The 72,089-nt window shown below is 44.9% G+C and overlaps 1 protein-coding gene across 1 annotated transcript; it reads left to right on the forward strand.

Moving 5' to 3' along the window:
• Nucleotides 1-16,092: 16,092 nt before the first annotated feature.
• ANKRD46 (ankyrin repeat domain 46) lies at nucleotides 16,093-31,210 on the forward strand. The gene is made up of 4 exons (XM_075825941.1): nucleotides 16,093-16,200; nucleotides 19,716-20,043; nucleotides 22,096-22,329; nucleotides 28,432-31,210. Exons 2-4 carry the CDS (start codon nucleotides 19,733-19,735, stop codon nucleotides 28,646-28,648), a joined length of 762 nt encoding a protein of 253 aa, XP_075682056.1. The 5' UTR covers nucleotides 16,093-16,200; nucleotides 19,716-19,732; the 3' UTR covers nucleotides 28,649-31,210.
• Nucleotides 31,211-72,089: the final 40,879 nt, after the last annotated feature.

Consider the following 72,089-nt stretch of genomic DNA (forward strand, 5'->3'; position numbering starts at 1 on the left):
GCGTTTGCAGGTAAGATCGACTGTACACACATAATACACGCCCACTTGGACTTTTACTTTTAAACACACCCACTTGGACTTTTGCAAGCCTCATTTGCATAACTACAAAAATGGTCATAACTTGGCCAAAAATGCTCGTTTTTTAAAAATAAAAACGTTACTGTAATCTACATTGCAGCGCCGATCTGCTGCAATAGCAGATAGGGGTTGCAAAATCTGGTGACAGAGCCTCTTTAAATAAACTTCTTGCACTATAAGGGCTCATGCACACTACTGTATTACAACTCTGTACACACCCGCATTGTATGGTGCTGTAATAGGGGACCTATAGAAGTCTCTGGGGCCTTAGGCTGGGTTCACACAACCTATTTTCAGACGTAAACGAGGCGTATTATGCCTCGTTTTACGTCTGAAAATAGGGCTACAATACGTCGGCAAACATCTGCCCATTCATTTGAATGGGTTTGCCGACGTACTGTGCAGACGATCTGTCATTTACGCATCGTCGTTTGACAGCTGTCAAACGACGACGCGTAAATTGTCTGCCTCGGCAAAGAAGTGCAGGGCACTTCTTTGTTACGTAATTTGAGCTGTTCTTCATTGAACTCAATGAAGAGCAGCTCAAGATATACGAGCGTCACAGACGCCTCGTATATTACGAGGAGCTGCTTTTACGGCTGAAACGACGCAGCTGTTTTCTTATGAAAACAGGATGTCATTTCAGCCGTAAATGACAGCTAGCGTGTGAACATACCCTTACTGTACCTCTGTATGCCTCAGTTCCATACAGAGTTTTTTTTTGTTGGGTGTATATTGAATCCAACAAAAAAAAAAGTCTGTGTTTGATCGGATGCTGTAGTATGGAGCAATGCCAGTAGAGGCGAATATCTATATAATATGGTGTCTTTTTGAGATAGCATATTATGGTACACAAAGGGGCAATTTATTAAGACGGCGCTTCATACACCAGTCTTAAGAGTAAGAAAAGTTGGAGTAAACTGCGCCACATTTATTGAGAGTCAAAAGCCTCTTAATAAATGTGTTGCATCTTTCGGCCGGGCCGTGCGCCTACGTGGCCATCAACGTGTGGCATCATTTCCCCCCACATCAGCAATAAAAAAAACCAAACACAAATACTCACATTACCGTTCTTCTTCTTCCCTCTGGCTCCCTCATCACTCCAGCATGGCTTGTACAAGGTCTTGACGCCGAGCAGCCTTATATGCGACACAGCACTTCCAGGGCATCAGTGCTGCATGCAACGTCCTGGCGATGCCCGGCGTCCGTGTATGAGGCGCGCTGGAGTAATGAGGGAGAATAATGATTTTTTTAATCTTATATAACTATCCAATGGGGGACAGGGACTAGTGTGAATGGAGGGCAAGGTACGAGGCCCAGTGCGGGCCTATACCTTTCTGAGCCCCATAGAGCGAAGAGTGGCGCAAAAATTATAAAAAGTCACAATTTGTATTGAAAATTGCGATTTTGAGCCCATTTGCAACTTTTCCATAGCAGAAAACTGGCATCTATGCGTGCATGCTTCCGTGTTGTGCAGTAGAATACCTGCTGCTGAAGAAAATATCGCTGGCATCCTGGCCAGACTGACAGACCCCTGATGATAAGTATAGAAACGCGTAGGGTCGGGTGAAGTGAGGGAATTTTGCGTAGGGGGCAGTGGCATTGTTGTGCATCTGTACATTGGGAGATTCAGGCGCGGTTAACGCAGGCTCCTGTGTGTATGAGGGTCTAAACCACTGCTACACCAATGTTCAAACGCTGATTCCATCATTTGATATCTCTGTTATATACACAGTTATAAAGGGTTCGCAAACGAATTAGGACTTGGAGTATTTTGTTTAATACGTTTTTAAATACACGGTTGGGCTTTACACAGTGGTGATTGTACCCCTGTTTTTAGATAGCTATGAATTAAAGTTATATATTTTACTCATTATCACTTCAGTGAATTTCCAATTGTTCATATTTGTGGGAGCACAATAGATATCGTCAAAATTCAGTGAATCATTAGAGATTAGCTCAGATATGTTTAGAATATCGGAAAACATTCCAGATTATTTTGCAGGCAGAAACAAATGTTGGCGCCCTCTAGTGGAAAGATAAAGACATTCCTCATCCCCAATAACTGGTTGATATTGGGTATGTCAATTAATAAAACATGTGAAGCACAGTGTTACCTTCTTATAATAAAAGGTATTGACATTTCATCACTTATGTCACAACATTTTTGAGATATGCTAGTGGACAGAGACATGCAAATCTTTCCTTTTTAGTAGAGTGGGTAACTGTCACGTTGGGTCCGTGGACCCACTGGGCCGTACCGCCTTGGCGGTATGGCAGCTGGCCAACAGGGCGCAGGTAACAGTCTATAGTTCGTATAGGGTAACTGTGGCAGCTCGGACAGTGGCAAGGCAGGCTCGGCTGGGACTAGGCAGCAGGCGGACGTCAGGCCTGGTGTAGCAGGACAGGCGTGGTATGCAGCAGGACAGGCGTGGTATGCAGCACAGCACGACTACAGCTCAGCACGGCTCTTGACCAGGATAGCGTGGGATACAGGATACAGGTACGGGAAACACTGGGAACTGGAAGACACTAGGAGACCATTTGCATAGACAAACTTGGGGTACGACAACAATGCTCAGGCATGGGAGGAAGGGGCTGGGCCCTTCTTATAGTCCAGGGTGCTCATGGGCTAATTAAACATAAAAGTCTGGTGCGCATGCTGCCCATTTAGGAGCGGGCACGAGCGTGCGCGTGCACCCTACAGGACCCAGCCGAGGTCAGCTGAAGTGAGCGCTGGCTTCTCCTGAGGAGGAGACTGGGGCCAGCGCTCGCAGAACCATGACTGCGCCCATCAGGAGGTGAGTGACAGTAACTATGTAAACAGTACAGCTGTATATACCACAGATACGGCAAAAATCATAGACTTTAGGCTAAGGCTGTATACAAACCTTTTGTTTTGTGACATCTGAAAATGCAACTGTTGTGTGACCAGGCGACAGGAATACATTGCGTGAAATTAACATACACAATGGAATATACATCACGAATAATTCATGTGACAGTTGCAAGTGAAGTTTGTGTGTAGCCCTAGTCTTATGGATTTGTTTATAGGTAGGACGGAATATGACAAAGAGCCATATCATTACTCCGTATAAATGTATGTAACATTATTTCTTACAGAAATAGTTCCAGGAAAAGTTTCTCAAACTTTACACCAGTAGCGCATTGAGTTCAATACAAGCTGTATAAATCTATATATCGTTAGCTCCCTCTAGTGGTGGTTGCATGCACCCAGAACTATATAATTGATCCGAAAATTATATATATTAGAAAATTAATTAGCACAAAATTATGGACCTAAATAGATTAGGAGCTCTCAGTAGGGAGAGTGGCCTATTCCAAACTTTGCTATGGGACCCTATCATTTCTGTTTACACCCCTGCTCTGCATTTATGGGAAACAGCATGTGAAAATTGTGATAGTCTTACTTATATGCTGTTTTCCTGGCATACGTTAAAGTCAATGGTGTGAAAAATCAAAATTCCATTTCCTGCCCAGCTGCTTCCTAAGCATGACTGCCATGTGGTTTTGTGATGAGCTGCCAGGGCATAGGACATCATTCAGCTGGGCAGCCTGTTCACAAAGCATACAGACCTCTCACTCTGCTCTGGACAGAAATTAGACCGTCACTGGCAGCCATTATTTCCGGAACATTTTAAACACATGATTATAATGACTGCCTGCCATAGCACATGTTCTCTTATTCTACTGTTTTACCCTCATATCCAATATCCTATTATAGAGACATATCCTTCACCATGAAATGTTAAGAATAGAAAAGCCTGCACTATTGATATCCACTATTATTCATTCACTGTATGGCGGTATTTTTTACTGTATTGGCATAATGACGGTATTATTCAGTCCTAGTCTGGTAGTAATATTTGGTCATGGTGTGTAGATATAAGGTGGGAATTTCTGAAGGGGTTTATGCCAGTTTTCTAGCTATAATTATGAAGCACGCAATATTTGCACAATAATTTGCGACCATTTTCTGTTGCTCATGACACTTTTAAAAAGGGGGCTTAGCGGTAGGGTATGGGGCCACCAACAGGCAGACACATTGACTGTTATTTATGCCAGAAACTGGCAATAATAGCGGAAATCTACGCTGGCTTGTAGCTGGCTTAGATTTGACTTTTTGGCGCACGGATAGCACAGTATGCAACAAATTTATGAATTTTTTGGAATCTTACTCCTGTGGCCCTTTTACACCAGCTAATGATCGGGTTAACGAGCGTTCATACAAACTCTTGCTCCCGATCATTGCTCTGTGTAAACGGCAAAGATCAGACGATAAATGAGCAAACGTCAGCTCATTCATCGGCTCATTTCATCTTTCATGTGACCAAATAAAACGGTCGCTAATCGGCAGCACATATCCTTGTGATAACAGGGAGATGTGCTGCCTACATAGTGCAAATGCATAGAGAGGAACGATTTTATTAATGATATTTCGTGTGTATACTAAATGATCATTGCTCCTTTTAGACGGAGCAAACAACGCCAATGTATTGTCGATTAGGGGTCGTTCTAAATGTGAAAAACATGGCCAATATCTTCCAGTGTAAAATCACCTTAAGGCCAGGATCACAAACACAGTTTTGATGCAGTTTTTGGCTCAGAGCCAAAGTCAAGTGGATTAAAAAAAAAAGAAAATTTTTACATTAAAGACTGAGACCTCTCCTTTTATTTGTGCACACTTCTGTGTGTGGCTCAAAAAACGGATCCAAAAGCTGCCACAAAAAACTGCATCAACACAGTGTGCGTGGTCCTAGACTAAAACTGGAGTGCGGAACGCCAATCTTTGTAAATTTACCCCAATATTCGGCAACTTTGATATTTAGCTATTGTATGCTGTCATTATTTGGTCGGTGTGCGACTAGATTACAGTGTTTGATTATTTAGGTAGTGCAATGCATTAGGGTAAAGATCAGAAGTGCAGACCCCCAAGTCCCCTAGTGGGGCAAAAAAAAAAAGGTTGAATAAAAGTGTAAAAATAAAGGTTTCAAGTTAATAAAAACAAACACTGCATTTTTTTCCTATAATAAGTCTTTTATTATAGGAAAAAAATGAAAACGTTAAAACAAGTACACATATTTGGTATCGCCGTGTCCGTAACGACCCGAACTATAAAACTATAATGATATTTTTCCTTCACAGTGAACGCCGCAAAAATAAATAAATAAAAAACAACGCTAGAATCACAATTTTTTTTATCACCAGCCCTCCCAAAACATGGAATAAAAAGTGATCAAAAAGTCGCATGTACCCCAAAATAGTACTAATAAAAACTACCACCGGTCCCGCAAAAAAAAAAAGTCCTTACACAGCTTTTTTGACTGAAAAATAAGAAAGTTCTGGCTCTCAGAATATGGCGACACAAAGATATTATTATTTTATAAAAAAAGTGATTTTATTGAACAAACGCTGCAAAACGTAACAAAACTATATACATATGGTATCGCTGTTATCGTATCGACCTGCAGAATAAAGTAAAACTGTCATTTATAGCACACGGTGAACACTGTAAAAAAAATAATAATAAAAAACATTGTCAGAATTGCTTGTTTTTGGTCACCTTGCTTGCCAATAAATTGAATAAAAAGTGATAAAATCGCATGTACCCCAAAAAGGTAGCAATGAAAACTACAAATTGTCCCGCAACAAATAAGCCCTCACACAGCTCCGGTGGTGAAAAAGTTCAGGATCTCAGAATATGGCGACGCAAAATGTGCAGTGTTCCAAAAGCGGAAAAGATTGGGCACCATTTATCAGTGCGACACTGGCCACATATCTATGAATTATTATTTATTTACAGCATTATTATACCCTCTTATTATGCCCTGATGTACTCCGCACAGATTACATATACCCTGATGCACCCCGCACAGATTACATATGATCCCACATTATAATTGAAATGCCAGTAAAACCCCAAACAGAACAACTGCCAAGCTAAATCTGTGCTCCAAATGGCGCTCCCTCCATTCTGAACTCTACAGCGTCTTCAAACAGAAGTTTACATCCACATATATGGCATCTCCATACCCGGGAGAACTCAATTAACATTTTATGAGGAATTTCTCTTCGGTGGCACAAACTGGGCACAACATATTGTGCACTAAAATGGTATATCAGTGGAAAATTTCAATTTTCACTTCGCACCATATGCTACGCATTAATTTCTAATGAAAAAACACCTGTGGTGTCAAAATGCTCACTACACCCCTTAAAATGCTTTAAGGGGTGTAGTTGCCAAAATAGTGGTCACTACTTGGGGGTTTGTTTTACTATTTGACCTCAGATTCCTGCAATTGTCGGCCAATGCTGTGAAAATAACCAAAATAGACCTCAAATGCGCAAGGTGCTCTTCACTTCGGAGCGATGTCATATGTCCAGGCAAATGATAACTGCCTTGAGGGGTGTAGTTTCTAAAATAGGGTCATTTCTTGGGGTCTTCCACTGTACTCTGGTACCTAAGGGGTTTGCAAATGCAACATGGCGCCCAAAAACCAATCCAGCAAAATCTGCAAGCCAAATAGCACTCCTGCCTTTCTGAGCCCTGCCGTGTGCAAACAGCAGTTTATGACCCCATTGCAGATTCGTTCCAGCTGAGCAGCTGACGAGGGGGAAGGGGTTAACTGGACACAGGTGGTATAAATTAGTCAGCAGACCTCATTTTGAGCTTGCTCTTTCTGAGCTTGGTGGTTTAAGTGGCTTGTGAACTAAGTGGAGTTCTAAAACCGGAGTTCGAAAAGAGGAGTTGAAGCCCCAGTAAGTACTCTTTTACTTCTTTTTCTTTGACAATTGTTCGCTGTTTTGGTGTAACTTGGATAATGGATAGCAAGATTGGAGGTTTTCTTCAGTGCACAGTTTGTCATATGTATACACGACTGGAGCCCAAGTTCCAGGGTGAATATCTCTGTGGCAGATGTGAGCATGTTGTTCACCTGGAAGCTCGTATTAGAGATCTGGAGGAGCAAAATGCAACACTGAGGACGATAGACAATCTTGAGCGAAGCATGCTGCTCACGGAGCATGCAGTTAGTGGGTTAGAACTGGAGGGTGAAGACATGGGTGAGCAGGATCAGGTAAGTAGCTGGGTTAATGTAGTTAGGGGCAGTAGAAAGGGGTCAAAGACAAGGAAGGCCGATCCGGTTTCTGACATTCCAGGCAAAATTGCCAAGTTGGGTGATGATGCGAGGGTGTCAGTCTCAGAAATGGCAGCCCTAGTGGATACTGATCTCCCTAACAGCCAGGAGAACAGCCCAGCTAGTAGTCGGCGGGATGGTAATGCAGGTAAGCCAAGACAATTGATAGTTGTAGGGGATTCTATAATCAGGAAGACGGATAGAATAATTTGTCGCCAAGACCGCCTCAACCGAATGGTTTGCTGTCTCCCTGGTGCCAGGGTTCGGCATGTGGTGGAACGGGTGGACAAATTGCTGGGAGGGGCTGGTGATGATCCAGCTGTTGTGGTCCATGTCGGTACCAATGACAGAATAAATGGTAGGTGGAGGAGCCTTAAGAATAATTTTAAAGAACTAGGCTACAAGCTGAAGGGAAGGACCTCCAAGGTTGTATTCTCAGGAATACTGCCTGTGCCATGCGCATCACAGGAAAGACAGCGGGAGCTCAGGGAGTTAAATGCATGGCTTAAGTCTTGGTGTAGAGGAGAAGGATTTGGGTTCCTAGAGCACTGGGCTGACTTTTCATTGGGGTACAAACTGTATTCTGCAGATGATTTGCACCTAAATGGAAGTGGATCCGCTGAGCTGGGGGAGAGAATTCTAGCTGGGGTGGTGGAGTATTTAAACTAGGGCTGAGGAGGGAGGTCAATGTAGAAAAAAAAGGGGTAGCCAGGTTAGAGAGGGGTCAGACTATATTGGTGGGGGGAGAAACAGACGGTGGGGAGAGGACTATGCAACAAGATAAGGAGATCCTTTCGTTACAAAACAGCAGTGAAAATAAAAAGGCCCAAATGTCAAATAATCACATTTCTGATAGTGAAATTGAAACATTTAAAGGCAAGTTAAAGTGTATGTTCACAAATGCCAGAAGTCTAGCAAGCAAAATGGGGGAGCTGGAGGCCTTAATACTGGAAGAAGATATAGATATAGTTGGTGTTGCTGAAACATGGCTGGACTCTTCACATGACTGGGCTGTAAATCTACAGGGTTTTACACTGTTTTGGAAAGACAGGGCAAATAGGAAAGGTGGTGGTGTATGTCTGTATGTGAGAAGTGTTATGAAGGTGAGTGTAAATGAGACATTAGAGGGTGAATACTGTGAGGAGGTTGAAACCTTGTGGGTGGAATTACAAAGGGAAGTAAACACTGAAAAAATTACTTTTGGTGTAATCTATAGACCCCCCAATATAACTGAGGAGATGGAAGGTCAAATATATAAACAGATGGAGCGGGCTGCACAGGCGGGTACTGTTGTGATAATGGGAGATTTTAATTTCCGGGATATTAATTGGTGTCATGGTTCGGCTTCAACTGCAAAGGGGAGACATTTCCTCAACCTGTTACAGGAAAATTTTATGGGCCAGTTTGTGGAAGACCCGACTAGAGGTGAAGCTCTGTTGGATCTGGTCATTTCTAATAATGCAGAGCTTGTTGGGAATGTCAATGTTCGTGAAAACCTCGGTAACAGTGATCATAATATAGTTACATTTTACCTATACTGTAAAAAACAAACGCAGGCTGGGAGGGCAAAAACATTTAATTTTAAGAAAGCCAATTTCCCCAGGATGAGGGCTGCAATTCAGGATATAGACTGGGAAGAACTAATGTCAAATAATGGGACAAATGATAAATGGGAGATTTTCAAATCTACCTTGGGTAATTATAGTGCAAAATGTATTCCTACAGGTAACAAGTATAAACGACTAAAATTAAACCCCACATGGCTTACACCTTCTGTGAAAGGGGCAATACATGACAAAAAAAGGGCATTTAAAAAATACAAATCTGAGGGTACAGCTGTAGCCTTTGTAAAATATAAAGAGCTTAATAAAATCTGTAAAAATGTAATAAAATCAGCAAAAATACAAAATGAAAGGCAGGTGGCCAAGGATAGTAAAACAAATCCTAAAAAATTCTTCAAGCATATAAATGCAAAAAAGCCAAGGTCTGAACATGTAGGACCCCTAGATAATGGTAATGGGGAGTTGGTCACAGGGGATCAAGAGAAGGCAGAGTTACTAAATGGGTTCTTCCGCTCTGTATATACAACAGAAGAAGGAGCAGCTGATGTAGCCGGTGCCAGTGCTGTTAATATATCAGTTGATATACTGAATTGGATGAATGTAGATACTGTCCAAGCTAAATTAAATAAAATAAATGTACACAAGGCCCCGGGACCAGATGGGTTACACCCTAGAGTTCTTAAAGAGCTTAGTTCAGTTATTTCTGTCCCCCTCTTCATAATATTTAGAGAGTCTCTTATGAGTGGTATAGTGCCAAGGGACTGGCGCAGGGCAAATGTGGTGCCTATTTTCAAAAAGGGCACTAGGTCTTCGCCAGGTAATTATAGACCAGTAAGCTTAACATCCATCGTGGGGAAAATGTTTGAGGGGCTATTGAGGGACTATATACAGAATTATGTGACAATAAATAGTATTATAAGTGACAGCCAGCATGGTTTTACAAAGGACAGAAGCTGTCAAACCAACCTGATTTGTTTTTATGAAGAGGTAAGCAGAAGTCTAGACAGAGGGGCCGCTGTGGATATAGTGTTTTTGGACTTTGCAAAGGCATTTGACACTGTCCCTCATAGACATCTAATGGGTAAATTAAGGACTATAGGTTTAGAAAGTATAGTTTGTAATTGGATTGAGAATTGGCTCAAGGACCGTATCCAGAGAGTTTTGGTCAATGATTCCTACTCCGAATGGTCCCCAGTTATAAGTGGTGTACCCCAGGGTTCAGTGCTGGGACCACTATTATTCAACTTATTTATTAATGATATAGAGGATGGGATTAATAGCACTATTTCTATTTTTGCAGATGACACCAAGCTATGTAATATAGTTCAGACTATGGAAGATGTTTGTGAATTGCAGGCAGATTTAAACAAACTAAGTGTTTGGGCGTCCACTTGGCAAATGAAGTTTAATGTAGATAAATGTAAAGTTATGCATCTGGGTACCAACAACCTGCATGCATCATATGTCCTAGGGGGAGCTACACTGGGGGAGTCAATTGTTGAGAAGGATCTGGGTGTACTTGTAAATCATAAACTAAATTTCAGCATGCAGTGTCAATCAGCTGCTTCAAAGGCCAGCAAAATATTGTCGTGTATCAAAAGAGGCATGGACTCGCGGGACAGGGATGTAATATTACCACTTTACAAAGCATTAGTGAGGCCTCATCTAGAATATGCAGTTCAGTTCTGGGCTCCAGTTCATAGAAAGGATGCCCTGGAGTTGGAAAAAATACAAAGAAGAGCAACGAAGCTAATAAGGGGCATGGAGAATCTAAGTTATGAGGAAAGATTAAAAGAACTAAACCTATTTAGCCTTGAGAAAAGACGACTAAGGGGGGACATGATTAACTTATATAAATATATGAATGGCGCATACAAAAAATATGGTGAAATCCTGTTCAATGTAAAACCCCCTCAAAAAACAAGGGGGCACTCCCTCCGTCTGGAGAAAAAAAGGTTCAACCTGCAGAGGCGACAAGCCTTCTTTACTGTGAGAACTGTGAATCTATGGAATAGCCTACCGCAGGAGCTGGTCACAGCAGGGACAGTAGATGGCTTTAAAAAAGGCTTAGATAATTTCCTAGAACAAAAAAATATTAACTGCTATGTGTAGAAATTTTTTACTTCCCCTTTCCCATCCCTTGGTTGAACTTGATGGACATGTGTCTTTTTTCAACCGTACAAACTATGTAACTATGTAACTATGTAACTATGTAATATGGGGTATTGCTGTAATCGAGAGAAATTGCTTTTCAAATGTTGGCGTGCTTGTTCTCCTTTATTCCTTGTAAGAATAGAAAATTTCTACGTTTAGTCAGAAAAAATTAAATTTTGAATTTCACAGCATAATTCCACTAAATTCAGCAAAAAGCCCGTTGGGTCAAAATGCTCACTATACCCCTCGATAAATTTCTTGAGGGGTGCAGTTTCCCAAATGGGGTCACTTTTGAGGGTTTCCACTTATTTGGTCCCGCAGGGGTTTTGCTAATGCGACATAGCACCCAAACAGCATTCCAGAAAAATCTGCATGCCAAGTAGCGCTCCTGCCGTTCTGAGTTCTGCCGTGTATCCAAACAGCAGTTTATAACCAAATGTGTGGGATATTGTCATACTCGGGAGAGATTGCTTTACAAATGTTGGGGTGCCTTTTCTCCTTTAACCCTTGTAGAAATGTAAAATGTAAACATTTTGGAACACGTGGAAAAAAAATTGATATTCATTTTTACGGCCTAATTCCACAAAATTCTGCAAAAAAACTGTGGGGTCTAAATTCCCACTATACCCCTCTATTCCTTGAGTGCTTTAGTTTCCCAAATGAGGTAACTTTTGTGGCGTTTCCACTGTTTTGGTCCCTCAGAGGCTTTGCAAATTCGACATGGCAGTTGAAAACCATTCCAACAAAACTTGAGCTCCGAAAGTCAAATGGTGCTTCTTCCGTTCTAAACCCTGCCGTTTATTACCACATATGGGGTATTGACGTAATTTGAATAAATTGCGTTTCAAATTTTGGGGTTCTTTTTCTCCTTTATGCCTTGTAAATATTGAAGATTGCTACATTTTATTGGAAAAAATTTAGATTTTCATTTTTATATCTTAATTCCACTAAATGCAGCAAAAAAACCTGTGGGGTTAAAATGCTCATTATACCCCTTGATAAATTCCTTAAGGGGGTGTAGTTTGCCAAATGGTGTCTTTTTGGGGGGTTTCCACTGTTTTGGCACCACAAAACCTCTTCAAACCTGACATGGTGCCTAAAATATATTCTAATATAATAGAGGCCCCAAAATGCACTAGGTGCTCCTTTGCTTTGGAGGCCGGTGCTTCAGTCCAGTAGCACACTAGGGCCACATGTGGGATATTTCTAAAAACGGCAGAATCTGGGCTATAGATATTAAAGAGGCTCTGTCACCAGATTTTGCAAGCCCTATCTGCTATTGCAGCAGATCGGCGCTGCAATGTAGATTACAGTAACGTTTTTATTTTTAAAAAACGAGCATTTTTGGTCAAGTTATGACCATTTTTGTAGTTATGCAAATGAGGCTTGCAAAAGTCCAAGTGGGTGTGTTTAAAAGTAACAGTCCAAGTGGGCGTGTATTATGTGTATACATCGGGGCGTTTTTACTACTTTTACTAGCTGGGCGTTGTGTATAGAAGTATCATCCACTTCTCTTCAGAACGCCCAGCTTCTGGCAGTGCAGACACAGCCGTGTTCTCGAGAGATCACGCTGTGACGTCACTCACAGGTCCTGCATCGTGTCAGACGAGCGAGAACACCGGCACCAGAGGCTACAGATGATTCTGCAGCAGCATCGGCGTTTGCAGGTAAGTCGATGTAGCTACTTACCTGCAAACGCCGATGCTGCTGCAGAATCATCTGTAGCCTCTGGTGCCGGTGTCCTCGCTCGTCTGACACGATGCAGGACCTGTGAGTGACGTCACAGCGTGATCTCTCGAGAACACGCTGTGTCTGCACTGCCAGAAGCTGGGCGTTCTGAAGAGAAGTGGATGATACTTCTCGTCAGAGCGCCCAGCTAGTAAAAGTATTAAAAACGCCCCGATGTACACACATAATACACGCCCACTTGGACTTTTACTTTTAAACACACCCACTTGGACTTTTGCAAGCCTCATTTGCATAACTACAAAAATGGTCATAACTTGGCCAAAAATGCTCGTTTTTTAAAAATAAAAACGTTACTGTAATCTACATTGCAGCGCCTATCTGCTGCAATAGCAGATAGGAGCTGCAAAATCTGGTGACAGAGCCTCTTTAAGTTGTGGTTTTGTGGTAAAACCTTCTGTGTTACAGAAAAAAAAGAATCAACAAAGATTTTCTGCAAAAAAAATTCAATTTGTAAATTTCACCTCCAATTTGCTTTAATTCCTGTGAAACACCAAAAGGGTTAAGAAACTTTCTAAATGCTGTCTTGAATACTTTGAGGGTGCAGTTTTTTTTAAAATGGGGTGATTTATAGGGGCTTTCTAATATATAAGGCCCTCAAAAACACTTGGGATCTGAACTGGTCCCTGAAAAAATAGCCTTTTGAAATTTTCTTGAAAATGTGAGAAATTGCCACGACCTTGTAACGTCCTAGAAAAATAAAAGAATGTTCAAAAAACAATGGCAACATAAAGTAGGCATATGGGATATATTAACTAGTAACTATGTTAGTGCAGAGCTGTGTGTGTAGTATAAAGTGCAGAGCTGTGTGTAGTATAGAGTGCAGAGCTGTGTGTGTGGTATACAGTGCGGAGCTGTGTGTGGTATACAGTGCAGAGCTGTGTGTAGTATACAGTGCAGAGCTGTGTGTAGTATACAGTGCAGAGCTGTGTGTAGTATACAGTGCAGAGCTGTGTGTAGTATACAGTGCAGAGCTGTGTGTGGTATACAGTGCAGAGCTGTGTGTGTAGTATACAGTGCAGAGCTGTGTGTGTGGTATACAGTGCAGAGCTGTGTGTGTGGTATACAGTGCAGAGCTGTGTGTGGTATACAGTGCAGAGCTGTGTGTGGTATACAGTGCAGAGCTGTGTGTAGTATACAGTGCAGAGCTGTGTGTGGTATACAGTGCAGAGCTGTGTGTGTGGTATACAGTGCAGAGCTGTGTGTGGTATACAGTGCAGAGCTGTGTGTAGTATACAGTGCAGAGCTGTGTGTGTGGTATACAGTGCAGAGCTGTGTGTGTGTGGTATACAGTGCAGAGCTGTGTGTAGTATACAGTGCAGAGCTGTGTGTGGTATACAGTGCAGAGCTGTGTGTGGTATACAGTGCAGAGCTGTGTGTGGTATACAGTGCAGAGCTGTGTGTGTGGTATACAGTGCAGAGCTGTGTGTGTGGTATACAGTGCAGAGCTGTGTGTGTAGTATACAGTGCAGAGCTGTGTGTAGTATACAGTGCAGAGCTGTGTGTGTGGTATACAGTGCAGAGCTGTGTGTAGTATACAGTGCAGAGCTGTGTGTAGTATACAGTGCAGAGCTGTGTGTGTAGTATACAGTGCAGAGCTGTGTGTGTAGTATATAGTGCAGGGCTGTGTGTAGTATACAGTGCAGAGCTGTGTGTGGTATACAGTGCAGAGCTGTGTGTGTGGTATACAGTGCAGAGCTGTGTGTGTGGTATACAGTGCAGACCTGTGTGTAGTATACAGTGCAGAGCTGTGTGTGGTATACAGTGCAGAGCTGTGTGTGGTATACAGTGCAGAGCTGTGTGTGTGGTATACAGTGCAGAGCTGTGTGTGTGGTATACAGTGCAGAGCTGTGTGTAGTATACAGTGCAGAGCTGTGTGTAGTATACAGTGCAGAGCTGTGTGTGTAGTATACAGTGCAGAGCTGTGTGTGTAGTATATAGTGCAGGGCTGTGTGTAGTATACAGTGCAGAGCTGTGTGTGTAGTATACAGTGCAGAGCTGTGTGTGTGGTATACAGTGCAGAGCTGTGTGTGGTATACAGTGCAGAGCTGTGTGTGGTATACAGTGCAGAGCTGTGTGTGTGGTATACAGTGCAGAGCTGTGTGTGTGGTATACAGTGCAGAGCTGTGTAGTATACAGTGCAGAGCTGTGTGTGGTATACAGTGCAGAGCTGTGTGTAGTATACAGTGCAGAGCTGTGTGTAGTATACAGTGCAGAGCTGTGTGTAGTATACAGTGCAGAGCTGTGTGTGTGGTATACAGTGCAGAGCTGTGTGTAGTATACAGTGCAGAGCTGTGTGTAGTATACAGTGCAGAGCTGTGTGTGTAGTATACAGTGCAGAGCTGTGTGTGTAGTATACAGTGCAAGGCTGTGTGTAGTATACAGTGCAGAGCTGTGTGTGTAGTATACAGTGCAGAGCTGTGTGTGTGGTATACAGTGCAGAGCTGTGTGTGGTATAAAGTGCAGAGCTGTGTGTGGTATACAGTGCAGAGCTGTGTGTGTGGTATACAGTGCAGAGCTGTGTGTGTAGTATACAGTGCAGAGCTGTGTGTAGTATACAGTGCAGAGCTGTGTGTGTGGTATACAGTGCAGAGCTGTGTGTAGTATACAGTGCAGAGCTGTGTGTAGTATACAGTGCAGAGCTGTGTGTGTGGTATACAGTGCAGAGCTGTGTGTAGTATACAGTGCAGAGCTGTGTGTGTGGTATACAGTGCAGAGCTGTGTGTGTGGTATACAGTGCAGAGCTGTGTGTGTGGTATACAGTGCAGAGCTGTGTGTGGTATACAGTGCAGAGCTGTGTGTGGTATACAGTGCAGAGCTGTGTGTGTGGTATACAGTGCAGAGCTGTGTGTGTGGTATATAGTGCAGGGCTGTGTGTAGTATACAGTGCAGAGCTGTGTGTAGTATACAGTGCAGAGCTGTGTGTGTGGTATACAGTGCAGAGCTGTGTGTGGTATAAAGTGCAGAGCTGTGTGTGGTATACAGTGCAGAGCTGTGTGTGTGGTATACAGTGCAGAGCTGTGTGTGTGGTATACAGTGCAGAGCTGTGTGTGTGTGGTATACAGTGCAGAGCTGTGTGTGTGGTATACAGTGCAGAGCTGTGTGTGTGGTATACAGTGCAGAGCTGTGTGTGTAGTTTACAGTGCAGCGCTGTGTAGTGCAGGCGGCAGTTATGAGTGATGGAGCACACAATTCTGACTTTGTCACATAATAAGCAGCATGTAATCAATAGAAAGCTACATGAAATTCCTCCATCACAACCCGAACCTGGCTCCTCCCACACAAGTGACTGATCACATGGTCAGGACATCGAAGGTCCGTCAGCCACTAGGATCTCGCATCTACAGTGTCCCCAGTGTTGTGTTGGTGTAATACTCAGTAGCTGCCGCTAGGTGTCGCTGCTCCTATCTGTGAGAATATAGTCAGTGTCGCTGCTCCTCCTCTTCAGCGTACAATAACGTCATAGATCAGCGGCTGTGGGTCGGGTGTTATACAGGCGGCAGGTATGTGCACCCCAATATGTCTGTCACTGGTATGTACTTGCATCATGGAAGAAACCTAGGCTTTACCTGGAGCGCTGTGGCGGCTGAGCTCTGGATCGGCGAGCAGCTCTGGAGAGTGTCCGGCCTGGGCCTGCTGCCGTTCATCAGTACAGGATCAGATCCAGGAGGAGCGGGCACATGCCAGTGCTGACCTCACTGCAACCTATTGTTCAGCCTGGCATCATGTCCAGCACCGGTTGCTACTGATTAATGCCCAGTGCCAGACTCCTGGAGAATCCAGCAGGTCTATCTGACGACTTGTGCCCTGTAATGCCTGGTGCTGCTCTAGTCATGGCACAGCTCTGGACTGCTATTAAATTGGCACTAATACCAACATGGACTATGACTGACAGCAGCTGTCCTGCGCCCATGGGAGATGCGAGGGCTCGTGATTACGCAGAAACGTATAAATTGGGAAGGCAGGCCCAAATATATAGGGTTAAGAGCGCCAATAGAAAGCTGGCATTGCCCTGTTTGGCAGTAGAAAGGAAGAAGCCTTTTCATGCCCACCCAATGGGAGCGGGGTTCTCGTCACTGACCATTGAATAGAAAGTCATGTGAGTGAGAGGAGGGGATTGGATCCTAATCCCTTCTTTTACTGTGGTTGGGGGCTTTTCCAGGTCTGCACTGTGCAGGTGAGAATGCCACCCTAGTACCCTGTCCACTATACGGCAGCCGCCATGATCCTGCTATTATCTATCACTTTTCTTTATAGATTATCACTTCCATCAGGACCGTAGCCATTTTTCTAAATACACACCTGCTAATGATCTGCCAATCGGCCGCACGTTGTGGTATAAGAGGACACCCATACAAATGAATTGGCGACCATATATTAAAGTGTAGCTAAACGTTTGACAAACTTCTGACATGTGAGAAGTTTGGATTTGTGGGGGTCCGAGCACTGAGACCCCCACCAATCGCTAGAACGAAGCAGCTGAAGCACTCGTGTGAGCGCTCAGCCGCTTCGTGTCTGTTCAGCTGTTTCTGGAAATAAATCGGTGTGCGGACTCAATAGAAAGTCTATGAGCCTGTACTCCTATACATCGGCTTTCCGGAAAAAGCCGAACAGACATGAAGCGGATGAGCGCTCACACGATTGCTTCAGCTGCTTCGTTCTAGAGATTGGTGGGGGTCTCAGTGCTCGGACCCCCACCAATCCAAACTTCTGACTTGTCACTATAACACGTCAAACGTTTAGCTACACTTTAAATAATAACGTTGAGTCCTTCATAGGGGTCCCTACCCGAAGAGTTTGTGTCCTCTTACGCGGCCCCACATGCTCGTTGATTGGCGGTCATGTGCTCTTTTCACAAGGAGCTATGCGTGGGGACGAGTGTTTGTTACTAGGATCGCTCTTCCTCACACATTTCCATCATGTCGGCAGCACAGCTCCCTGTTTACACAAGGCGATGTGCTGCCGAAAACATTAATATTTTGTGCTGCATAAATGAGAAGATCAGCCGATGAACGAGCGTTGGCCCGTTCATTGGCTTATTGTTGCTCTGTTTACACAGGGGGGCGAACGTTTATATGAACACTCGATTGTCCGATAATTTGCCCGTGCAAAAGGGTCTTGGGACCAGTTATGACACTATTTTGGTATATTGTTAAATTTTGCGCACTGAAAGGAAGGTGTGCACACATGACTGGCTAGATGCGTCATACGGGCTTAAGACGTGATGAAGATCTAACAAACAAGCGATCGGGTTCTTGATCATTGGCCGGTGTAAACATGTCAGTGATGACTGAGCAAACGCTCGTTCATCGGCTGATCGCATCTTTTATGCAGCCATAAAAATAGTCGTTTATCGGCCGCACATCTCCCCGTGTAAACTGGATGTACTGCCGACAAGATGCAACAAACCATTGTATTAACGATCACTCGTCCCCATACTGCCGATCATTGCTCTGTTTAAATGAAGCAAATGAGCGCTGATCGACATGTTCTCATCAATCGGCTCATTACCGTGCAGGAATCTACCCGTGTAAAACCGCCGTTACACTTCAGTTCCCGTTACTACAGATTGAGATTTATTTTACTCTTCTGGACTGCTATGTGAGGGAAGTGTCGGAATATTTCCTGCTGCAAAATGGCGGATATTTGGCTTGTCACATTTTTCTTTCGAAACTTCTACTCGGGGAAGACCACTGCTACAATACAAGGTTATTATTAGGGTCTCCCGTAGATCGCAGCCGCAGATGGAATATTTATTTAATGAAAACATTTGTCTTACCATGTCATAACTACAGTGACGACGGACACACGGAGAGAAGGAGAGGAGATGTAAAGATGTATATGGCGTTCTGGGGAAAGCTGGGTGACAACTCTCATGGGTTGTACAACATTCGTGGTTTAGGTTGTTCATATTCAAGAGCAAGAATGGCTAGGATTGTTTTTTAATCTAGTCACCATGGGTATGAAGGATAATAGACTCCAGTTTATAGTTGTCAGTGGTAACATTGGATATATAGCACCATCGTAGTGCCCGGGACCAAAGCAATGGAAATACCTCTATAAAGTCCATATGTCTTATTCGGGTATACGTTCAGACCTTGCCCTCCTGGCGTACTTGTGAAGGTCTCGTCCGCCAAGTTTAGATTGAAGAGGTGACTTTCAGGCGACAATTTGTATTTACTTGGAGAGGAAGGAGAGTCATAAACTTACAGTTAGGCCCTGTTAACATCACACTATGGCGCTTCATTTGATGTATACGTCGGAAAACCAACCAACGTATACCTCCGATGGAAGCCTGTGAGATACGGGCATACTAATGTAATATCGTAATATTTTTAGTTTTTTTTACAATGGGAGTATATCAAGGAGTTATCCCACGATAAGTCTTCGATATACTCCCATTGTAAAAAAAAAAAATATTACGATATTCCATTCGTTTATTTTGGGTTGTGGTAGAACGACGTGCCTGACAAAGGACAAAATACATTAACGACTATGGTGACAAATGAGAAGAGGCTGTTGGGGACTGGCGGAAATGTGTTCCTGCAGAATTCAAAGCGTGGAGTTGTTTGTGATGCTTAAAAATGCGCATAAGGCTATGTCCATACAGCGCAATTTGTTGATATTTGTAAGTTAAAGTCAGAAGTGGATCCAGGAGGAAGGCGAAGTGTTAGTTCGTTCTTTATATTTCCCATTCGTTTTGAAATCCCTTTTGTCTTTGACTCAAAAATCAATATCAAAATCTGCAACAAATCGCAATGTGTGAACGTAGCCTTACCAGCCCTCCGCTAACACAGAAGTGTCTACACCATGTTGGAGATCCAGCGTGGTCGCCTTTGGTGGTCGGGGCAACTGCCTGAACTCGTTGATTTATTATAGGATCTATGGTTTTCACTTGACTTTCCCTATAACACGGACCTCCTCATAACCAGGTTTATCATTATCAAACTGAATTGTATGGTCTTCTCCATTGTATGTTCTTCACTGATTCCCTTATTTCTCTCTCTACAAATTGTAGCACATCAAGATACAATCATGTCTTACATCTTTGTCAATGATTCGTCGCAGACCAACGTTCCCCTGCTGCAGGCCTGCATTGATGGGGACTTCAACTATTCTAAGCGCCTTCTAGAAAGTGGATTTGATCCCAATATCCGGGACAGCCGGGGCCGCACGGGTCTACACCTGGCTGCAGCCAGAGGGAACGTAGACATCTGTCAACTACTTCACAAGTTTGGAGCTGATCTCCTTGCCACTGACTATCAGGGAAACACCGCCCTGCACTTGTGCGGTCACGTGGACACAATACAGTTCCTTGTCACCAATGGACTTAAAATTGATATTTGGTGAGTTAACAATATCCAAACGTATGATCGTTCTGCTGTGCCAAGGAAAATACTATAGATTCTGCCCATTTTAATAATCTTGACATGCTGGGCATTGTCATGATATCTCCTTTTTTATGTATTCTTTATAAATTTCTATGGATTCTTTATAAAAAATTTTATTGGGTAATTAAAAAATGTACAGGGGTATTTCCACTCCCATTCCATGTTTTAACTTATAAATTGCTCTATAGGGGAGATCCCAGCTCAAAATTTTTTACTGCTACCAATGCCATAAATACTTGTGGAGTCCCCTTATTCTAGCAGCTTTTAGCCAATCACGTGACAAATTCTCAATCCTACTTATGTGATTGGACAGAAAGCAGCACATGACAAGCAGAGTGCACTCCACTTTTCCTCGGACTTCTACAACCATCATTTAAAATTGGCTTCAGGGAAGATTTCATGACACTGGTCTCCTCGGTAGAGCAGGTTATAAAAATAGAGATAGCATTCACCACTAACACCTATATTTCAAAGAGAAAATAGTGGTGACGAGTCCATTTTAAAGTGTAATCTTCGATTATTATTTTTTTTCTTCCCGTAAATCAATAGTACAAGCGGTGATAAGGAACTTTTTAATATATCTTATTATAGAAAATGCCTCTTCCTCCACTTAGCACGCTCCTTCTCCCTCCTTACTCTTCGCTCACTCTCAATACGTTGCTAAAATCTATATTCAGTAAGAAAGAGATAACAGATTATCAGTGTACGGAGAGTGAAGGGGGAGCAACTGCAGCTAGAGATGCTACTGCAGCTTCTAGTAAGGGTATGTTCACACGGCCTATTTACGGACGTAATTCGGGCGTTTTTGCCCCGAATTACGTCTGAAAATAGCGCCTAAATAGCGCTGACAAACATCTGCCCATTGAAAGCAATGGGCAGACGTTTGTCTGTTCACACGAGGCGTATATTTACGCGCCGCTGTCAAATGACGGCGCGTAAATAGACGCCCGCGTAGAAGAAGTGACCTGTCACTTCTTTGGCCGTAATTGGAGCCGCTATTCATTGACTCCAATGAATAGCAGCGCTAATTACGGCCGTAATTGACGCGGCGTTCAAGCGCCTGCACATGCCGGTACGGCTGAAATTACGGGGATGTTTTCAGGCTGAAACATCCCCGTAATTTCAGCCGTTACGGACCCCCGCCGTGTGAACATACCCTCAGTGTTTTACTAGAATACAGCACTGGGGTGAGACCGTAAAACACTTACTAGAAGCAGCAGCAATGAAGAAATTATGCAGTAGTAATGAGCAGTGTAGCTGTGAATCTAGCACTGGGGTGAGACTGTAAAATATTTACTAGAAGCGGCATCATGGAGGACATTATACAGCAGTAAGGAGCAGTGTAGCTGTGAATCCAATACTGGGGTAATACAGTAAAATACTTACTAGAAGCAGCATGGAGGACATTAGAGCAGTAATGAGCAGTGTAGCTGAGAAACCAGCTCTGGAGTGAGACACGAAAACGCTTACTAGAAGCGGCATCATGGAGGGTTTTATACTGCAGTAATGAGCAGTGTAACTGAGAATCCAGCACTGGGGTGAGATATAACACTTACTAGAATCTGCACCAGTGTGTCTGTGTCTCTCTGCAGCTGCTCCTCTCCATAGACTTCTAGGGGCAGCAGCTGTAACCTGTGTTGAAGACATATTTTAGCAGTGAATTGAGAGAAAATGATCAGTGGAGGGGGAGGAGGAGAGCGAAAAAAAAAAAAAAAAAAAGGGTGAACCCAACCTAAGAAAAATACAGAGTTCATATATTTCGATTTTAAAGTGTAGCTAAATGTCTCGGTGCTCGGACCCCCACCAATCCAAACTTCTGGCATGTCAATATGACATGTCAGAAGTTTGTCAAACGTTTAGCTACACTTTAAGGACATTTGGCTTATATAAGTCAAGTTTTGCTTTAATGCCGCTAAGGGAACAAGGTATTGTAATTACAGTAATGTTTTCCATCTGTGACATCCGTGATGATATTCTTAACATTCTGTGATTCACATATTCTCGCAGCAATCACCAAGGTGCTACCCCACTCGTTCTAGCAAAGCGCAGGGGGGTGAATAAAGAGGTTATCCGCATGCTAGAATCCTTGGAGGAACAAGAAGTGAAGGGCTTCAACAGGGGCACTCATTCTAAAATGGAAACCATGCAAACAGCTGAAACCGAAAGATATGTCCAATGCTCCGAGCTGCTAATGGAAAAGGGACACAGCACTCTCTCGGAAGGATCCACTGAGGAAGATTGGTATGTTGGGAGCAGTTTATATTCCTTCTGTTTGTTCTCTAAACTCATGCTTTTGCTCCTCCGTTTTCACGTATCATCAGAAGTCTCCAAAATGGTGTCGCCAACTGGTAATAGAAAGAGTACATTCGTTTTTCACGCAGTTATTCCATAATTGTTACAGAAACCTAAACCACTTTTGAAACTAAGGGGTTCACAGAACAAGTTCAGATCCAAATTCCTTCCCCCAGATCTCATTGATCACGGCTGTTTGTTTACCCTGCTTTGTAGGTCAATTCAAAGGCGAGTTATGTTCATAGATAAAGGGCTGAAGTGATTCGGGCACTGCCGATGGAACAGGAGCGCCGCTCTGCAGGGAGAGTTTATAAAGGTTCTTAATTAGCGCTGTGTCTCCTTCAGACTGTGGATTGGTAGAGGTCCCGTCCACTGATCAGGAAGCGATGGCATATCCTAGCGATCTGCCGTTACATCTAATAGTACCTCTTTAATTACCGGTTTGCAGAAATGTTACATACCTGTTGTCCCTATACGCAGAAACTCCGAAAGCTAAAAGGTGTTTCTGACACAAACAAGAAAGAATTGCTTATTTATGCACTTTTCTACTCTATTAATTAAAGTGGATCTAGGGCCTTATTCACATTTACATTTTTTTCCCTACGTTTAGAGTGTACATTGTGAAAGCTCCCAACATACACATTAAACGTCTCCATTAGCCCAACGAAACCCTTTAACCCCTTAATGACCGGGCCTGAAAAGACCTTAAAAAACTCTGTGTGAACCCAGCCTTACTTGGTATTCACAGTGAAAATGACCTTTGCTTGTTGTATAGCTGCAGTTAAACATTAGCTCATAGGTGTCCGTGTGCTGCATATTTCAGCTTCTAAAACACCATTTTATTTCCTGTTCCTTTCCTGTTCATGTTACGGCTACAACATCCAGGATCGCGCTTAAACACGTAGATGCCGCAGCGATCGCAACATCTAAGTGCCTCTGTCGCCCCATCGGCGTCCCTGTAATGCAATCACGAGATGCCTTTAGCTTGTCATGGCAGCCAGAGACCTATAGAAGGCCCCCAGGTCAGCCATGTGTATATGCCTATTCAAGAATTCTGTAATGCGGGGTCAAGGCCCCTAGAGGGACTAAAATAAATCCAGGCGGTGGTTAATCCGGCATTAAAAGGACCTGGCAGAAGTCAGGGACTAACATACTACTGGGACCTGGTTTCTGATACTGACAAATCTTATAGTAGTTTTACATCTTGTTTGAATTTTCTGTCGATATAGCCGTATGGGGGCTTGTTTTTTGCTGTACATGTCGTTTTTGGCAACCTTTTAGGGTACATATATTTATTGCTTGACTTTAATGGAAAATGGGGTAAAAAAAACCAGCAATTCTGCCATTGATTTATGTGTTTTTCATACACGATGCAGTTTAAATAATGTTATTTTTTTCTACATTGTTTTGAGGAGGATTTTTTGTTAAACTTCTTGGCCCACTAGGAATCTAGAAGTTCAATCCTTTGATAAATTACATAATGTTTTGGAAAACTTAAATAATACTGACATGCAAACTATTAGGCCATGCTTCTGGCAGGTCCGTACTGCAACAGGGAATGTGCGAACCTAACTTTACAAATTACTGTAAGTACATACGGTTTCTGCTGCAGTTTTACAGTGTTTGCGACACAAAAACATACAATTACGACCACAGTAGGCACAGCAGCCCACACTTAGTCATCCCAGTAGGGCACCCCCATTCTCAACAGACAGCTGCTGTCACAGCTGCGGGCCGTCAGGCTCATTCACCTCCTGACAGCCGCCGCCATGGGTCTCCGAGCACTGGCCCCAGTCTCCTCAGGAGACGCCAGAGCTCACTTCCGCTTACCACGGACAGATCCCGTAGGGTGCTCGTGCCCGCTCTTAAAGGGCCAGTGCGCGCACCTGTAGTTAATGTTTAAATCGGCCCATGAGTACCCTGGACTATAAGAAGGGCTCTGCCCCTTCCTCCCTTGCCTGAGCGTTGTTGTCTTACCCGAAGTTTGTCTAGCAAATAGTCTCCATGTTTTCCAGTTCCCAGTGTTCCCCGTTCCTGTACCTGTATCCCGTGCTACCTGGTCAATTGCCGTGCTGAGCTGTAGTCGTGCTGTGCTGTATTCCACGCCTGTCCTGCTACACCACGCCTGACTGCTGCCTAAGTCCCAGTCGAGCCTGTCATTGCTTCTGTCCGAGCTGCCGCCGGTACACTATACGAACTATAGACTGTGACCTGTGTCCTGTTGGCCAGCTGCCATACCGTCAAGGCGGTACGGCCCAGTGGGCCCACGCACCCAACGTGACAGCTGCCCCTAACCTCTGTATAGTCACAGCAAAATTACCCCACACACCGTAGTCAAAGCAGAACACTCCCCTCTAATCCCTTAACTCACAGCAGGGCCCCCCTTCCCGATCCCTCCCACACACCGTAATGGCAGGACTTCCCCATTTTCCCCCTCTCAGTAGTCACAGCAGGACCGCTAACAGAGACTGGTTCCTTAATGAGTTGTCACCCAATCATGAGCATGTGACTGATCAATTGGCACAGACTTACATTTTTATCCACTTATACCAAAAATTCTATATTTTGTCAATGTCCAATTATACATAAAAAAAATCTCCCAGCATGAAAAATATTTTACTATAATTAGAACAATTTTCTTTTGGAAGATCCATTGTGACGATCACATTTTACATTGTCTCCATTTGGGATATTTTCGGACGACAATCCACTGAGGAGACTTCTGAAAAGGTTTATGATGGGTCAACATGACTTTATCATGGCGACTACTAGGGAATAGAACATGTGAGAATTGTTTGAGGAACACAAAGTGAGACAAAAGTCAGATTTTCTGTAAACCTAAGTAGATATTGAGTGTTTGTCATAGAAAAGGGAAGAAGCGATCCTCCACTGCACAGCTGGCACGACAGTGGTTTTGGGGACACATAACAGTACCTGCTTTGTGCGGCTGCTATAAATGGGACTACTTCTGGATAAAGCGGAGAGGCTAGCCACCATAGTGAACCTACACTAGATTGCTGCATTGCTTATAGGAAAAACCAGAGCTTGTTTCAATTCATGCATTCTCCTTAGTGGCCAGCAGGTGGCTCTAGTGACTCATAGTTCTTAGCTGGGAACTCCTGTGAGCTCCGGCGTCAGTTCACCTGGGTGCACGGATGTCACTGGAGAATCGCTCTCTAATAACATCTAGGCCTTTCTAAAAGCAGTATAGCGCATATATATTTATCCGTAATCACTTAATTACAGCGGCTCTAGTCACATGTTCTTTGTACAACTGACTTCTAATATATCTTGGTCTCATACATGGGCAAAAAGTGCTGGATGACAACCACTACCAGCCATAATAATGATCATAGGGGTTGTCATTCAACTTTACACAGACTCTGAATAGCTGCTTTGAGGAAGTCCAAGACGGGATGAAACGCGTTAGCCAATTGATTATTCACCGATTTACTTTTCACGGCGCTGCATCAGAATAAATAAACAGAGCAGGGAGCCGTTAAATCTCCCTGCTCTCAGCTGCCAGAGGTGGCTGGGGGTATCCCCGCTCTAATGGGTGAGATCGATATAAGTATCGATCTCACCCGTTTAACCCTTCAGATGCGGCGCTCAATAGTGAGCGCCGCATCTGAGTGGTTTTGGAGAGAGGGAGGGAGCTCCCTCTCATCCCACCGACACCCGGCGATGAGATCGCCTGGTGTCGTGTCTTCTACGGCAGCCAGGGGCCTAATAAAGGCCCCCAGGTCTGCCTGTAGTGTATGCCTGCTAGGTCATGCCAGAGGCATGTCCCAGCAGATGCCTGTCTGTTTTAAACGGACAGGGAGTAATACACTCCAATACAAAAGTATTGCAATGTATTATAAAAGCGATCGGATGATCACATAGTAAAGTCCCCTAGTGGGGCTAGTAAAAAAGTAGAAAAAGTTTTTAATAAAGTGAATTAAAAAAATAAAATTAAAAACCCACTTTTTCCCCTTACAAAATGCTTTATTATTAAAAAAAAACAACAAAATAAAGTAAAAAAGTTACACATATTTGGTATCGCCGTGTCCGTAACGACCCCGCCTATAAAGCGATTACATTATTTAACCCTCAAGGCTGGTCATTAAGGGGTTAAAGAAGAACTTGACGGCACCAGTCCAAGATATTCCTCCGGCAAACTTTATTACTATGCGATGGATGGACCGCAGATCACCTTGTCAATGGGGAAACCACTCGTTGAGCAGTCTTCAGGAATAGGAACAAGCCTGCTACATTTCCAATAATAAAAAGTTTGGTGCCTCTCGCCTAACCATATAGTCGTCCCAAGTGTAATCTCTCAACACTCCAGATACGGCTTTCTACACTGCAAATGTAATAGTTGCCACTTATCTGGTGAATGTCCTACTGGCCAGGAATCGTTGTGCCACTATTGTTTATTTACCTGCTTGATGCTAATGCTTTTGTCTTCTATTCAATGCGGCTGATATGAACATGTCGCAGACTTGAAACTCTGCACTGGTTTTTTTCTGCTGCATGTGAATGAGGTGTAAATTAACCTATTCACTTTCATTGGTTTAAAGCACGAAATCGGCGCCCAAATCCTGAGCGTGTGAACATGGTCTATTGTAGAAACTAACATGACATAAACCTAGGTCTGAAAATGATGATGGGTAGGGGGCACTCAGACCCTCACTGGTTTTCAGAGATGAAGGGACTCTGCAGTTCTTCATTTTGGGAATCCGTGGGTGGTCTGAGCTCATGGACCTCCTGCAGTGTCTGAGCCTGACTCTTCTACCCCTGGATAACGTTCTTCTGAGTAATCACTGCTGACAGTCTGGCTCCGGCCTACGGTACATGTGTATTTTTTACAAGCTTTATCTGGTTGTTTGTATATAAAATATCCTTGTGTCATGTTCGCAGTACTCCCTGCCTGTGGGAACATTGCGTTCTACTCACACAATTCAAGTCTGTTGCCAATATGCTTTTAACTTTCGGATGACGGTCTGCTAAACGGCAACATTACTTTCTTGGCAAGAAGTATCAGGAGAACTTTCCTGGAAAGAATGAAAAAGACAATTCACATAGACCTTCTTTGTCTCTTTTAACAGGAGAGCCTATTTATTGCCCCCACTTGTTATATGACCACATAGGGTGCATTGTGTTCTCCATACCTGGCTCAGGCAGACTCTGTCCTAGATTGTCATGAGGCTAAACTTGTCTGTCCAACCTCCCCGAATGTAATATCTCCCTGATCAGACATTTCTAGAAAGGGATGGCGGTAAGTCCCAGTAAGAAAAGGGGAGGTGAAATGGGCTCATAGCAGCCATTCAGATTACAGCTCTTGTTTTTAGCGGATTTGTTGCTATAATTTATTTTTGTTAAATCTGCTCATATTGCACTGTTAATTCTTGTATATTGACTATAGCACATCTTCTTTTTGTTATATGGTTCACAGGATGATAAACTGATCACCGGGAGTCCTGATGATGTAATCAGCAAATGTTAAATATCCGCCACCCCAAATTATTACATCGTTACCATTATAGTCAATATGCTGTATATGTAATGCATGGGAATGACAGGTCCTCCAGAGCGAGACATGCTCTTTAAAGCTATTCCCGCCAGCAGATGAAGGTCTTGAATACCCCCCCCCCCTCCCTGTAATTATAGGTTATTTGAAACTGGGTTTTAAATCCAGAAATAAATTTCATGCAAAGTTGTGTCCCATTTACAAGCACTGTGCAGCCCCTGATCAAGCAGGGAATACTAGAAGATTTCAACTCCGTAGCAGAGGTGTAAATTCTGCTAAGAATGGACTATGTAATGTTGCAATTGAACATTACAGTCAGCCTCTTCCGAAACTAAAAGGGCTTCTTACGATAATGGATTGCACTCCGCAGGATAGCAAAGGGATATGAGACTTTAGGTGTAGTGTCCCTTTAATTTTTTTTAGATCTGTAAAAAATTGACATTACAAATTTCAGTTTAGTCCAATCTCCTAATTTAGGATTTCTATTGGATTGCTGATGTATGATTGGATGTGTATTGACTTGTCATCTTTTCTTACAGTGCTATGGAAAGTCATTCCCTCTTGAATCCGAACCTTCAACAGGGAGAAGGGGTTCTCTCCAGCTTTCGTACCACTTGGCAGGAATTTGTGGAAGATCTTGGATTTTGGAGAGTCCTCCTCCTACTCATCGTCATTGCCCTACTTTCTCTAGGCATTGCATACTATGTCAGCGGGGTGCTGCCATTTGTGGAGAATCAGCCTGAACTAGTTCACTAGAGCAAGAGCTAAGCTTGCTTGTGGGTTCAGCTTCCCGATCCTTTCCGGTGCAGCGCTCAATGTGGGTGCTTTGCTCCTGGACTGAACTACTTTATGTCACCCCCTTCTCATTACACGTGGGACATTCTTAGAAGGTCTCTGGAAAGGTTCTTGTTTTACCATGCAGTAAATGGAAGGCTCTTGAGCGACGTCTTGCTGCTGTTTTCCTATTTATATGGAGAATTACTGCTCCCTTTGGCGATGTCTTGGCAAGAACAACTTTGAAGAAGGAAAACGAGGTTCTTGAGTTCCGGTTCCATCTGAATGGTGACTGGAGTTGGTTTTCATTGACATTTCATTCCTTCCCATCATCCTCGATCTTACCTGCAAACGCTGATGCTGCTGCAGAATCAACTGTAGCCTCTGCTGCCGATGTGGCCGTCACGATGCAGGACCTGTGAGTGACGTCACAGATCTGCACTGTCACAAGCTGGGCGTTCTGAAGAGAAGAGGATGTTACTTCTCATCAGAGCGCCCAGCTAGTGAAAGTATTAAAAACGCCCCGATGTACGCACATAATACACACCCACTTGGACTTGTACTTTTAAACACACCCACTTGGACTTTTGCAAGCCTCATTTGCATAATTACAAAAATGGTCATAACTTGGCCAAAAATGCTCGTTTTTTAAAAATAAAAACGTTACTGTAATCTACATTGCAGCGCCTATCTGCTGCAATAGCAGATAGGGGTTGCAAAATCTGGTGACAGAGCCTCTTTAAAGCATGACTCCAGACAAAAAACAAAAGGTTCACATTGCTCCAGAATCCATGCGAGACATTAAGATGGAATAATATTTGCCTTGTTCGTGCCAATGATTCCCTTAAATTATGCTCTGTCTCCAGGGTATCAGGGCTGCTTAATAGACTAAAAGATAGGAAGTCTTAAGGCCTTCTACACGGGTCAATGTACGGGAAAACGAGCGTTCGTTACTCAGGACAATGATCAGCCTCGTTCATCAGCTGATCTGCTCGTTTATTATGGTTGGCAGGTAGCACATCTTGTAGGGTAAACCGGGAAATTTGCTGCCGACATGATGGAAATGGATGGCGATGAAAGATCTTATTGATCGCTCGTCCCCGTACATTACTGATCATTGCTCCTTGTGAAAGGAGCAAACAAGCACCAATCAACGAGCTGTCTCGTTGATCAACGCTTGTTTTCACGGCTTATATTGGACCACATAATCGGACCTTCACAGTCCTGCCCTAGTAACAGTGAACCCATGACGGATTGCTATCCCCGGACAAACTGAGTGGATGGGCGTTAGTGCCACACGCATTAAAAAAAAAAAGAGAGGCATTCTGTATAGTAAGAACATCCAGTGATTCCATAATGGTATATTCCCACTGAATTAAACTATTCCCATTACTTTACCTTTTTTTTCATTTTTTTTTTTTAAGGCGGTATAACCCAACTTTATTTTTGTTCATATATAATGTACTGCAGTGTTGTTTATTTAAATGTATTTACATGTTGATATTTGTCATTTCTTGCTCTTTCTGCAATTGTGAATTTTAAGCTTCGTTCACGTCTGCGTTGTGTCATCCGTTCTAGCGGATCCGTTAAAAAAAACTGACAGACTCACTGATGCCAGACTGAATGCAACGGAAGGTAAAACAGGTTTGTTTTTGACTGTTCATCTTACCGGATCCGTCAAAAAAACTGACACTTCTTTTCCGTTTGTGTCAGTTTGCCACCAGTTCTACTCCGTTTTTAACGGATCAGTTTTCATCTTTGCATCTTTCTTGCTTTTCATTTTTCATCTGCGCATGTGCAGAAAAAAAACGGATCCGTTAAACGTAATGCATACCGATACAAACGGATGGCATATCAGTTTGCATCCGTCATCCATTGACTTCAATGTTAAAAAAAACGGAAAGCTCCTTTCCGTCATGTTTCCATCATTTTTTACGGAAACAATAGCGCAGCAGACTATGGTATTTCTTGTCAAAAAAACGGAAACCTGACAACAGAGCCTAACTGAGCACACCTGATTCAAAAAATTAAAACCCATTGAAATCAATGATTTTTTTTTAACGTAAACGTTAACTTCCGTTCTTGTGGTCCGCTGACGGATACGCTAGAAGCCGCAACTCAGATGTGAACGCAGCCTTAATTGTTTATTTACAAATTCTAAGCTTCTAAAATTTGGCATTTCTCCTCTAATCTTTCTATGCGTTTTGCTGTTTAAAATGTATTACTGTAAGGCTCGCCATGCACGATGACGGAGTTGCGCTTAACAAATGAGATCCCTTCATTCATAAAGTGTCTCGTCTGATTGGTTGGGACGACACTGACACTTTTTTAGGACCGTTTTTATGTATGTGTTGGAGATCATTTTAATAAAAAGTGGCGAGTTGTATGGGGAGCCTTACTATGTAGACCTATGTAATGGCGCTTAATTCAGAGAGTAAATTTCATCACCATTCTCCAGAGAATTTATATACGGTCTGATATAACGGGGGAGATAATGGTTGGTCTGTTCTTATCTGGGTTGAATTAAATAACGGATTAAATATGTGTTTGTTTTTTTCTGTGGCAATGTGGAAGTCATTGATGCCGCACAAAACTGGTGTGGGGGGAGGGGGGGGTGCTGCTTTTTACTTGTCTACTAAGCGTCATTGAGTCAAACACTTTCCTACCGCCGAAAAACTTTATATGTTGCCGTGATACGCTGTTAACTGTAAATCGCCGTATATAAAGGGCGGCTGCTTTAACTATCTGGTGGCGCTGCGGATATCTCTGACTGCGCTGCTAATATGCAGCCACAGTAAAGACCCTGGAGTACCGCTACAGCACTGCTACTCCGTTACCCCCTAGATGCCACAGAGAGAGATGGGGCTCTTTCTGTCACACCATCGGCACCCCGCGACGCGCCATGGGATAGCAATTGTAGCCGAGGTATAGCTATATGCTTATAAGTTTATCACTGCCAGGCAATAATGCTTTGCTATAACTGAGTATACCAAAGTATTAGGAGAGCGATCAGTAGGCCGCCTTGTGAAGTCCCCTAGTGAGAAACAAATATATAGTTTTAATAAAATGTATTTAACCCTTTCCCGTCACAGGCATTTTTTTATTTTAGTTTTTATTCCCCCCCCCCCCCACCCTCAAAGCCATAACTTTTTTGTATATTTCCATCGATAAAGCCATATGAGGGCTTGCTTTTTTGCAGGGCGAGTTGTAGTTTTTCACAGCACTATTTATTCTACCATATAACGTACTGGGAAACTTGGAAAAATTATTTGTGGGGTGGAATACAAAAAAATAGCGATTCCTCAATCTTTTGAGGGGTTTCGTTTTTACGGCTTTCACCGTTCATTAAAAATGGCATGTTAACTCTAGTTTACCGGTCAGCAGAATTGCGGCAATACCAAATTTTTATCGTTTTTTTTTTAATGTTTTACTATTTTTACAAGGAAGAAACTAATTGTTAAAAATACAATTTGTGGGTTTTTTGCCACATTCTGAGAGTCATAACTTTTATTTTTTATTTTTCCGTTAATTGAGTGGTGTGAGGACTTTTTGCAGGACAAACTGTAATTTCTATAAGGGCAGATTCAGACGAATGTTGCGTTTTTGCGCGCGCAAACAACGCAGCGTTTTGCGCGCGCAAAAACCATTTGACAGCTGCGTGTGTCATCCGTGTATGATGCGCGGCTGCGTGATTTTTGCGCAGCCGCCATCATAGAGATGAGGCTAGTCGACGCCCGTCACTGTCCAAGGTGCTGAAAGAGCTAACTGATCGGCAGTAACTCTTTCAGCACCCTCGACAGTGAATGCCGAACACAATATACAGCAACCTGTTAAAAAAAAAGAAAAAGTTCGTACTTACCGAGAACCTCCCTCCCGGCCGTTGCCTTGGTGACGTGTCCTTGGTGACGCGCCTCTCGACATCGGGCCCCACCTCCCTGGATGACGCGGCAGTCCATGTGACTGCTGCAGCCTGTGCTTGGCCTGTGATTGGCTGGAGCTGTCACTTGGACTGAATTGTCATCCCGGGAGGTCAGACTGGAGGAAGAAGCCGGGAGTTATCGGTAAGTCAGAACTTCGTTTTTTTTTTACAGGTTCATGTATATTGGGATCGGAAGTCACTGTCCAGGGTGCTGAAACAGTTTAACTCTTTCAGCACCCTGGACAGTGACTATCTCCTGACGTCGCGTACCGGAAATTTTTTTGCCGGGTTCGGCCAAAACGAGTTCGGCCGAACCCGGTGAAGTTCGGTTCGGTTGTCCGGGTTCGCTCATCTAAAAAGACACTCCGTTTGGAAACAGAAAAGCACGTGGTGCTTTTCTGTTTACATTCATCCTTTTGACAGCTGGTGCGCTGTTTCAGTCGGTTCGCACGGAAGTGCTTCCGTGCGACCTGCGTGGTTTTCACGCACCCATTGACTTCAATGGGTGCGTGATGCGCGAAATATGCAGAGATATTGAACATGTCGCGTTTTTTGCGCAGCAGACAAACGCTGCGCAAAAAGCACGGACTGTCTGTACTGCCCCATAGACATGTATTGGTCTGTGCGTGGCGCGTGAAAACCACGCGGCCCGCACGGACCGAATACACATTCGTGTGAATCCCCCCCTAAGGCTGGGTTCACACGACCTATTTTCAGGCGTAAACCTGGCATATTATGCCTCGATTTCCGCCTGAAAATACGGCTCCAATACGTCGGCAAACATCTGCCCATTCATTTTGAATGGGTTTGCCGACGTACTGTGCAGACGACCTGTCATTTTACACGTCGCTGTCAACAGATGACACGTAAAATGACTGCCTCGTCAAAGAAGTGCAGGACACTTCTTGGGGCGTAATTTGAGCCGTTTTTCATTGAATCCAATGAAGAACAGCTCAAAATTACGCCCGTAATTGACGCCTCGCAAAACGCGAGTACGAGCAATTACGTCTGAAATGCAGGAGCTGTTTTCTCCTGAATACAGCTCCGTAATTTCAGACGTAATGGTCGTTATCGTGTGCACATACCCTTAGTATCATTTTGGGCTACATGAGACTTTTGGATCACTTTTTATTTCATTTTTTGTGGGATATGAAGTAACCAAAAAAACAACGATTCTGGCGGCTTAATTTTTACCCGTGCGGGTAAAATAATGGTATATTGTAATATTTCAGACATGACCGACGTGGCGATAGAAATTTTGTTTTATTTTATTTTTTTACATTACTTTAGAGAAAAAAAATGGAAAAGGGTGGTTTGTTTGTTTTTTAACTTAACCCCTTAATGACCCGGCCATTTTGCACATTAATGACCAAGGATTATTTATTTTTTGTTTTTTCACGGTCACAGTCCAAGAGTCGTAACTTTTTTTTTATTCCGTCGACATAGCTGTATAAGGGCTTGGTTTTTATCGGGACGAGTTGTATTTTGCTATTGCACCATTTTTAGATGCTTATAATATATCGATTAACTTTTATTAACTTTATTTTAGGAGAGTATTGAAAATAAGCAGCTATTCCAGCATTAATTTTCACATTATAAATGTACAAAACTTTTTTACACATTTTATTAGTCCTCTTGTGGGACTTGAACCAGCTATCGTTAGATCGCTGCCTGGTACAATACACCTCAATACTAATATATTGCAGTATATTGTCATTTTTACAGGCTCCTGAGGCAGGGCTTAACAGGAGATGAAGAAAGGCATTCCTGGGGGCCTTAATTAGGCCCCTGGGCTACCATGACAGACATCGACAACCCGCCGATCGCATCGCGGGGGTGCCGATGAGCTTTTGGTGGGGGCACCCCATCTTTCTAATATAGTTAGGGTAAGGCCACACGGTTCTGTCACGTTGCGTTTATGTTGGATTTTTGAATAGAAGTCAATGGTAAAATTTTGGTTATGGACAGACTGCTACTATTATATTACAATGTGTTTTTGTGCAGTTGAACGCATCTTCATAATGTCCGACCGCATGCAGTTAATGACCGCGCTGCCAAAGTTGTTGCTGAACTGCTTGCGTTTTTGGTAACAGTTCTGCAATGCCTTGTGATGAATTATATACAGGCAGCGCCTAACAAACTTCAACACGGATGAAAACTGTGTCCATAAACTGTGTGCAAGAAACACAACAGAACTGCAGCATTACAGAGACAAAAAACGCATGCCGTTGAAACGCAACAAAACCGCGTCAACGATGCATCGTGTGGCCTTACCCTTATTGATTGCAGCATTTAAGGGGTTAAATGGCCAGGAACAGCGTGATCACGGCTCCTGGCCGTTAGTTCTGGGTGTCAGCTGTAATTAACAGCTGACACCCGCTGCGTATGGAGCGGGCTCAGTGGGTGAGCCCACTTTAAACATCACAACATGACGTGCTATTAGGTTAAAAAATATATATTATTGTTCAAAACACACTGAACAACATTTTTTTTTTTTTTAAAAAAAACAATGCTTTTTTTCCCATTACTCTCCCTCCTAAAAAAAAATATATAGGAAAAGTTAAATTATTTATATATACCCCAAAAAAATATTAAAAAATAACCGCACAAAAAAAACAAAACACAAGCCCACAGACATTCACATCGCTAGAAAAAAAAAAAAGTTCTGGCTCTTAATGCGGCACCATTTATTTTTCCTCTTGAAATGTGCTGATTGTGTAAAGTAGTAAAACATAAAAAAAACAAAAAAACAAAACATATTTGGTATCTAAGGAAACTTACCGACCAACCGAGTAAAGTTAACACGTTTTAAAAAAAAAAAATTTCTCCCTCAAAATAGTTCATAAAAGTTACTCGAAATGAGAAAAGCAACTTCTCACGTAAAAAAAAACAAGCACTCCTATAGCTACGTCCGTGGGAAAAAAATAAAACAAAATGTTAAGACTCTGAACGAAGAGATACAAAACTCAAAAATTCCTGCCAAAATAAGCTTGGTAATAAAGGGGGCTCTGGTAGTGAAACAGTCTTGTTTCCTGCAGTCGCCACAAGGGGGAGTTTGCTGCATATGTTATACGGCTTCCATGGAAGGTAAATTTGGATTTCGGGAAGTCAGGCACAACTTTTAATCCACAGCATGTCCTAGTAATGTGTGACACGTTACTTGTGTCATTTTTACTTCTTGACTTGGAAACTTGCAGTCACATCGAAAGCTACAAAGCAATAGTTTGCTTGTGGTTATTGAAGTATTTTCATGATTCAGTTCCTGAAACGTGTAGTTCTTGGAAATGAGAACTACTTACGGGAACCAGAGAGGGAGAAATGATCAGTCCCTATGTCAGACATCATTGTTATCAGCACTGTCATCAGGATCGAGGGATGCACATGCTGAGGATTTCCACCATAAGACATGTAGCCGACACATTACAAGGGGTTAATCCGAGGAGGTTCATAAGAAAACATTCAGCACAAACTGCAATTCTAACTCCTGTAGAGAGAGGCATTTACTAACCAACGATTGTGTAATGTCTCGAGGAATATTTTAGGCTAAAGGCGGTGTACAGACCGAAAGCAAAATTCTGGGGTGGCTTCCGAGCAACTGAAGTCAGAAAAAGGTTGTCAGAGAATTCAGAACGGCACCAAAATAAGAGACATTTCAGAACTGCGTAGTCATCGGATTGCAGACTTAGGCCAGGTTCACACGTAGCATAAACACTGGATTTTCCGCAGCGTATTACAGTAGCAGCAAACTCCAGGAGACTTGAACAAATCTCATCCGCACACTGCGTAAAAAAAAACACCGAAAATCTGTGTGGTGATTTTTACGCAACAGTCTCTCGCTGCGTTAAAACTCACACTCGTGTGAATAGTCCCATTGAAATCAATGGGTCCGTGTGCTGTGAGTGATTTCCACACTCCGCACATGGTCGATTTTTTTTCACTCATCTGAATAAGGCCTAAAGAAGGCTTGTCACCTCTGGAGATTTAACCTTTTCTCCAGACGGAGGGAGGGCCCCCTTGTTTTATGAGGGGGTTTTGCTTGGAACAGGATTTCACTATATTTCTTGTATGTTCGTTCATATATTTGTATAAGTTAATCATGTCCTCAGGCCGCATGCACACATCCTTCACCATTTTCACGTCCGTTTAAAACTGATCCGTGTGTCTGTTGTGACGTCCGTGTGGTTTCCATTGTCACTCCGTGTACATTCCGTTTTAAACGGATTATGTGCTTCCGTTTTAAAGGGTCTGTTAAAATCCATCTTGTGTGTTGAATGCAGGGAACGTTGGCACACCCTGCCATTGCTTAGCAACGGATCCGTGAAAAACGGACTGCACACGGATGCCTTCCGTGTGCCGTCTGTTTTTTTTGACAGACCCATAGACTTCAATGGGCCCCATGGTCACTGAACGACGGACAAAAGTAGGACATGCACTACTTTTGATGGAACGGACGAACAGAACCGTCAAAACAACGGAAGTGTGCATGGCCCCATAGAAATGAATGTGTCAGGGTTCGATTAGTTAAAAAAAAGGATAGCACCCTGAAGAAAATAACTGAAGTGGGCATGAGGCCTAAGTTGTCTTTTTTCAAGGCTAAATTGGTTTAAAGGAATAGTGTCACGAAAAATTTTTTTTTAACATCAGTTTGATTTTAGTCTTTTATTAAAAACTTTTATATTTATTTGTGTGTTTGTGTTTTACTTTTTTTTATTTTTACACTTTTTCTTCCCTATGGGGGCTGCCATTTTTTACTCCATTTCTGTATGTGTCGATTAACGACACATACAGACATGGATTACGGCAGCCCCAGTCCCATAGTGAATGCAAACTTGGCCCGTTCCATCCACTATGGTGTACGCCGTCTGTGTGGGAACTGCGCATGCGCCGCTCCCACACAGTCCAAGTTGAACTGTGCGCCGTCCGGCGCCATATTCCTGTGGTCCGGAAGTCGCGGCCGGACAGTAAGATTACTACTTCCGGTCGCGGCTTCCGGACTTGTGCACATGGAGCAGCGGCAGCAGATGGAGCGGACGGACCGGAGGAAGCGGCGGCGACTGGAGCAGGTAAGTGATTTCTATGTATGTTCGTGTTTCAGTGTGTGTTTACTACTGTATGTAAACCTACTACACTGTGTGTTAGCTCAAAAAATGGCGACACACAGTGTAGGAGGTTTGACCGTTCAATCCCCTCGTTTCTCCCGGCACTAGCCAGGATAAAGGACGGGGGGGGATTCTGAGAGCTCACTAGAGCGAGTGAGTTTTTCCCAATTTTGCAGCATAAAGCAATGTGGTTGCTTTACCACATGCAATGCTGCAATTTTGGGAATTGCTCCATCTAGTGACCAGCACTGGGAAATATTATAAATTAGAATCTAATTTATAATATTTCCTGACTCGTGAAAAAAATAAAAAAATTAGAACAATGTTTAATCACCCACACACTAATTGTTTAACTAAAAAAAAAAAAAATTTTTTGCTAACAACACATTCCCTTTAATTCTTTTAATCTTTCCTCATAACTTAAATTCTCCATGCCCCTTACTAGGTTAGTTGCTCTTCTTTGTGAGAATAAGGCCTTATGGAAAGGATGCCCTGGAGTTGGGAAAAAATACAAACGTGTTAAATGTCCGTGTGACGGCCGTCACACGGACCTATATTATTCAATGTGGCCGTTCACAACGGACCGTGTAAAGGGTCTGTGAGAAAATAGAACATGTCTTATTTTTTCACGCATCACTATAGACTCTAGTCTATGGGGGATGCGTGATATCGCATCCCGCAGAGCAGAACACGGATGCACCTCGGACGTGGAAAACAGCCATTTTCAATCTGCAACATCTATTGTTTACTCATTTTTGCAAAACACTTGTGCGGTCAAAATGCTCACTACACCCCTAGATAAATTCTTTGAGGGATCTAGTTTCCAAAATGGGGCAATTTTTCGGGAGTACCACTGTACTGATACTATAGCTCAATGCAATATGGTGTCAAAAAACAAATCTTATAAAATCTCCACTCCAAATACTAAATGGCGCTCCTTCCCTTTTAGAGCCTTGCTGTGTGTCCAAATAGCAGTTTATGTCCACGTGTGGGGTAATTCCCTACTCTGGAGAAGTTTCTTTACAAATGTTACGGTGCTTTTTCTCTTAGTGTTGAGAAAATGAAAAATTTTGAACTAATGCTTCGTGTTATTGGAAAATAATGTAATTTTTCATTTTCACTTCCCATTTCTAATAAAACCTATGAGACACCTGTGGGGTCAAAATGCTCACTACCCCCCTAGATGAATTCCTCAATGGGTGTAGTTTGCCAAATAGTCACTTTTGGGGAGTTTCCACTGTACTGGTACCTAAGGGGCTTTGCAAAAGCGACATGGCGCAGAAAAACCAATCCAGCAAAATCTGCTCTCCAAAAGCCAAATGACGCTCCTTCCCTTCTGAGCCCTGATGTGTGTTCATACAGTGGTTCATTACCACATATGGGGTATTTCCGTACTTTGGAGTAGTTGCTTTACAAATGTTACTGTGCTTTTTCTCCTTTATTTGATGAGAAAATTAAACATTTTGACCTAAAGCTACGTCTTAGTGTAAAAAAATGTAATTTTTCATTTTTACTGCCCAATTCTAATGAAATCTATGAAACACCTGGGGGGTCAAAATGCTCACTACACCCCTAGTTGAATTCCTCTAGGGGTGTAGTTTCCCAAATGGAGTCACTTTTGGGGGGTTTCCACTGTACTGGTACATTAGGAGCTTTACAAATGCGACATGGTGCAGAGAAATGAATCCAGCAAAATCTGTACTCCAAAAGCTAAATGGCGCTCCTTTCCTTCTGAGCCCTGATGTGTATTCATACAGTGGTTTATTACCACATATGGGGTATTTCCGTCCTCTGGAGAAGTTGCTTTACAAATGTTGGGGTGCTTTTCCTCATTTATTTATTGAAAAAATAAAAAATTCTTAGGTAACATCTTATTAGAAAATTATGTAATCTTTCATTTTCACTGCCCAATTCTAATGAAATACCTGTGTGGTCAAAATGATCACAACACCCCTAGATGAATTCCTCTAGGGGTGTAGTTTCCCAAATGGAGTCACTTTTGGGGGTTTTCTTTGTTTTTGCACCACAAGACCTCTTCTAATCTGACATGGTGCCTGAAATATAATTTAAGAAAAGGAAGGCCGAAAAATCCACTAGGTGCACCTTTGCTTCTGAGGCCGGTGTTTCAGGCCCGTAGCACACTAGGGCCACATGTGGGATATTTCTAAAAACTGCAGAATCAGGGCAATAAATATTCAGTTGTGTTTCTCTTGTAAAAACCTTCAGTATTACAGGGAAAATGGGGTGATTTGTGGGGGTTCCTAATATATATAGCCCTCAAAGCTACTTCAGATCTGAACTGTTCCCTAAAAAAATGGCCTTTTGACATTTTCTTGAAAATATGAGAAATTGCTGCTAAACTTATAAGCCTTGTAACGTCCTAGAAAAATAAAAGGACGTTCAAAAAATTATGGAAACATTAAGTAGACATATGGGAAATGTTAACTAGTCACTATTTTGTGTGGTATAACTATCTGTCTTACAAGCAGAAACATTTGAATTTAGAAAAAAGCTAGTTTTTGCAAATTTTCTCTAAATTTTGGTGTTTTTCCACAAAAAATATTGAAATTATCGACCAAATTTTGTCACTAACATAAAGTACAATATGTCAAGAGAAAACAATCTCAGAATCGCTTGGATAGGTAAAAGCATTCCAGAGTTATTACCACATAAAGTGACACGTCATATTTAAAAAATGAGGCTGTCATTTGGTCCAAAAGTGACTGCGTCTTAAGGTGTTAATAAATAAGTTGAATAATAGTGTTCCCAGCACAGAACCCTGGGGTACACCAGGCTGTAACGGTCACATGGAATAATAGTCATCCCAGGGGGCCGGCCTGCAGGACGTCAGAGGGACGCGTTGCCATGATTGCAGGTGAGTATAGGCTTTTTTATTACCTGCTGTTTTCTGCAGCGGATATTCCGGGTGAAAAACTGTACCACAACTTGGTTCGGTTTTTCGTCCGGAATTCCCTGCCTGGACCAGGGCGGATGCGTTGTGTACTCTTACCTGCCCTGTGTGAACATAGCCATAAACGATTAGGCCTCATGCACACGACCGTGTTTTTGCGTCCGCAATTCAACCGCAAATCCACGGGTAAATTGCGGACCCATTCATTTCTATGGGCCCATACACACTATCCGTGTTTTCACGGCTCTCCGCATGTCCGCACATCCGTGCCGCAGAAACTACGGACATGTCCTATTATGGGCCGCAAATGCGGTGCGGACATGCCAATAGAAGTCAATGGGCCCGTGGAAATTGCGGATACACCGCCGTGTGTCATCCGCAGTTTTGCGGATTTGCGGAAGTGTTGCTAGGCGACGACCGGGAATGAGTTCTGTCGTCATCATGTTTTACCTAGGCTTTTTATTTTTCATCCGCATTTTGCGGATTACATACGGATGAACTGCGGAGGACATACGGATGAACTGCGGATGACATTTCACGGAACACGGTCCTGGAATTTGCGGACCAGAAAAACACTACGGTCGTGTGCATGAGGCCTTAGATTATGTAACCTCCCCATGTGTATAAATTTGGTATAATCGTAACGACCCACAGAATAAAATTTGTATGTAAATATAAGGCGTCTAAAAGAATTATGAAATTTCTGTTGTTTTTCTATTACCCACAAAAGAAGTTAATCAATAAATTTATATGTACTCCAAAATGGTGCCATTAAAAACTTACAACTTGTCCCACAAATAACAAGCATGGCTATGTTTAACCCCTTAATGATGCAGCCTAGTTTGGGCCTTAAGACTCAGACCCCATTTTTCAAATCTGACGTGTCACTTTATCTGGTAATAACTTTGGAATGCTATTATTTATCCAAGTGATTCTGAGACTGTTTTCTCGTGACACTTTTTACTTTGTTAGTGGTAAAATTTGGTCGATATCTTTTAATGTTTATTCGTGAAAAACACCTACATTTAAAGAACATTTTGAAAAATTTATATTTTTCTAAATTTGAATGTATCTGCTTTTAAGACAGACTAAGATTACACAAACGATTTACTAGTTCACCTATCCCATATGTCTACTTTGTTTGCATCGTTTTTTGAACGTTATTTTATTTTTTAGGACGTTACAAGGCTTAGAACTTTAGCAGCAATTTCTCCCATTTTTATTTTTTTTTCAAAAGCCTGTTTTTATAGGGAACAGTTCAGTTCAGTTCGGAAGTGGCTTTGAGGAATCTATATATTAGAAACCCCCATAAAATTCCCCATTGCACCCCCTCAAAGTATTCAAAACAGCATTTAGAAAGTTTCATAACCCGTTAGGTGTTTCACAGGAATTAAAGCAAAGTGGAGGTGAAATTTACAAAATTTGTGTTTTTTTTAAAGAAATGCCATTTTAATCCATTATTTTTTGTAACACAGAGAGGGTTTTACCAGAGAAACGCAACTCGATATGTGTTACCCTGATTCTACCGTTTTTAGAAATATCTCACATGTGGCCCTAGTCCACTAATAGACTGAAACACCGGTCTCAGAAGCAAAGGAGCACCTAGTGGATTTTGGGGCCTCCTTTTTAATAGACTATATTTTAGGCACCATGTCAGGTTTGAAAAGGTCTTGTGGCGCAAAACATAGGAAACACTCCCATAAAAACACAATTTTGGAAACTACACCCCCCAGGGAATTCATCTAAGGGTACAGTAAACATTTTAAAGAGGCTCCGTCACCAGATTATAAATGCTCTATCTCCTTCATAATCTGATCAGCGCTGTAATGTAGATAACAGTGATTTTTATTTTGAAAAACAATAATTTTTGAGCAAGTTATGAGCAATTTTAGATTTATGCTAATCACTTTCCTAATAGACATTATAGCTCATAAATGTGTCGTGGGGGAGATGGTCCCGGGTTTCATCCGCACGACGTAATCGTAACAGCTCGACGTAATAGTACTGAGCGGAGAGGGAAGGGGTTAACGAAAAATTAAAATGTTACGGTGTTTGAGATGATCACAAAGCTGGTCACTAGGGGTTAAATAATTTGGTTTAGCAGGTGGATTACTTAAAGGGAATGCGTCGCTAGAAATTTTTTTTTTTTTTTTTAAACAGTATATACATGATTACACATTGTTCTAATTTTTTCACAAGTCAGGAAATATTATAAATTAGATTCTAATTTATAATATTTCCATGTGCTGGTCACTAGAGGGAGCAATTCCCAAAATTTCAGCATTAGCATGTGGTAAAGCAACCTCATTGCTTTATGCTGCAAAATTGGAGAATACACACTCGCTCTAGTGTCCTCAAACAATTCCCCCTCCTTTATCCTGGCTAGTGCCAGGAGAAAGGAGGGGGTTGAATGTTCAAACCTCCTACACTGTGTGCCGCCATTTTTTTGAGCTAACACACAGTGTAGTAGGCTTACATACAGTGGTAATCACACAGTAAAACACGAACATACACAAACATACATGAACACATGTCCGGAAGCCGTGACCGGAAGTAGTCCTCTTACTGTCCGGCCGCGGCTTCCGGTCCACATGCAAATGGCGCCGGCTGTCGCTCGGCTGAAAACCTTCCTTTTGGACTGTGTGGGAGAGGCGCATGCGCCGTTCCCACACAGACGGCGTACACTATAGTGAATGGAACGGCTCCCGTTCGCATTCTCTATGGGGATGTATGTGCCGTATTCCATCTCTGTATGCGTCGTTAATCGACCCATACAGAGATGAAAAAAAAAATGGCAGGACACTTCCTGGGACGTTTTTGGAGCTGTTTTCCATAGACTCTATTGCAAAAAGCTCCAAAAACGGCCGTAAAAAACGCAGCGAAAATCGCGAGTGGCACAAAAAACATCTGAAAATCAGGAGCTGTTTTCTCTTGAAAACAGCTCTGTATTTTCAGACGTTTCTGGTCACTGCGTGTGAACTTATTTTCGCTACATCATTACTGGTTTCGTTGTATGGGGACACAAACGGTATTCTCTTACAGATGTCCGTTTTAGTGTCAATGGTTATCTGTGTAGATATTTGTGTGGAGAGGCGCCCTACTCTATTGGACTTAGTTACTGTATCCCTATGATATTGAATCAGTTTCTTTGGGTAACTGTAATGACTGGGTAGGGAGACAGACAGGTGAGCCCTAATCTACCCGCCACTCAGTCCCTGCACCTTCAACGGCCCGTCCTAGGCGACGGCGTACAACTGGGCGACGGTCTCTACGATCAATAAGTGCATGACAAACAAACAGACATGGGTACACAGAAGCTAAGGGAAATGAGGCAGTTGCCCACGGCAACATAGTGAGCAACAAGAGTAGTGAACGAGCCAAGTCAAACCAGGAGTGCACGAGGTACAAATCGCAAAAATGAAGCAAGGTCAATAATCATAGGAGGAGCAGCAGAGCCAGGAAAGAGAAAAGAATCACAGGCAAAGGAGGAGCAGGAAATGCAGGTATAAATAGACAGAGGGCGGGAGCTAGCTCCGTCTGGCCAGGCTGTGATAGGCTCTCCCACTCCTCAGCCTCCCAGCCTGACTGGTAGAAGATCGTGTTACTCTCTCAGACTTAGGAGCAGGTGCAGACTGATTACCCACGGGCGTCGACACAGAAGCTGTGTCTGGCAGATCCTTTACAGTACCCCCCCCCTTTTAAGAGGGGCCACTGGACCCTTTCTAGGTGGACATGGCTTATTGGGGAAGTGAAGATGGAACCTCCTGAACAATACCCCAGAGTGAACATCCCGGGCGGGTACCCAAGTCCTCTCCTCAGGCCCGTATCCTCTCCAATGGACCAGGTACTGGAGGGAGCCTTGGACCATCCTGCTGTCCACAATCTTGGCCACCTCGAATTCTACCCCTTCAGGGGTGAGAACCGGGACCGGAGGTTTCCTCGAGGGAGCCAAGGACGGGGAGCAGCGTTTAAGGAGGGAGGCATGAAACACGTTGTGTACTCGAAAAGACGGGGGTAACTCCAGTCGGAAGGAGACAGGGTTAAGGACTTCAATGACCTTGTACGGCCCTATATATCGGGGAGCAAATTTTTTGGACGGGACTTTAAGGCACACAGTTTTAGAAGATAGCCACACCAGATCTCCGACCACAAACAAGGGGTTAGCAGAACGTCTTCTATCTGCCTGAGTCTTTTGTATGCTCTGGGACGCCTCTAGGTTCTTCTGAACCTGGACTCAGACTGTGCACAGTTCCTGATGAACGACATCTACCTCGAGATTGTTGGAACTACCAGGTGAAACGGAGGAGAACCGTGGATTAAACCCAAAATTACAGAAAAAGGGGGAGACCCAATCATATTGACAGTCAGAGATAAAACACCTTAAATATTGTTCTAGAGATTGATTAGTCCTCTCAGTTTGGCCATTAGTTTCAGGATGGAAGGCCGAGGAGAAGGACAGATCAATCTCCAACTTTTTACAGAAGGCTCTCCAAAACAATGAAACAAATTGTACCCCTCTGTCAGAAACAATATTGACAGGAACCCAATGGAGACGCAGGATGTGTTTGACAAATAAGGTAGCTAATGTCTTAGCATTGGGTAGTTTCTTGAGGGGCACAAAGTGGCACATCTTACTGAAACGGTCTACTACAACCCACACCACCGACTTGCCTTGAGATGGAGGCAAATCGGTGATAAAATCCATGGAGATATGGGTCCAAGGTCTCTGGGGAATGGGCAAAGAACATAGTAAGCCCGCTGGTCGGGACCTGGAAGTCTTGGACCTAGCACAAATTTCACAAGCGGCGACGTAAGCCTTAACGTCTTTAAGCAACCCAGGCCACCAATAGTTTCTGGCAATGAGATGCTTGGTACCCAGGATGCCTGGATGGCCAGATAGTGCAGAGTCATGATTTTCCCTGAGTACCCTTAGCCGGAATTGCATGGGAACAAACAGCTTGTTCTCAGGAAGGTTCCCGGGAGCTGAACCTTGATCAGCCGCAATTTCGGAGACGAAGTCAGAATCAATAGAGGAAATAATTATACCTGGAGGCAAAACACATGCAGGATCTTCCTCCGAAGGAGGACTGGCCATGAAGCTACGCGACAGTGCATCAGCCTTAATATTTTTAGACCCAGCCCTATAGGTGACCAAAAAGTTGAATCTAGTAAAAAATAACGCCCATCGAGCTTGTCTCGGGTTTAGCCTCCGGGCAGATTCTAAGAAAAACAGATTCTTGTGGTCGGTAAGGACCGTTACCTGGTGCCTAGCCCCCTCCAGGAAGTGGCGCCACTCTTCAAATGCCAATTTAATGGCTAAGAGTTTGCGGTTGCCAATATCATAGTTACTCAGTGGGTGAGAACTTCCTGGAGAAGTAGGCACAGGGACAGAGATGGGTGAGGGACCTGGTACCCTGGGACAAGACAGCACCCACTCCCACCTCGGAGGCATCAACCTCCATGATGAATGGCTCCATTTGGTTAGGCTGAATCATTACAGGGGCAGAGATAAAGCACTTCTTAAGCACCTCAAAAGCCTGGACCGCCTCTGGAGGCCAGTGGAGGAGGTCAGCACCTTTGCCGTAAGACCGAGAAGTTAGCAATAAATCTCCTGTAATAATTAGCAAACCCCAGGAAGCACTGTAACGCCTTCAGGGAGGCAGGTTGGACACATTCAGCCACAGCCTAAACCTTGGCAGGGTCCATGCGGAATTCATGAGGAGTGAGGATTTGACCCAAAAATGGTATCTCCTGCAACCCAAACACACATTTTTCAGTTTTAGCAAGCAGTTTGTTTTCCCGAAGGGCCTGGAGCACCTTTCTGACATGCTCAATGTGGGAGGACCAGTCCTTGGAAAACACAAGTATGTCATCAAGGTACACTACAAGAAATACCCCCAGGTAGTCTCTCAAAATCTCATTTATGAAATTCTGGAAGACCGCGGGAGCACTACACAACCCAAAGGGCATGACGATGTATTCTAAATGACCTTCGGGCGTGTTAAACGCAGTCTTCCACTCATCCCCCTCTTTGATGCGGATAAGGTTATAAGCCCCCCGTAGATCAAACTTAGAGAACCATTGGGCCCCCTGAACCTGATTGAAGAGATCAGGAATCAAAGGAAGGGGATACTGGTTCCTTACAGTGACCTTATTCAAGTTTCGGTAGTCAATGCATGGCCTAAGACCACCATCCTTCTTCCCTACGAAGAAGAAGCCTGCACCTACCGGAGAAGTAGAGGGGCGAATGTAACCCTTGGCCAGGCATTCCTGGATATACTCTCTCATGGCTTCATGTTCGGGACAAGAGAGATTAAATATCCTACCCTTAGGGAGCTTAGCTCCTGGTACCAAATCGATTGCGCAATCGAATTCTCTATGAGGAGGTAACACTTCGGAGGCCTTTTTAGAAAAAACATCAGCGAAGTACTGAATAAACTCAGGTAGAGTGTTCACCTCCTCAGGGAGAGAGATAAAATTAACAGAAAAACATGACGACATGCATTCATTACCCCATTTGGTAAGATCCCCAGTATTCCAGTTAAACGTGGGATTATGCATCTGCAATCAGGGAAGGCCTAAAACCAAATCGGACGATAATCCCTGCATCACCAGTACAGAGCACTGCTCCAAATGCATGGAGCCAACAAGGAGTTAAAAAACAGGGATATTGTAATGGCCGGAAGGAGGTGAAGGGAAAGTGAGCCCTAATCTACCCACCGCCCTGTCCCTGCCTACTTGCAACGACTCGCCCTAGGCGACGAGGTACAACTGGGCGGCGGTCCCTACGCTGTCTAAGTGCACAGGAAAACAAACAGGGAACATGCAAGGGAAGGGGCAGTAGCCACGGAACGCCACGAGGAAACGGAGCGGCGAACGGACAGTCAGGACCAGGACGAAGTGAGTACACCCAAGCGGGCAAGGAGACAGAAGCAAGCCAGGGGCAAAGCAAAGCAGGTTTAAGCAGAACTGAAGCAAGGCAGAAGCACGGCAGAAGCAGGCTGGAGCAAGCAGCAGTGGGGCCAGGAATCCAAAAGAATTACAAGCACTGAGGGAGAGAACAGGGCAGGTAATAAAGGACAGGGGGCGGAGCTAACTCCGACAGACCAGGCCGCAATAGGCTCTCCCACTCCTGAGCCTGCCACCCTGGTTGGTGGGAGATGGTGTCAGTCGAACAGGTCTGGCCTCAGGTGTGGATTGATTAATCCCAGGAGTATACCTAGATGAAGTACCTGGCAGATCCCTAACAGATATGCTATGTAAAATAACCATTAGCAAGAGGAGTGGAGTCGATACCCACTACCGGGACAGGTTTAGGCAAGTCAATCAATGGCATAGCTAGAGACATAGCAAATTCCACAGACATGATATTAGCAGAAGACCCTGAATCCACAAAGGCACTGCCGGTGGCAGACCTACCCTCAAAAGAGACCTGAAACGGAAGCAAGACCTTATTAGCTTTCATATATACGGGAATACCTGTGCGCCCAAATTACCTCCCCGATGGTCACTTAGGCGCGGAAATGTTCTTCCGGCTGCTTATTCTTACCCCTAGGACAGTTGTTCACTTGATGCTTGTCATCCCCACAGTAGAAGCAGAGACCATTCTTCCTGCGGAACTCTCTACGTTGTAGGGAGAGGCCCCGAGTTGCATAGGTTCATCCGAGTTTTCCGTGGAAGAATGAAGCAACGGAACCTCGGGAGCCATCATGGGGGGGTCAGAGGGGAAGGCACAAAAACGTTCCAGTCGTCGTTCCCTGAGACGTCGGTCAAGACGTACCCCTAAAGCCATAACCTGATCTAGGGAGTCAGAAGAGGGATAGCTAACTAACAGGTCTTTTAGGGCGTTCGACAGACCCAATCTAAACTGGCACCTCAAGGCAGGGTCATTCCACCGAGAAGCTACACACCACTTCCTAAAGTCAGAACAGTACTCCTCAACGGGTCTCTTACCCTGACGTAAGGTCAGCAGCTGACTCTCGGCAAAGGCAGTCTTGTCAGTCTCGTCATATATGAGCCCGAGAGCGGAAAAAAAAAGATCAACAGAGGAAAGTTCAGGGGCATCAGGATCCAAGGAGAAGGCCCATTCTTGGGGTCCGTCCTGGAGCCGGGACATAATTATACCCACTCGCTGGCTCTCAGAACCTGAGGAGTGGTGCTTTAAACGGAAATAGAGCCTACAACTCTCCCGAAAGGAGAAAATAGTCTTCCGGTCCCCTGAGAACCGGTCAGACAGTTTGAGGTGGGGTTCAAGAGGTGAGGTGGGGGGCACTACCAGGGTAGCATCATGCTTGTTGCCCTTCTGAGCCAGGGCTTGGACCTGTAGGGAGAGGCCCTGCATTTGCTGAGCCAGGGTCTCAAGGGGGTCCATAGTTGTGTCAGGGACTAGGGTAGAAAAGGTTATCTGTGTAGATATTTGTGTGGAGAGGCGCCCTACTCTATTGGACTTAGTTACTGTATCCCTATGATATTGAATCAGTTTCTTTGGGTAACTGTAATGACTGGGTAGGGAGACAGACAGGTGAGCCCTAATCTACCCGCCACTCAGTCCCTGCCTACTTGCAACGGCCCATCCTAGGTGACGGCGTACAACTGGGCGACGGTCCCTACGCTCAATAAGTGCACGACAGACAAACAGACAAGGGTACACAGAAGCTAAGGTAAATGGGGCAGTTGCCCACTGCAACACAGTGAGCAACAAGAGTAGTGAACGAGCCGAGTCAAACCAGGAGTGCACGAGGTACAAATCGCAGAGCAGGAGCGTAGTCAGTAAAGCCAGGGTCAAAAATGAAGCAAGGTCAATAATCATAGCAGGAGCAGCAGAGCCAGGAAACAGGCAGAATCACAGGCAAAGGAGGAGCAGGAAATGCAGGTATAAATAGACAGAGGGCGGGAGCTAGCTCCGTCTGGCCAGGCTGTGATAGGCTCTCCCACTCCTCAGCCTCCCAGCCTGACTGGTAGACGATCGTGTCATTCTCTCAGACTTAGGAGCAGGTGCAGACTGATTACCCACGGGTGTCGACACAGAAGCTGTGTCTGGCAGATCCTTTACAGTAACCCAGAGAGATGAATTTCTTACCCATTTTATCCAACCTAATCTTGGTTATCTCATCTGTGTCTACAATGCGCCTCACTCTCAATAGTTGGCTATACTAGGCGCCTTGGATGGCAACCATCTGCCAGATGGTGAGCCTGATTTCAATGATTACAATTAAAAAAAAATCTAACTTTTTGCACCTGCACTTTGCACATTGGCACTTAACACCTTTGAGGTTTTGTACAATATAGGCAAAATGCCTTTCTTAACACTTGATGAAATATATGATTGTTATATCTTATGAATTACACTGATGGTTTTTTACCATTTTACTATGTATCTGCATTGACACATTAGGTATTTTTTATCTAAATTACTTTATTATGTACTTTGGGAAATTGTGTATTTATATGTGAACTGTTCACTGAATGTATTGCTTGAGAAATGCCCCATGGAGTAGGGCTGAAATGTCGCATCTGGTGATTAGTGATCCTATTTTTCACTAAATCTGGAGTGCTGACTTGTACTTTGGAGTTTGTTACAAATTTTGGGACATTGGTCACGTGTCCGGATGAGGATATTGCATCCTATATTCATCTGAAACAGTGCTGCTATATAAAAATAATTTCAGGGTGGATGGTCTGGGCTCTGTAGGGGTCTGGTCTGGAGTCTGAATTATTTTGGGGCTGCTCCAGGTTCTGATTAATTTATGGGGCTGGTTTGCAGTCTGAATTCATTTAAGGGGTATGGTCTGGGGTCTAAATTAATTTTTGGGAGTGATCTCGGGTCTGATTAATCTTTGGGGCTGGTCTGTGGTCTAATTCATTTTTTGGGTCTGCGCCCTGCATTAATTTTCGGGGTTTGGTCTGGGGTCCGAATTATTTTAGGGGTCTCGTCTGTGGTCTGAATGAGTTTAGGGGTCTGGGGGGTCTTAATTAATTTAGTGGTCTGGTCTGTTTTCCCACTAAAATACAATACATCTTAATGTAAATAGTTAAACATAATTTACGAAACATTAAAGCGACCCTCCAGTCGAAAAAAAAAATTAAGACTTCCAAAGAATCTCTCCATAGGAAAGTCTGAGCCTGCTATGGCCATTTTGGAGATCGAGAAACATGGGAGCGGATCGCAGGAACAGAGCTTGGAACATTAAGAAGCGGGCAACAGGTAGGTTTACTATACGTTTGCAATGTATAGTCAAATGTTTTATTTGGACTGGAGGGTCGCTTTAACAAGATGACATCTTTAGTGTTGGTGTTCAGCTCATACCTTCACTTGACCGCAGACCCAGGTCAGCGGATCTTTACTAGTTGAGTCCCCCTTGCATATGCCTTTGATGTGAGAAACTAGGAAAAAGATGCTCCTTGTATCGGGCGCTCTTGTGCGGGTGGTTCAGTAAGTCCACAGAACCATCGGATGGATTTAATTCAATTTATGCCTGACTAAGATCTCAGCACGAGGTTGAAACGCGTTGCAGCCGCCACTTTTATTGTTTTTAGTATGTTCAATAATTTGATTTAAATCCATCTGATGGTTCTGTGGACTTACTGAACCAGCCGCACAAGAGCGCCCGATACAAGGAGCATATTTTTCCGAGTTTCTCGATTCCAAGTGACCACGGAAAAGAAACTCCATTCTTGGAGCTCAAAACCGTGAGTCGGCTCCGGAGGCTTGCTCGGTGAGTTCGTAACTTGGGTGAATCACTTGATAAGTATCAAAGTCAAGTTGTGCTGATGATCCTGCACAACCATACCAGGTGAGTCTACCAACACTTACCTGCACAACATCCACCACTTACAAGTACGTTACCACCTTAGAGGAGCGCTGTCTTTTCCCTTTTTTTCTCTCCACATATCGAGCATATGCCTTTGATGGCAATGACTGATCTGGTAATATTTTTCATGGACATTGAACTTGTGATAATGTCTACTAGTCACTGTATATTTCAGGTGGTGTATGGAGAACAGGTCAATGCTCTTAGAGCGGTCAGTAAACGAACAGTTACATTATATAGCTGAACTCTCTCAAACCTTAACTAAAACATCTGGATTTCATTTTTAGATCAATAAAGCAAATGATCTACTTTTAAAGCTACAAATACACTATATGGCCAAAAGTATGTGGACACCCCTCCTAATTAATAAATTTTCAGCCACACCCATTGCAAACTGGTGCATAAAATCGAGCATACAACCATGTACTCTCTATAGACAAACATTGCAAGTTTGGGTCCAATGGTGGATTATAATATGCCCGTTTTGGGCAGCCATCCACCCAAACTGCCACAGTTTACGCAGCAGGGACACTAAGAGAGCGTCAGTGCTGTGCACCATGATAGTGATGCTTTGTCATGGAGGGGCAGCAAGGGAAAGAGCAGAGAAATGTGGCGATCAGCAGAGCATCAGTACACAGGAAAGTGGTAGGGACTGGCGAGAGAGCAGGAGGAGAAGAGAGGAGAAGTGTGCACTGGGATCGATGCCTGGGAAGGTGCTGCACCAGTAGACAGCCCCTGGGGTTAGAGATCCTGTACACAAACATGGATTTACCACTGCTGCCCCCTGAATTGTGCATGCAAAGTAAATTTTAGTGCCATTCTGTGACAGAATGGTGCTAATGGGGCAATGAATCGCAAATGGGCATACAGTGAATAGTCAATAAAAGGGCACTAAATTGCAAATGGGAACAAATTCTTTGTCCATTTGCCATTTATTGCCTCTTTAGTGTCTTTCTGTTCAGTGCCACCTTTCTCCCCATTTGCATTCATTGCCATTTTACTGCTGCTCACTATAGATACGGTGGGGGGGGGGGGGGGCAACAAGTTTTGTGAACAGCCCAAAGCCTATAGTTCACCTAATCTGAACACTGTATGGGTGGTACTAAAGAGGTCAGTGACTTAAAACGTTTCACAGTCATAGGATGCCACTTAAGCCACTAGTCAGTTTGTGAAATCTGCCCTGGTCAAATATAAGTGCTATTATTGTGGTGAGGGTGTCTAGAAGTAACAACAGCTCAGCCACAAAGTGATAGATCATGCAAACTTAAAAAGCGTAAGCGCCATTTGCTGAATGAAAATAATTTATGCTTTATGCATCACTCACTACAGAGTTCCAAACTGGCTGAAGTGAAATTAGCACAAGAACCTTTGGCAATTTCGTGTATATACAGCGTTCAGCTATAACATTCAAACCCCCTGCCTAATATTGTGTAGGTCCCTTCGTGCCACCAAAACATCTGACACCTCAAGGCATAGACTCTACAAGATCTCTGAAGGTGTCCTTTGGTATTTAGCACAAAGACATTAGCAGCAGATCCTTTAAGTCCTGTAAGTTGTGAGGTGGGGTCTCCATGGATCAGACTTGTTTTTCAAGCACATCCCACAGATACTGGATCGGATTGAGGTCTGGGGAATTTGGAGACTGAATCAACACTTTGAACTCTTTCCCAGCAAAACATTGCCCAGAGCATCATATTGCCTCGTCCGGCTCGTCTTCTTCCTATAGTGCATCCTGGTGCTTTCTCTTTCCCAGGTAAGCGGCGCACACAACTTCTGTCCACATGTAAAAGAGAACATGATTCATCAGACCAGGCCACCTTCTACTATTGCTCAATGGTCCAATTCTAATATTCACGTGAACCATTGTAGACGCTTTTGGTGGTGGACAATGTGGTGCAAGCTGCAATGCACTGTGTGTTCTGACAACTTTCATAGACAGCATTAACTTTTTCAGCAATTTATGCTATAGAAGCCCGTCTGTGGCATCGGACCAGATGGGCTAGCCTTCTCTCCACACTCATCAATGAGCCTTGGGCACCCATGGCCCTGTCGCCGGTACACCTGTAAGGAGTAGTATCCAATCCAAATAGGAACTCTTCTGACTACACATTCATTGTTTCTTTATGAAAATATACCAGCACTTGCTATTGTCGGTAAAAATATTTTACTTTTACTCTGCCTCCCAGAGTAAATACCGTATTGGAACCCAAATAAACTGAAGCCCTCAAGGACTCGGGAAAAAAGTGGTGTAGCCTGGCATATAGCAGAGTAAGACACATTTTTTTTAGAGCTTCATACCTTGATTTCTTCAAAACCACATTTCACCTGCTTTTCCCCTGCTCAGACGATGGGCAAGAATCATAAGAATACGGGAAAACCTCCATGGCTCCCATTTCCATCTTATGAGCTTAGATGCCTTTTTAGGTCTCCCATCAGGGTCAGCTGCATCCTTTCCATACTATGTCTAATAACCTAACTTCTTATTGTGCAAACCTGGGTCTACCCTACATGGACTTTACCTGCCGGTCTGCTCTACTTTCCAATTCTTCTGGCTCCTCAACTTTGGCACCTGCTCTAGATCCTTTAACTCAAGCCCATCTATTTTATTTTTTAAGACCTTCCTCAGAGCAACAGATCTTGCCCTACAAGTTTGACAACTGGACATACATGAATTGGCACAATTCTGTTGACCTTCATTAGCATTTGATTGGCGCTATGATTCATGTGATTTCTGTATGAATTTTAAGTTGTGGTGTTTTGCCTACTGTATGGATTTCTCCTATATCTCCACTTTGTGTGGTTGCTTGTTTTGCTGGTTACTTACCTCTTGTCACGAAGCGGGTTAGTGGACCCACTAGGCCGTACCGCCGCAGCGGGGAGGCAGCTGGCCAAACAGGACACCCCAGAAATACAATGTCCCGCACAAGGGTACCTGAATAGTCCAGATGGTGGCCGCAGCTCTGGCACAGATGAGATGGGTGCAGCAGATGGCGCCAAACGTGGCGGATGACACAGGAGCCGCAAGTTGCGCCAGACGTGGCGGATTCCTCCGGACGTGGCAGATAACACAGGACGTGGCGGATTCCTCCGGACGTGGCAGATGACACAGGACGTGGCGGATTCCTCCAGACGTGGCGGATTCCTCCAGACGTGGCAGATTCCTCCAGACATGGCAGATGACACAGGACGTGGCGGATTCCTCCGGACGTGGCAGATTCCTCTGGCGTGGCAGATTCCTCTGGACGTGGCACGACTAGATACTAGGGCAAAGCACGGAAACAGGAACGGGGAACAAGGTACGGGTAACAACAGGAACGGGAAACACTAAGGGACCATTTGCAAGACAGACTGGGAAAACTAACAACGCTCAGGCATCGAACTAGGGGACTGGACCCCTCTTATAGCCCAGGGTACTCACGGGTCAAAGGTCGTTCAAGATGTCCGGTGCGCGCGCTGCCCCTTTAAGAGCGGGGACGAGCGTGCGCGAATCCTGCGGGCTCCGGAGAAGGTGAGTGGATGCAAGCGCTGGCGTCTCCTGAGGAGGAGGCTGGGGCCAGCGCTTGCCGACTCGTGGCTGCGGCTGTCAGCGGGAGGCTGGAGCTGACAGCCTGCAGCCACGGACGTTACAGTATCCCCCCTCTTACACCCCCTCTTCTTGGGACCGGAGCGAGAGAGAAACTTCTTTAGAAGAGTAGGGGCATTGAGGTTCTCCTCTGGCTCCCAGGACCTCTCTTCGGGACCAAACCCCCTCCAATCCACCAAATACAAGGTCTTTCCTCTCACTCTCTTGGTGTCCAAGATCTCCTTTACCTCAAAGATGTCCGAGGAGCCGCTGGGAGCAACCGCTGGGCTGGGAGTCTTGGAATAGCGGTTTAGGATCACAGGCTTCAGGAGGGAGACGTGGAAGGAGTTGGGAATCCTGAGGGTAGGAGGCAGCCGAAGCTTGTAGGCGACAGGGTTGATCTGCTGCAGGACCTCGAATGGTCCAAGGAACCTGGGAGCGAACTTGTATGAAGGCACCTTCAAGCGAATGTTCCGAGAGGACAGCCAGACTTTAGTCCCCGGAAGATACTGAGGCGGCTCTTTTCTCGTAATATCTGCCTTTCGCTTCATGCGATCTACTGCCAGCAAAATAGAGGACCGGGTCTGTTGCCAGATTTGCAGGAAGTCCCCATATGCAGAGTCAGCAGCGGGAACCTGAGATGAAGTCGACACAGGGAGAGGAACTCTGGGATGTTGACTGTACACGATGTGAAACGGATTGGAAGTGGTGGACTCACTTGTGTGGTTGTTGTAAGAAAATTCGGCCCATGGTAGAAGCTGTACCCAGTTATCGTGCTGTGAAGAGATGAAATGGCGGAGATAATTTTCCATGATCTGGTTGATCCTCTCAACTTGCCCATTGGATTGGGGGTGATAGGCAGAGGAAAAGTCCAATCTCACATCCAGGAGTTTACAGAGGGCTCTCCAGAACTTAGAGGTAAACTGAACCCCCCGGTCGGACACAATGTGAAGAGGCAAGCCATGCAAGCGGAAGATGTGCTGAATGAAGAGACTTGCCAGACGAGGAGCAGAAGGTAGGCCGGCCAGCGGGATAAAATGAGTCATCTTAGAGAACCGGTCCACCACCACCCAGACAGTGTTACATCCTGCTGAGGGGGGAAGGTCTGTGACGAAGTCCATCGCAATGTGCTGCCAGGGGGCATTGGGTACAGGCAGAGGTTGAAGCATGCCGGCAGGCTTGGAGTGAGTCACTTTGTTAGAGGCACACACCGTGCAAGCAGAGACAAAGTCCAGAACATCCTTAGGTAGCGTGGACCACCAAAAGTGACGAGCAATTAGGTCTCGGGTTTTACGGACACCGGTGTGCCCAGCAAGTTTAGAACTATGTCCCCAGCGGAGAATTCTACTCCTGTCCGCCAACCGAACAAAAGTCCTCCCAGGAGGGATGTCTCTAACCTGCAGAGGATTAGCAGTGACGATGCAGGACGGGTCTATGATGGTCTGGAGGGACTCCACCGTGTCTTCCGTCTCAAACGATTTGGACAGGGCATCGGCCCTCACATTCTTGTCTGCGGGACGGTAGTGGAGCGAAAACAGAAAACCGGTGAAGAACAGCGACCACCTGGCTTGACGAGGATTAAGTCTTTGAGCGGACTGAAGGTAAGTGAGGTTCTTGTGGTCGGTGATGATCAGGATGGGGTGAGCAGCGCCCTCCAGAAGATGTCTCCACTCCTCCAGAGCCAATTTGATGGCCAGCAGCTCCCGATCTCCAATGGAGTAATTGCGCTCAGCAGAAGAAAACTGTCTAGAGTAGTAGCCACATACTAGTGCCTTTCCTTTGGAGCTCCTCTGGAACAGGAGTGCACCTGCACCGACAGAGGAAGCGTCCACCTCCAGTGAGAACTGCCGAGATAGGTCAAGATGATGGAGGATCGAGGCTGAAGTGAAGTCACTCTTCAGGCTATTAAATGCAGACTCTGCCTCTGGAGTTCACACTTTGGCGTTCACACCCTTCTTGGTAAGGGTCGAGATGGGAGACATCAGAGAAGAGAAGTTAGGAATAAACTGCCGGTAGAAATTGGCGAATCCCAGGAACCGCTGTATGGCCCTTAAGCCTTGGGGACGTGGCCACTCCAGGACAGCCTTCACTTTCTCAGGATCCATCTTGAGGCCTTGATCCGAGATGATGTAGCCCAGGAAGGGCAGAGAACTCTTCTCAAAGACGCACTTCTCCAGCTTGGCGTATAAATGATTCTCCCTCAATCGTAGTAGAACCTGACGAACATGCCTCCGATGAGTCGTCTGATCTGGGGAGAAAATTAAAATATCATCGAGATAAACAACAACACAGACATAGAGTAGATCTCGGAAGATGTCGTTAACGAACTCCTGAAACACTGCGGGAGTGTTACACAGTCCGAAGGGCATCACCAGGTATTCGTAGTGGCCGTCCCGGGTGTTAAATGCCTTCTTCCATTCGTCACCCCAGCGAATCCGGACTAGATTGTAAGCCCCACGCAGGTCTAGCTTAGAAAAAATTTTGGCCCCTCGTATGCGATCAAATAGCTCAGAGATGAGTGGCAACGGGTATTTGTTCTTGACTGTGATCAGGTTGAGGCCCCTGTAGTCAATGCAGGGACGAAGGGATCCATCCTTCTTTTTAACGAAGAAGAATCCAGCCCCGGCCAAGGAGGAAGATTTTCGTATAAAACCCCTCTCCAGATTCTCCTTTATATAGGCCGACATGGATAGAGACTCAGGCAGGGAGAGAGGATATACCCGTCCATGGGGAAGAGAGGCATTAGGAACCAGTTCAATGGGGCAGTCATATGTAATGGCAGGAAGGAGGTGAGGGAAAGTGAGCCCTAATCTACCCACCGCTCTGTCCCTGCCTACTTGCAACGACCCGCCCTAGGCGACGAGGTACAACTGGGCGGCGGTCCCTACGCTGTCTAAGTGCACAGGAAAACAAACAGGGAACACGCAAGGGAAGGGGCAGTAGCCACAGAACGCCAAGAGGAAACGGAGCGGCGAACGAACAGTCAGGACCAGGACGAAGTGAGTACACCCAAGCGGGCACGGAGACAGAAGCAAGCCCGGGGCAAAGCAAAGCAGGAAGCAGAACTGCAGCAAGGCAGAAGCAGGCTGGAGCAAGCAGCAGTGGGGCCAGGAATCCAATAGAATTACAAGCACTGAGGGAGAGAACAGGGCAGGTAATAAAGGACAGGGGGCGGAGCTAACTCCGACAGACCAGGCCGCGATAGGCTCTCCCACTCCTGAGCCTGCCACCCTGGTTGGTGGGAGATGGTGTCAGTCGAACAGGTCTGGCCTCAGGTGTGGATTGATTAATCCCAGGAGTATACCTAGATGAAGTACCTGGCAGATCCCTAACAGTACTCCCCCTTTTATGAGGGGCCACCGGACCCTTACTAAGAGGACCCGGTTTAGTGGGGAAGAGAAGGTGGAACCTCCTGATCAATACCCCAGCGTGAACATCACGGGCAGGTACCCAAGTCCTCTCCTCCGGCCCGTATCCTCTCCAATGGACCAGGTACTGGAGGGAGCCCTGCACCATCCTACTGTCCATAATCTTGGCCACCTCGAATTCCACCCCCTCAGGGGTGAGAACGGGAACAGGAGGTATCCTCGAGGGGGACCAGGACGGGGAGCAGCGTTTAAGGAGGGAGGCATGGAAGACGTCATGTATGCGAAAGGATGGGGGGAGCTCCAGACGGAAGGATACAGGGTTGAGGACTTCAATGATCTTATAAGGTCCAATAAATCGGGGAGCAAACTTCCTGGACGGGACCTTAAGGCGCAAGTTCCTGGACGACAACCAGACCAAATCCCCGACGACAAACCGGGGGTTAGCAGAACGTCTACTATCCGCCTGAATCTTTTGTGCGCTCTGGGACGCCTCTAGGTTCTTCTGAACCTGGGCCCAGACAGTGCACAGTTCCCGATGAACATCCTCTACCTCAGGATTATTGGAACAACCAGGGGAGACGGAGGAGAACCTTGGGTTAAACCCGAAATTACAGAAAAACGGGGAGACCCCTGACGAGTTACTGACCCGGTTATTCAGGGAAAATTCAGCAAGGGGAAGGAATGAGACCCAATCGAATTGACAGTCAGAGATGAAACACCTTAAATATTGTTCCAGGGATTGGTTGGTCCTTTCCGTTTGGCCATTAGTTTCGGGATGGAAGGCGGAGGAGAAGGACAGATCAATCTCCAACTTTTTACAAAAAGCTCTCCAAAATAAGGAAACAAATTGTACCCCTCTGTCAGAAACGATATTGACTGGGGCCCCATGGAGACGCAGGATGTGTTTCACAAACAAAGAAGCTAACGTCTTGGCGTTAGGTAGCTTCTTAAGGGGCACAAAGTGGCACATCTTGCTGAAGCGGTCGACTACCACCCACACCACCGACTTGCCCTGAGATTGAGGCAAATCGGTGATAAAATCCATGGAGATATGGGTCCAAGGTCTCTGGGGAATGGGCAAGGAACGTAGTAGGCCCGCAGGTCGGGACCTAGGGGTTTTGGACCTAGCGCAAACCTCACAAGCGGCGACGTAAGCCCTAACGTCTTTAGGCAACCCAGGCCACCAATAGTTTCTGGTAATGAGGTGTTTGGTGCCCAAGATGCCAGGATGACCAGATAGAGCGGAGTCATGGTTTTCCCTGAGTACCCTCAGCCGGTATTGCAGGGGAACAAACAGTTTGTCCCCAGGGACGTTCCCGGGAGCTGCACCCTGATCAGCCGCGATATCAGAAGCTAAATCAGAATTCGTGGCAGAGACGATTATACCAGGGGGTAAAATACAAGCAGGATCCTTCTCGGAAGGAGGATTGGCCATGAAACTACGTGACAGAGCATCAGCCTTAATATTCTTGGACCCAGCCCTATAGGTAACCAAGAAATTAAATTTGGTAAAGAATAGTGCCCACCGAGCTTGTCTAGGATTAAGCCTCCGGGCCGATTCTAGGAAAACCAGATTCTTGTGATCCGTAAGGACCGTTACCTGGTGTCTGGCCCCCTCCAGGAAGTGCCGCCACTCCTCAAAAGCCCATTTAATGGCTAGAAGTTCGCGGTTGCCAATATCATAGTTACTCTCCGTGGGCGAAAACTTCCTAGAGAAGTAAGCACAGGGGCGGAGATGGGTGAGGGAGCTGGTACCCTGGGACAAGACGGCCCCCACTCCCACCTCGGAAGCGTCAACCTCCACAATAAATGGCTCCTCTTGGTTGGGCTGAATCAGCACGGGGGCCGAGATAAAGCACTTCTTGAGAGTCTCAAAGGCCTGGACGGCCTCAGGGGGCCAATGGAGGACATCAGCACCCTTGCGGGTAAGGTCCGTAAGAGGCTTAGCGACGACCGAGAAGTTGGCAATAAATCTCCTGTAATAGTTGGCGAACCCTAAAAAACACTGTAACGCCTTAAGGGAGGCAGGTTGGACCCATTCCGCCACAGCCTGAACCTTGGCAGGGTCCATGCGGAATTCATGAGGAGTGAGGATTTGCCCTAAAAATGGTATCTCCTGTACCCCAAAGACACATTTTTCAGTCTTAGCAAACAGATTATTCTCCCGAAGGACCTGGAGCACCTTCCTGACATGCTCCACGTGGGAGGACCAGTCCTTGGAAAACACCAGTATGTCATCAAGGTACACAACAAGAAAATTACCCAGGTACTCTCTCAGGATTTCATTAATAAAATTCTGGAAGACAGCAGGGGCATTACACAACCCAAAGGGCATGACCAGGTATTCAAAATGACCCTCGGGTGTGTTGAACGCAGTTTTCCACTCATCCCCCTCTTTGATGCGGATAAGGTTATATGCCCCCCGTAGATCGAACTTAGAAAACCATTGGGCTCCCTGAACCTGATTAAAAAGATCCGGAATCAAAGGAAGTGGGTACTGGTTCCTTACGGTGACCTTATTCAGGTTACGATAATCAATGCACGGCCTAAGACCACCATCCTTCTTCCCCACGAAGAAGAAGCCAGCACCTACAGGAGAAGTCGAGGGGCGAATGAAACCCTTGGCCAGGCATTCTTGGATATACACCCTCATAGCTTCACGTTCAGGACATGAAAGATGAAATATCCTACCCTTAGGAAGCTTGGCACCAGGCACCAAATCGATAGCGCAATCGTAATCCCTATGGGGGGGCAACACCTCGGAGCCCTCCTTAGAAAACACATCGGCGAAGTCCTGAACAAACTCAGGAAGCGTGTTTACCTCCTCCCGGGGAGAAATAGAGTTAACAGAAAGACATGACATGAGACATTCATTACCCCATTTGGTGAGATCCCCGGTATTCCAATCAAACGTGGGATTATGCAACTGCAACCAGGGAAGGCCTAAAACCAGATCAGACGATAATCCCTGCATCACCAGTACAGAGCACTGCTCCAAATGCATGGAGCCAACCAGGAGTTCAAAAACAGGAGTATGCTGAGTAAAATAACCATTAGCAAGGGGAGTTGAGTCGATTCCTACTACAGGGATAGGATAAGGTAAATCAATACAAGGCATCTTTAGAGACATAGCAAATTCCACAGACATGATATTAGCAGATGAGCCAGAATCCACGAAAGCACTGCCCGTGGCAGACCGGCCAGCAAAACGAGACCTGAAAGGGAAGCAAAATTTTATTGCGTTTCACATTAACGGGAAATACCTGTGCGCCCAAGTGACCTCCCCGATGATCACTTAGGCGCGGAAGTTTTCCGGCTTCTTATTCTTGCACCTGGGACAGGTGTTCAGTAGATGCTTGTCGTCCCCACAGTAGAAGCAGAGACCATTCATTCTGCGAAACTCCCTACGTTGTCGAGGGGACATGGAGGCCCCGAGTTGCATAGGTACCTCCGAGTCCTCCGTGGAGGGGCGAGGAGACGGGACCTCGGGGGGGATCGCAGAAAAGTCAGAGGGGAGCACACTGAAGCGTTCTAGCTGACGTTCCCTGAGACGTCGGTCAAGTCGTACTGCTAGGGCCATAACCTGGTCAAGGGAGTCAGACGAGGGGTAGCTAACCAGCAGATCCTTCAGGGCGTCAGATAATCCTAACCTAAACTGGCACTTTAGGGCCGGATCGTTCCACTGAGAAGCTACGCACCACTTCCTAAAATCAGAACAGTATTCCTCAACCGGTCTCCTACCCTGACGTAAGGTCACCAGCTGACTCTCGGCTAAAGCAGTCCTGTCAGTCTCGTCGTAAATGAGTCCGAGGGCAGAGAAAAAACGATCAACAGAGGAAAGTTCAGGGGCGTCAGGAGCCAAGGAGAAGGCCCACTCTTGGGGCCCTTCCTGGAGTCGGGATATGATGATACCCACCCGCTGGTTCTCGGAACCTGAGGAGTGGGGCTTTAGGCGGAAATACAGTCTGCAACTCTCCCGGAAGGAGAGAAACGTCTTACGGTCCCCTGAGAACCGGTCAGGTAACTTGAGGTCGGGTTCTAGAGGTGAGGTGAGGGGTACTACTAAAGCAGCGTCACCCTGATTGACCCTTTGGGCCAGGGCCTGGACCTGTAGGGAGAGGCCCTGCATCTGCTGGGTCAGGGTCTCAAGGGGGTCCGGCTTGTAATTATGTAATGGCAGGAAGGAGGTGAGGGAAAGTGAGCCCTAATCTACCCACCGCCCTGTCCCTGCCTACTTGCAACGACCCGCCCTAGGCGACGAGGTACAACTGGGCGGCGGTCCCTACGCTGTCTAAGTGCACAGGAAAACAAACAGGGAACATGCAAGGGAAGGGGCAGTAGCCACGGAACGCCAAGAGGAAACGGAGCGGCGAACGAACAGTCAGGACCAGGACGAAGTGAGTACACCCAAGCGGGCACGGAGACAGAAGCAAGCCCGGGGCAAAGCAAAGCAGGAAGCAGAACTGCAGCAAGGCAGAAGCACGGCAGAAGCAGGCTGGAGCAAGCAGCAGTGGGGCCAGGAATCCAAAAGAATTACAAGCACTGAGGGAGAGAACAGGGCAGGTAATAAAGGACAGGGGGCGGAGCTAACTCCGACAGACCAGGCCGCGATAGGCTCTCCCACTCCTGAGCCTGCCACCCTGGTTGGTGGGAGATGGTGTCAGTCGAACAGGTCTGGCCTCAGGTGTGGATTGATTAATCCCAGGAGTATACCTAGATGAAGTACCTGGCAGATCCCTAACACATAGGTGCGATGTGGAGGCAGCGTCTCAGCCTCCTTTTTGCTGAAAACATCTACATACTGATCAAAATGGGGAGGCAGTCCCGACAGCGACTGAGGCAGAGAAGGCTTGACAGGATGGATCTGCAGCAGACAACGACCATGGCACTTGGAGCCCCATTGGAGAACCTCTCCAGAATTCCAGTCCAGGACTGGGGCATGTAGTCGAAGCCAAGGCAGGCCCAGCAGAACAGGATTGATGGCTTTGGGCAAAACAAGGAACGAAATAAATTCAGAATGAAGTACTCCAACCTGGAGCTTCAGCGGCTTGGTTCTAGAGGTAATGGGATCAGGCAGAGGCAGTCCATTAACTGAGGCAACAGCCAAAGATGTCTCCAGGGGAACTGTGGGCAGCTGAAGATGATCCACAAGCTCTTTCTGGATGAAATTTGCAGCAGAGCCAGAGTCAAGATAGGCAGAGACTTGATGCGTCCTGTCGCCGGATACCAGGGTCACAGGAATAGTCAGTTTGGAAGCGAATCCTTTGTTAGATTCTGTTCCACCTAGTGTTGTCTCTCCAACCAATTCCAGGCAATAGGGTCTCTCCGTCCTCTGGGGGCACAGACGCACAACATGGCCTCCAAGGCCGCAATACAAACAAAGTCCAGAAGTGCGTCTGCGTTGTTTCTCCTGGGTAGACAATTTAACATAATTACTCTCCATCGGGTCCTCTGGTGGGAATACTGAGGAGGATTGCGGGACAGCAGAATCCAGCCTGGGAAGTTCTCTTCCCCGGAGAACCTCTTGGGAACGTTCCCGGATCCTCATGTCGACACGGGAGGCGAGTAGGATAAGATCGTCCAGGGTAGATGGCAGATCGCGAGCAGCCAGCTCGTCCTTGATCCCTGAAGACAGTCCCTGCCAGAATGTAGCCACCAAAGCCTCGTTGTTCCAGGTCAATTCAGCAGCCAGGATACGGAACTGAATGGCATACTCGCCCACGGAGAGGTCTCCCTGGTGTAGGGTCAGCAAGGATGCAGCAGCCGAAGAAACTCTCCCAGGTTCCTCAAAGATCGAGCGGAAGGTCTGTAAGAAGCACTACAAGTCCCGGGTCTCTGGTCCCTGATGTTCCCACAGAGGATTGGCCCATGCCAGGGCTTTGCCGGTAAGGAGAGAGATGATAAAGGCGATCCTGACTTCATCCGAACAGAAGGACCTGGCATGTAGTCTGAAATGGATCAGGCACTGATTCAAAAATCCCCTGCAGGACCTCGGATCTCCGTCATAGCGTGGAGGTAGCGGCAAGAAACACAGGGGGTTGGTACCGGTACAGACAGGAAGTGTAGCAGGCGGAACCGCAGGAACGGGTGCGGTGATGACTGTGGACGGAGCAAGCAGCCGATGGGCTATGGCGTTCACCGATAGGAGGAGCTGGTTTTGTCGTGACTGGAGATCCTCCATCTCAGCCACCATGGCTTGTGTAGACAACGTCGCAGGTTGACCAGCGGGGTCCATGGCCTGAGCGTACTGTCACGAAGCGGGTTAGTGGACCCACTAGGCCGTACCGCCGCAGCAGGGAGGCAGCTGGCCAAACAACAGGACACCCCAGAAATACAATGTCCCGCACAAGGGTAGCTGAATAGTCCAGATGGTGGCCGAAGCTCTGGCACAGATGAGATGGGTGCAGCAGATGGCGCCAAACGTGGCGGATGACACAGGAGCCGCAAGTTGCGCCAGACGTGGCGGATTCCTCCGGACGTGGCAGATGACACAGGACGTGGCGGATTCCTCTAGACGTGGCGGATTCCTCCAGACGTGGCAGATTCCTCCAGACGTGGCAGATGACACAGGACGTGGCGGATTCCTCCGGACGTGGCAGATTCCTCTGGACGTGGCAGATTCCTCTGGACGTGGCACGACTAGATACTAGGGCAAAGCACGGAAACAGGAACGGGGAACAAGGTACGGGTAACAACAGGAACGGGAAACACTAAGGGACCATTTGCAAGACAGACTGGGAAAACTAACAATGCTCAGGCATCGAACTAGGGGGCTGGACCCCTCTTATAGCCCAGGGTACTCACGGGTCAAAGGTCGTTCAAGATGTCCGGTCGCGCGTTGCCCCTTTAAGAGCGGGGACGAGCGTGCGCGCGCACCCTGCGGGCTCCGGCGAAGGTGAGTGGATGCAAGCGCTGGCGTCTCCTGAGGAGGAGGCTGGGGCCAGCGCTTGCCGACTCGTGGCTGCGGCTGTCAGCGGGAGGCTGGAGCTGACAGCCCGCAGCCACGGACGTTACACCTCTCACTAGGGACGGGGAGTTGACCTCCCTACATTTAACGCAACTGTTAATTAGATTTGGTTTAATTTCTGCTAACACGGTATAATACTATATACACACACAGACAGAGGCCATTGTTTACGGCACATTGGGCTTTGCTTTTTCTTTAACCCCTTAATGACCAGCCTATTTTAAACCTTAATGACCAAGCCATTTTTTTAGTTTTTCCATCGTCGCATTCCAAGAGCTATAACCTTTTTATTTTTGCGTCGACATAGCTGTATAAGGTCTTGTTTTTTGCGGGACAAGTTGTATTTTTTAATAGCACCATTTTGGGGGACATATTATTTATTGATTAACTTTTATTAACTTTTATTTGGGGGGAAATAGAAAAAAACCTGAAATTTCGCCACTCTTTTTCGCGTCTTAAATCTACACCGTTTACCGTGTGATATAAATAACACAATAACTTTATTCAGCGGGTTGTTACGATTGCAACGATACCAAATTTGTATAGTTTTTGTATGTTTTACTACTTTTACACAGTAAAAACGCTTTTTTTCAAAATTATTTGTTTTTGTGTCTCCATATTTGAAGAGCCGTAACATTTTTATTTTTTCGCCGATGCGGTTGTATGAGGGCTTTTTTTTGCGGGAAGACTTGTCATTTTTATTGGTACCATTTTGGAGTAGATGCGACTTTTTGATCACTTTTTATCAAATTTTTTTAAAGTCAGTATTCACAGAAAACAGCAATTTTCCATAGTTTTTTATTACATTTTTTTAGGGCGTTCACCGTGCGGGTTAAATAATGTAATAGATTTATAGTCGGGGTCGTTACGGACGCGGCGATACCAAATATGTGTAACTTTTTAACTTTATTTTGTTTTTTTAATAGTAAAGCATTTTGTAAGGGGAAAAGCTGGGTTTTTCATTTTTTTTCAAATTTTTTTTTAAATTAACTTTATTAAACTTTTTTTTCACTTTATTACTAGTCCCACTAGGGGACTATAATATGCGATTCTGCGATCGCATTTATAATACACTGCAATACTTTTGTATTGCAGTGTATTACTGCCTGTCCGTTTAACACGGACAGGCATCTGCTAGGTCATGCCTCCGGCATGATCTAGCAGGCATTCGCTCCAGGCAGACCTGGGGGCCTTTATTAGACCCCCGGCTGCCATTGGAGGCACAGACACTCGGCGATCGTATCGCCAGGTGTCGGTGGGAGAGAGAGGGAGCTCCCTCCCTCTCACCAAAACCACTCAGATGCGGTGCACGCTATTGTGCACCGCATCTGAGGGGTTAAACCGGTGAGATCAATAATAATATCGATCTCACCCGGCAGAGCAGGGACGCCCCCAGCCCTCAGCTACCTCTGGCAGCTGAGAGAAGGGAGATTTGACAGCTCCCTGCTCTGGTTACTTATTCTGATGCCGCGACGTAAAAAGTCTATGGCATCGGAATAAGGCCCGTTAGTGACCGACGTAAAAAAACGATGGGCCGGTCACTAACGGGTTAATAGGCAACTTATTATTTTCTCCATAACTCCCCTTCTTGGAAGGATCCTATACTATATATGATTGTTTACAGCTGCCTTTACTTGGTTGACATATTTATGTCTGCTTTTCGATGTTTCTTTCCCTGCTCTCTTGTATATGTAATCCATTTGGGCTTTTACTTCATGCTCATTTTGGATTTCTTAGAAAATGTCAATAAAAAGAGAATTTTAAAGAACTGGAACAAAAAATGATCAGATGAAGATACATCTTGAACTAAACTGACCTTATGTACTTAACAGAACCATAACAAATAGTACTTAGTGCATTAAAAACATTCAATTAACTGGGTCTCAATGACCTAATGCCGTGTATTCAAGATCAAGTATCGATACCTTAAATTGTTTATCGCCCCATGTTCTTTCTTTCAATATAGGTCATTTGGGTGTGTTCCCTTTTTTGTTGCAATCCCTACTAATTGTTAAGACCTAGTTAGACAGTGACAATGTGTCCCCTGCTACCATGGCCATCATTTGCACAATATAGAAGAGAGAAGTAAAATTGGAGCAAAAACATACAAACAGAAGTTGTTTTTTTTTTTTTTATCACAAAGTGGGTCACCTCCGGCAGCCATTATGAAGAGGACAAAAGAAGTGTGATTATGTAATACATTACACAGTTAAGCCTGAGGACAAATCCCCCATTACACAACTTAGCAAGTCTCAGATATTTCGTTTACTTCCTTTGTATGTCAGACAGACTATACCATCAGCTTCACTCTATGTCTTGCTGGGCCCTGCCGGCACAATACATTTGCAATCATTCTGTAAATCTCTTTGAGAAAACTTTCTATTTGGTGAAATGTGACATGCTTTATAAGACATTTTCTAAAAGCAAAATGGACAAATGGAAACAGCTGTGATTGGTACTTTTATATAAGGAGAGGGACTTTTTCTAGGATTGGACTATAAAAATTCACAAGCATGAGCAAAATGGCACCGACTCAGCCCTGTTAGAAAAAACAACAAAAGATTGCATTAGCCCAGTGTTTCCCAAACCAGTCCTCAAGGAACCCCACCACCCCATGTCTTGAGGGTCTCTCATAATGAAAACCCATCTTAATTATTGATTTTAGTGAAACTAAATAAATCACCTGTGCAACATTAAGAAATCCTCAAAACACGGCCTGTAAATTTTTATAAAAACTCCAGCAATGAAATTCGATAATTGAACCCCCATCATAATGCTGCTCGTCCAGCCGCCATATTGCCTGCAGAAATTCTACTTACTTGGGCCTAGATGCGGCATTGAGCAGGGAGAGCTCCTCTATCAGGAGAGAGATGATTGTGTCACAGCAGCCAAATGTCACTTTGCTAAGAAAAAGAGCTCTTAAAGGCCATAGCCTTGAAGGGGTTATCGGCACAACATAAACACAGCCTAAACCTAAGCCTAAGTGACTCCCACTGTCCAATCTGCGCATGCTCCTTATTGTTACCAATGGAATTATTATTTTATTTAATTTGGGGGTAATCTTTGTGGAGGGTATTTTTACCAGAGGCATCTTCAAGTTTAGGAGCTGCAGTGAAACACTGCAAAAAGAATGCCAGATTTATTCGAGGAAGCGAAGTGACGAAGGAAGGTGTAGGCGGACTAGGGGCGGAACAATTTAGGAAGACAGGCAGAGGGATGTGATGGACGGATATTAGTTATTAGTGTGGAGAGTGGACAGCAAAGCATCATGGGACATGTAAGAAAAGAACAAAAGAGCAGCGTGCAGTCCTGTCTGCAACAATGAAGTCTTAGGCCAGGTTCCCATATAGCGAAAACGCTGCAGAATTTCCGAATTGTGTGTGGAAATTCCGCAGCATTTACAGTAGCAGCAAAGTGGATGAGATGTAGAAAATCTCATGCCCATGCTGCAGGAAAAAAAAACGCAGCGAAAACATTAATAAATTGATCTGTGGTGCGGAATTTAATTCCGCAGCATGTAAATTTATGCTGCGTTTTTGTTGATTTTCTGTTGCGGGTTTTCCTGATTGAATTCAATGGCGATGCAAAACCCGCAACAGAAAGCCAAGCATTACAACTTTTGTGGCGTATTCACAGCAATTACGCTGCAAAAATTGCAACTCCGGAAAAAAACCACATACTTACCAAGAACCCTTTTCTTTCTTCCTGCAGTTCGGCCTCCTGCGATTACGTTTCATCCCATGTCACATGGCCTGCAACATCATAGTAGGAAGCCCGACTACGCGCAGAGAATAAGTAAGCGCTTTTTTTTCCGCAAAGGAAATTCTGTTCGGGAAACTGCCCCACAGTTTGGTGGCATTTTTTGGACTGAATGTACTGCGGGTTCCAGGTCAGACAAGCTGCGTGATTTTTACACAGCGTATCCGACCTGTGGGAACCCGGCCTAACAGCATTTGTGGAGCGATATAGATGTAATGGTAAGAATATATAAAATAATTTTTTAAGATGAAACCAAGGGAATTACACTAGGGAGCGAGGTTCTATATGTTTGGTGGATCTTTTTTTTTTTCTTGGGCTGCCGTCGGATAACCCTTTTAACTAACTAAATATCGATGACTACTAAAATATGTAAATGTAAAGACAATGTCCACCTATTGCACCATTTTGCAGTTTATATATAGGCTTTACTCATTTCTACTTATTATTTATTTCTGCTACCTATAGGGTAAGTTCACGCGTAGTGTAAATACTGCGGATTTTCCGCAATGGATTTCATTGCTTAAAATCTGCAGCATAATACAGTAGCATCAGAGTGGATGAGATTTGAACAAATCTCATCCGACACTGCATAAATAATGAGCGGAAAAACCACTCCGAAATTGACCTGTGGTGCGTTTTTTTTATTCCGCAGCATGTCAATTGTATTTGCGTAATCGCTGCTTTTTCGTCCTGAACTCCCTGTGGCCACTAGGGTGGATACGCTGTGTACATTTACACAGCGTATCCGCCCTGTGCGATCGTAGCCATATAGTGCCAATATATTCCACAGCCCTCTACAGAAGTTGTCTTCACTATTCCCAGTAGGGCTCACATCTAAATTCCCTATCTGTATATTTTTTTTCGAGAAAACCGGAGTACTCGGATAAAACCCACGCAAACACGGGGAGAACATACAAACTCCATCCAGATGTTGTCCTTGGTTGGATTTGAGGCCTAGGACCCCAGTGCAGCAAGACAACAGTGCTAACCACTGAGCCGTCATGTTGTTAATTTGCATTGATTATGAGTTACAGGCAGAATTATAGGCCAGAGCTGGATTCAGGATACTGAAGCTTGTCAATGGAGACAGCCAACCAGCTTGTCGTGAAACACATCCCTGACATCTCGGCTAAACTCCTATAATGTCGTGGGACCGTTCGTTTTTCTTATATCAAATTATTTTACAATGCCTGGTGTAAAAATAACACTTCCTAGAATGCAAATCAGCAGGAAAAGCTCTGTGAGGACATTCAGACAGCAAGGAATGTTGGGAGATATCCGCTCCAGAATTGTGAATGCAGCTCTGGACTATAGTACAGGCTGTAACTCAGGTTAAGTAAAAGATTAGTAATGTACATGCCCCAGAGGAAGCCAGAAGGGCGAAATCCAGGGTCGGGCGAGAAATTTAAAAGATTTTTACTTACCTTGATGCTTTTACTTCTTGTTAATTCTAGATATAAGATTCTTTTCCTACCAGGAGTTCTTTGAATGTGGAGAGAGACGATAGGGAGCTCTATGGGACTACAGAGATAAGAACGAGGGTATGTTCACACGAGTTCATTACGTCCGTAATTGACGGACGTATTTCGGCCGCAAGTACCGGACCGAACACACTGCAGGGAGCCGGGCTCCTAGCATCATAGTTATGTACGACGCTAGGAGTCCCTGCCGGACAACTGTCTCGTACTGAAAACATGATTACAGTACAGGACAGTCGTCCGGCAGCGAGGCAGGGACTCCTAGCGTCGTACATAACTATGATGCTAGGAGCCCGGCTCCATGCACTGTGTTCGGTCCGGTACTTGCGGCCGAAATACGTCCGTCAATTACGGACGTAATGACCTCGTGTGAACATACCCTTACCATCCACACCCTCATTGGATTGCGGATTGTCCACTGCATTTTTCTGAGAGAGAGTGTCCATACTGAATGATATTGGACTGTTACCAGTGCCGTCTGAGCGGTAAACTTAGGGTATGTTCACACGAGGGCGTCCGTAACGTCTGAAATTACGGGGATGTTTCAGCCTGAAAACATCCCCGTAATTTCAGCCGTACCGGCATGTGCAGGCGCTTGAACGCCGCGTCAATTACGGACGTAATTGGCGCTGCTATTCATTGGAGTCATTGAATAACGGCTCCAATTACGGCCAAAGAAGTGACAGGTCTATTTACGCGCCGTCATTTGACAGCGGCGCGTAAATTACGCCTCGTGTGAACAGACAAACGTCTTCCCATTGCTTTCAATGGGCAGATGTTTGTCAGCGCTATTGAGGCGCTATTTTCGGACGTAATTCGGGGCAATAACGCCCGAATTATGTCCGTAAATAGGCCGTGTGAACATACCCTTACACTGTAGATTATATATGTAATTTAGGGTATTTATTGGATCATACCCAATTTCGTTTTCCTGCTCCGGTCTGAGAGATATATTGTGGGTATTTGAGCCAAGAGAAACCACCATTATATTAGTATAAATATTATGTTAACTTTATTCTACAGGTCGTTACAATTGTGGCAATAGCAAATATGTATTTTTTTTTAAGGTAAACTATTTTTAAACAATAAAAAATGTTTTCATGGAAAAAAATTGGGGATTTTATAGATTTTTTATTTTACTAAACTTTATTAAACTTTTCTTTTCTCCCACTAGAGAACAAATCTGTGATCAAGTTGTCCAAAGCATTGGAGAGCCTGTTATGTGCTTCTCTCTCCATTTATTTCTATGGGAGTTATGGAAACAGCCGCGCCCGATTGCTGGCACCCACATCTATCATACAGTTGAGAATACCCCATTAAATATAAGACCTTGCGTTGTCTTAGGGCCTGTTCACATCAGCGTTGGCTTTCCGTTAAGGGGTTCCGTCTGAGGTTTCCGTCGTGGAACCCCTCAACAGAAAGTCAAGCGGAAACCTTAGCTTCCGTTTGCATCACCATTGATATTAATGGTGACAGAAACATTTCTAATGGTTTCCGTTTGCCACCGTTCCGGCAGGTTTCCGTTTTTTTCGACAGAATCAATAGCGCA

Source organism: Rhinoderma darwinii, chromosome 5, assembly GCF_050947455.1.
Source record: "Rhinoderma darwinii isolate aRhiDar2 chromosome 5, aRhiDar2.hap1, whole genome shotgun sequence".
Taxonomy (NCBI): Eukaryota; Metazoa; Chordata; class Amphibia; order Anura; family Rhinodermatidae; genus Rhinoderma; species Rhinoderma darwinii.

What these genes read in the sequence shown, in the direction of transcription:
- ANKRD46 (XM_075825941.1), top strand. Translation starts at nt 19,733, where the DNA reads ATGTCTTACATCTTTGTCAATGATTCGTCGCAGACCAACGTTCCCCTG. An exon ending in GGACTTAAAATTGATATTTG is followed by an intron (nt 20,044 to 22,095) that starts GTGAGTTAACAA and finishes ATATTCTCGCAG; the next exon opens with CAATCACCAAGGTGCTACCC. An exon ending in GGATCCACTGAGGAAGATTG is followed by an intron (nt 22,330 to 28,431) that starts GTATGTTGGGAG and finishes CTTTTCTTACAG; the next exon opens with TGCTATGGAAAGTCATTCCC.